General features: G+C 33.2%; 8 protein-coding genes across 8 annotated transcripts; 4 read left to right on the top strand and 4 right to left on the bottom strand.

Annotated features, from left to right (window-relative positions):
• The first annotated feature begins 5,300 nt into the window (after window positions 1-5,300).
• On the top strand, window positions 5,301-10,408 carry LOC132741915 (uncharacterized). Its single transcript, XM_060730182.1, has 3 exons — window positions 5,301-5,402; window positions 5,846-6,152; window positions 8,874-10,408. The coding sequence occupies exons 2-3, from the start codon at window positions 5,848-5,850 to the stop codon at window positions 10,207-10,209; spliced, it is 1,641 nt and encodes a 546-aa protein (XP_060586165.1). The 5' UTR covers window positions 5,301-5,402; window positions 5,846-5,847; the 3' UTR covers window positions 10,210-10,408.
• A 14,183-nt stretch (window positions 10,409-24,591) lies between these two features.
• Window positions 24,592-27,384, top strand: LOC132741914 (uncharacterized). Its single transcript, XM_060730181.1, has 2 exons — window positions 24,592-25,069; window positions 25,251-27,384. The coding sequence occupies exons 1-2, from the start codon at window positions 24,762-24,764 to the stop codon at window positions 26,554-26,556; spliced, it is 1,614 nt and encodes a 537-aa protein (XP_060586164.1). The 5' UTR covers window positions 24,592-24,761; the 3' UTR covers window positions 26,557-27,384.
• A 3,888-nt stretch (window positions 27,385-31,272) lies between these two features.
• LOC132741919 (uncharacterized) lies at window positions 31,273-31,920 on the top strand. Its single transcript, XM_060730189.1, has one exon. The coding sequence runs from the start codon at window positions 31,273-31,275 to the stop codon at window positions 31,918-31,920; it is 648 nt and encodes a 215-aa protein (XP_060586172.1).
• A 3,801-nt stretch (window positions 31,921-35,721) lies between these two features.
• On the bottom strand, window positions 35,722-39,292 carry LOC132741913 (uncharacterized). Its single transcript, XM_060730180.1, has 9 exons — window positions 39,083-39,292; window positions 38,773-38,858; window positions 38,228-38,330; window positions 37,739-37,844; window positions 37,335-37,448; window positions 36,912-37,019; window positions 36,471-36,556; window positions 35,992-36,067; window positions 35,722-35,820 (listed from the first exon to the last, which is right to left on the bottom strand). The coding sequence occupies exons 1-9, from the start codon at window positions 39,133-39,135 to the stop codon at window positions 35,722-35,724; spliced, it is 831 nt and encodes a 276-aa protein (XP_060586163.1). The 5' UTR covers window positions 39,136-39,292.
• Window positions 39,293-41,118: 1,826 nt separating this feature from the next.
• On the bottom strand, window positions 41,119-50,914 carry LOC132741925 (ubiquitin-like protein ATG12). The gene is made up of 4 exons (XM_060730194.1): window positions 50,747-50,914; window positions 47,674-47,810; window positions 45,600-45,662; window positions 41,119-44,052 (listed from the first exon to the last, which is right to left on the bottom strand). The coding sequence occupies exons 1-4, from the start codon at window positions 50,874-50,876 to the stop codon at window positions 43,993-43,995; spliced, it is 390 nt and encodes a 129-aa protein (XP_060586177.1). The 5' UTR covers window positions 50,877-50,914; the 3' UTR covers window positions 41,119-43,992.
• Window positions 50,915-50,968: 54 nt separating this feature from the next.
• LOC132741924 (uncharacterized) lies at window positions 50,969-61,096 on the top strand. The gene is made up of 7 exons (XM_060730193.1): window positions 50,969-51,117; window positions 54,273-54,448; window positions 55,387-55,453; window positions 56,623-56,687; window positions 57,592-57,813; window positions 59,047-59,247; window positions 60,652-61,096. Exons 1-7 carry the CDS (start codon window positions 51,090-51,092, stop codon window positions 60,913-60,915), a joined length of 1,023 nt encoding a protein of 340 aa, XP_060586176.1. The 5' UTR covers window positions 50,969-51,089; the 3' UTR covers window positions 60,916-61,096.
• A 1,667-nt stretch (window positions 61,097-62,763) lies between these two features.
• On the bottom strand, window positions 62,764-66,287 carry LOC132741923 (serine/threonine-protein phosphatase 6 regulatory ankyrin repeat subunit A-like). Its single transcript, XM_060730192.1, has one exon. The coding sequence runs from the start codon at window positions 66,279-66,281 to the stop codon at window positions 63,390-63,392; it is 2,892 nt and encodes a 963-aa protein (XP_060586175.1). The 5' UTR covers window positions 66,282-66,287; the 3' UTR covers window positions 62,764-63,389.
• A 1,163-nt stretch (window positions 66,288-67,450) lies between these two features.
• On the bottom strand, window positions 67,451-70,056 carry LOC132741922 (uncharacterized). Its single transcript, XM_060730191.1, has one exon. The coding sequence runs from the start codon at window positions 69,967-69,969 to the stop codon at window positions 68,446-68,448; it is 1,524 nt and encodes a 507-aa protein (XP_060586174.1). The 5' UTR covers window positions 69,970-70,056; the 3' UTR covers window positions 67,451-68,445.
• Between the last annotated feature and the right edge of the window lie 2,033 nt (window positions 70,057-72,089).

Raw genomic sequence — 72,089 nt, 5'->3', positions numbered from 1 at the left:
TGACATGAAAGCACAGACAGGTTGAACTTTGGTGGGTATCTCTATATTCAACAGCGCTTTGTTCGAAGTAAAAAAAAATCATAAAACACTAGCTTTGCTTCGGAAGCATTTTGCTTTACTCACAGTTAGGACAAGATACTATACGGTTGACAGATCATAATGATGTATACTATCACGATTTTTTACTTTTATTCAGTATATTCTTACAATACCGATCTGTGTTTTAGATAGACGGATATATGTTCTCCGTTTTTTATTAAATAAAGATTAATATACAATGTATCCCATGTAAAATAAATTTTCTTAAAAAAATTCTTCTATTAGAAAAGAAATCACATTCTAACACAAATAGACCAGAGATGTAGATATCTCTATGTCTCTGAAAGGACTTATCTGGGTTTTTTTTGTACTTTATTGAGTTGATTTGGAAATAAAACGTATTTAAATGTCATTTTTGCTACCCCCGCCCCCATGGCGCTTTGCCGCCATTAAAGCCATACACCGTAAGTCGTGTTAACATTGACAGGTGCGTGAGAAATCACGTGACCCGGAAACGTACTTTCGGCTGTGGTAATTGTTTATACGGTCGTACGACCGAAAATGGTCTTAACTGCGACTGAGGTCGTACGACAGTGTACATAAAACGGTCATGTGGAAATGTAGGGTGTTGTATTATGGGTCTAATAATTAATACATGTTGTACACAGAGCGTGCACTTGAAATGACCACTGAATGTTCCAAGAATATACGAGGCGGGAAGATAATGGACATGCACATTACAGTATAAGATAGTATTAAGATTAAACATATGTATACACAAGTATTATCATTTCCAAAATGCTTGGAATCGCCGTTCAGCCATGAATATAGAAATAATATTTCCTTTCTTGCCTAAAACTTTATTGTATGTGGTCTACACATAAAGCCAACAAAAAATACTTGATTTACTCCTAAAATTCCGTTCTTGTCAAAATATTTTGACGCGCTCAGTTAGATTCTGCTGGGTCAGAATGTAGGAGATTCTCAGTGAAATTGGACGATAGTTTGTAGGGTCAGTTGAATCTTTTCCAGGTTAAGGGATTGGAATAACCAACGATTTTTTCAAAGTGTTGGGAAATTTACCAGATACCTAAATCATGACCTGATACAGAAAATTGTCAAGACCACGATTTCGCCCGGATCATTCTATTTCAACATAACTGTCGGGTTCGATGAAATGAGACTGTCTTATCACATGATAAACAAAAATGATAATTGTGATTACTAGACATAATCTTAAGTTTGTATTTTGACAATTTTTGGTGAATGAACGCGAATTTCCCTAGGAAAGAGGTACCAAGTGAGCTTTTCCCACTCCTGTTTTTTCCAAGAAGTATAATGCTTCTTCCAGTACTATTATCCATCTAGAAAACAGGATAGGCAATCTTAAACTGTCAACTAAATAGAATGAATTTAAAAAGATTTTGAAAATTTAAACAGGATCTTCCAAATATAAAGACCCTGAATTAAATTATAGTAATAGTATAGAGACGATACTTTTAAATGGTTATACAGAAAATTATCAAGACCAAGATGCAGCCCGAGCCATGATAATTCCCTGTTACTGTCGGGTTCGATGCACTGTGACTGTTTTATCACTTGATATACAGAAAGAGAATTTTGATGACTATACATAAAGTTATGTTTGTATTGTTCACCCCTCCATGAATTTGAATTTAATTACTCTATTTGCAACCTCGGTTACGATTACATATAAATTTTCATTCCTTAAACCCCATAGCTGAAAAGTCAGTCAAAGATACTGTGAGTGTTGCTGATTAGTTGACTACAAACACATGAAAACATTGCCGTAAAGATGAAACGCTAACCGTCAAATGTTCACATGCTAAAGGATTTTGAAATTCATTATCATGAACACAATTATTTTTTATCATCTAAGGCACTTGAAAGTGGTGAATTAGTGAGTACTCCTATTCAAGAATAGGTTTTTACGGGTAGTGCTCCTACCAAAAAGAAACATTTAGGAAAAAGGTCAAGACTTAAAAATTACAAAACTGTTGAGTACGTCCTCGCTCCTGTCAAAACTTGTTTCTATTAAAATCAAAATCCCCAGTACCCTCATCACCTATGCCCATCCCAAATAGGAAAATATTTATTAACTTCTAGCCTGTGATTTGATACAGTCATGTGACACTTGTTATTTTGTTTACGGACACGATTATGCATGAACAAAGAGAACTCAAAACATTTTTTTTACTAAGTGGCTGCCATACAAGAATCTGGTCAGTGGTATGGCTTGACTGTCCATAAACATGTCTTTGTGATAATCCTTTGAAATGGTCATATCTATCGATAGTTCGTACTATTACGAATATAACCTGTAGGCCAATTTATAAATGAAATCAAACGATAATCTTGCTGATTCTTTGGAGAAAGATCAATAAAGGTGTCTGTTTGACACTGTATTTATGCTCATGATATCCTTTCCCCACCACCCAAACGTGAAAGAAATGATGTATTATTAACACATTTCCTGCATTTTGTCAGAAATCAAAAATTATCCTTATGTTTATTACTCCTTTAGACATATTAAACTCTAATTGTTTTATTAATGAAAATGGACACAATTTAGCAGCTTACGTTTGATACACTATTTGATATTACCTGTAATACATTTATCAAATATAAAATCGTGTATTTTTATTGTTTAAGCATTTCAATAAGCATAATAGTGTTATGCAGTTTAATTTAAACTTACTTTAATGTGTATCTATTGTTAATGTCACACTGGGTGCTTGTGAATAAAAGGTATTTGTAACTTTAAATATATTTTGTTACGGTAGTCATTAGAGCATTGATCAATATTCTTTCAATGATGACATTCAGTTTAAAGTTTTACGCATTTAAATTGACTATATCTATTGAATAGTTTCTTGAAATTTTATTAATTTTGTTACGCAAATACATTTGTACTTGTTTCTTAAATACATGTCATTTAATTTCTCTGCGGATGTTACAGGTACATTTTTGGATGCTAGTTGATAAAAAAATTATTCAGTATGTAGTCAGACGATGCCGTTTACGTTTAAGAATGATGTCGACTGGCAACAGGGCAACGTGCATGTTAGAAATGTATCACTAACCAAACTCTATGGATTGGTGTGATTTTCGCTACAAATATCATTCTGAGGTGGCTACTATGGTGGCCGGTAGCGTCCATTTTAAAGCCGCGTGAAATTTTACCATCATTTTATAAAATGTCGCGGGCATCTTTTAAACCATTTTTCAAATTCGATATCATTTAAGATGTCGCGACTTAGAGAAACTATCAAGTTTTTCTGACAAACTTTTGTCGTAAAAAGTCGAGTTTTATATAGGAAACCGCAACATTTCCTATCTACATAGTAGACTTAGCAACTCAAACATATGCCTACTTTATGTAGCCGGTTGCAGCCATTTTATCCTCGATATGTTGTTCTGATGCATACTATGTAAAAAGTCGAGTTTGCATTTAGCCTCGACTTTTTATGCCGGGAAATGTCTCTGAGCAAAATTGCTATTTCTCGCCGCGATATTTTATGAGACCATTGTGGAACAAAAAGTCGTAGCCTATACTTTTCCACTCGACTTTTGTAGAATTACTACAGCACTGCAAATAATGTCGCGGAATTCTTTCTGTTCTTCGACCTTTTATAGGCAAACGAGAGATAAAATGTAGAATAAAACCATGGACGCAATCGGCCACTGATATCAACATGTTCCTTGCTGTTTTCAGCAACTGTTTGTTGAGGTTTATACGTTCCCGCAACATTTTATACGATTTCATTAGAAAATCTCGATGGTTCGTAAGTTGCTCGTGACATTTAATTGTAAAACGATCAAATTTCTCGAGGGTTTTATGGCTGTTAGCAGCCACCATATGCTACAATCAAAGCGCACAAGATAGTATGAACTGATATAATTCCTGTGTTTCAGGCGATGCTCTTTGATCCGTGTGCTGACAGGAATGACGAGGTGGAACACTTCCGTTCAATTAAAAATTGCAAGAGAATTTGTTGTTCACCTTTCTACATTTTCACTAGGTACGTATGAAGTGCTACTGTGGACCTTTCTGCAGAAACAGTGTTTGAAATTTTACGTATAGCTCACCTCTACGAAGTTTCAAGTCTTGTACAGTATTGTATACACGACAGAGAACGCCCGGGAAGGTAATAATCGACCCGCAAAATGAATAATGGCCTCGAGGGTTTCAGTCCGAGGGCATTATTCATTTCAGGGCCGATTATCACATTCTGGCTCGTCTATGACGTGTATTTAGGTCACACATAGAGGTCATTGAACAATGCTTGTCGAAGCAAAACTTCTACATTCATCGGGGCACAAATGTTTACCATGTGGCTAAGTTTTCCAGGTTGCTGCTACAAAAGTCAAGGTCACAGAGAGAGTTCAAAGTTAAGATAAAACAGAAGATGTGTACAGGGACCATTTAGTCATCATTTATTGAAGGATTGAAACACAAATGATAACTATTATGACTACAAGTGTGACATGTGTAATTTAGGTTAATATTTGCATGGTCAATCTCTCCAGAGATTATAAAATATCCAGATATTGTCGGATAATAATCAGAGCGTGTCTCCTATATGCATGTTTATAATGCCCACATCTCTGTCAAAAGCTTTTGTGACGGGCGTATTTTGCGACAATAATGCCCTTGCTGTAATTAAGAATTCTTATAAAGATGAAATACAACTTATTTTAAGAATGATTTTATTTTTATGATATATTATTGCACTTTCATCGCTGCTTTCCTAGTGAGATAATCATCTAACATCAATTATTCAAACAGTATAACACACAGGTTTGCCTTTTCTTATAAATATTCTTATTTTGTAAAAAAAAAATCGTTACTCATTTATATTAAACATAAATAACTTGTATTTATTAAACTGTATATATGATCTTTTTCTACGACTTTAAACATGCACATTATGTTCAATTTTATGTAAATGCTCTTGAACTATTGAGCAAATAACGATAATGAATGAATGAGTTATCAATTATGCATTAAACATAGACTTCTTGATATCTGAAACCGTAAACTTTAAAATTTACCGATTTTGTTCAATCTTTTCATTAACGTTTTTTAATAAAGTTAAAGCATTTCATTACAATATAAATCAATGTTTAATGAATACATTAATGCATTAAAAAACCCACACCAATCAATATTTGATCAATAAAATACTTGAATGAATTGAGACCAAAGTCTACAACATTTATTATTTTGGCTGTTAGCAGGGTATAGTCTTGCATTTAGTCAAGTTGATCACCATCGCATTAAACGCACTAAATTTTGCTTTCATGTAAAGAGAATAATTTTGGAAAATTACATTCAAATCGTAAGTTTATGCTTATTTCATTTTGTTTTACATCAAGCTGATATGTTAATTCTAATTTGCCTATGAAATATAGATAGGAGAGTCAGGTGCATTTATAAAGGAAGTTTTCATGGCATATTGCTTACTTCTACGCTCAATGTAGTTAGACATCTGTCTATCAATTCTCTTTTCAATTTTCTTTTTATGTTAGAATGGAAATAGAAATTCATTTTTTCTTGCGTAGTATAATAATGCATAGTTTATAGTTTAAATGCTTTGTAATTAATCGCTCGTGGTTATTTTCTGTTCTTTTGAGGTCGAACCGTGTATTATTCTCACAATTGATAACTATTTCCTAAAAAGTACTATTTAATCAAGATTATAAAAATGATATATTTGTCATAACCAATCAAACAAACACATACATATTTTTCTTGTTAACTGTTTTAATACCAATATAACAGATATGTTAAGTATGCAGTCAGGAGACGATATTAACGTTCAGGAATGTAAACAGACGTATCATGTCGGCTGGCAACAGGGCAAAGGTCTCGGAGCATGTATGTTAGAAATGTATGACCAAAGTTTTTGGACTGATGTGACTTTCCGCAGCAAAGATCACCCCGAGGCGGTTTCGATCAAAGCACATAAGATAGTTTTAGCTGCTAGAAGTCCAGTATTCCAGGCGATGTTCTTTGGTCCATGTGCTGACAGGAGTGACGAGGTTGACCTGGAACACGTGACTAGGGAAACATTCGACTTATTCCTAAGGTAAATATGAGGTATAGTCAATTAGTTAACGGACTTGGTCGATAAGTAAGGCTTTGAAACATGGAAAAACTGAGCACGTGGGTCTTTGATAAAAGTCTATTTTTAACAGTCATATTTTCTTAATCGAAACTGGAGCTAAATTGTATAAAAATTATGTATGATGTTAAAAACGTGTTTTCCAAAGCACACGCTTCATTCAAAATGAAGTATTGTGTTGTCCAATCAATGATGAAGCTTGCGGGGTATTTGTTAAATGAGTTTGTGTAAAAAAGGCCATGACACACATTTTAACGTAAAAACATATTGCTTAAATTTCAAATATCTATTTAGATTCTGTGAATTATAAATGTAAAAACTGTGACAGTTTTTAAAACTTGTAGAAGTTGTAGTTACTTACTTAAGTATTAAGATAAACTATTTAAAAACAAAACACAAATTCGTGACCTCGGATGGTTTCTTCTGTGTATTTAATACAGGACTGTAAACCTCTGCTTGGTAATTTCGTAGTGGAATGCCTTTCTGGATTTAACATTACAGGTGTGATATTATATCAAATGCAGTCGCATTGAGTAAAGAAACATTGATGCCATTTTAATTAAAATCAATAATCAAAAATATTGCCCCTCATGACTATGTGTTCGAATGCAGACAGGGACTTTGAACTCTTTCAAGTGAGGAAGCTATCCAACTAGCGTATGGAACGTCGGTGGTTCTACTCGGGTTCCCTTTCGTGCATGAAATAATGCCTTCCTCCAGTAGTAATGCTTGGAAGTTGCATATGACGTTTACTGTGTTGGTGTGACGTAAAACCCAACCAAAAAAGGATAAATAATGAAAAATAAAAAATATCTGGTGGAAACAAACCGATAAGTTTTTCACATTAAATTGAGGGAAAGTGAAATTAGATGATGCTCACAACCATAGTTATCGATCACAAATATTTTCATTTAAATTGATGGATTATTTATTAGATGACTGCGCTCATTTATTCCAGTTCAGTAATATTCATTTTAATAATGAATTCTACTACGATAGCGATGCACATATCTGTGTGTAACAAACGAAAATTCTCTGATACTTTTTTTTTAGATATCTCAAAAAACACTAATATTTATCGCTGCATTATTTATGTTCGCATAATTTAGATAGAAAAATTGTTGTGCAAACAGTTTAGCCGTGTATTTCTTTAAATTTACGTAAATGAATAAAACGAATCATGATGAATAGAGTTAGTAATCTGGAGATTTAGACAGTAGAACTGGAAAAAATGTCTTTTTTCGTTAAAAATATCAATATGTAATGACATGTAATTATGTCGGACAATGATGAATACTCTTTCTCAAATACACAGACTATCGGCTATAATGTGTAAATATAATTTATTCTATGCAATGCTTTATTGATTAAAAAACTTTATGTTAGAGGATGGAAACTGCCCTTGCTATACATTGTACTGTGACCAAACCTGATGAAAGCTCTTTAGATTAATGAATAACATAGCCCTGTGATTAATTGTACATCAAAAATTCACAAAATACTCCTATCATTGTCCAAAATTGTTCTCAATTAAAATAGTTTTGTAGTTGAGAATAACATGGACTATTTTTAAATCTGGGTATGAATGAATGAATATGTATCAGTAAGTAATCGGTATGCGAAACTTTACGATTGTTACGTTTTCCAGAGTATGTGACGGTATATTGTAAATGTAAATACTGTTTATATGATTTAAATGGAGGTATTTGCTGTTTGACATAAGTAATTGCTAATGTTTTTAGTAAACGTGTTTTAAAGGCAATTGGTGAATATAAAACGGAAAATGCATTGTTAGTTTGATGCTGATCGACGCATTGCAAAAAAAATATTCTCATAGATATAATTAAGGCAGTTAACAGTGATAAACGGTGCACAGAATCGCTATGATATATAGAAGACTCTAGCACGTCCTGCATTTTTCTCTGACCAAAATGTGTGAATATATGCATTCTTACACGCTTTACATTATCCCCCCCCACTATAAAACAGATAGGACAATCAAGTGCTCAAGTGCATTATAACTTACATGTTTGTGCGCTCCAGAACGTTCTGATGTTGTCAAGTCATAAATCTAGGTCTAGATATCCCCGATCCTTTCCCTTTCTTGTTGATGGTTATGGTTCTTCTTTTGTTGCAAATTGGCTGTTATTGTCTTAAGATCTGTCGCGAGATGTAGCGCTAAATCTAGATCTATATACTCAACTAGAAGAAATTCTTTAGCTTTAATATCGTTTTTGAAATTTCTCCTTTCATGTTTATAGAGTAGATCTATCGTCAATCTGAAGTCATTTTCGGATCATGATTTGGCTTGGAGTCAGTTATTGGATATTTTCTTGAGATAAAAGGTCTTCTTCAATACTGTGTTTGATTATGTCATCTAACAGTTCGTTCAACGTCAGCAGCTATCTTAAATGTCACTGAAAGTTGATTACGTCATTTTACACGTGCGTTCATTTACTCGCCCATTATTGAAAAAAGTAATAAGCAAGGCGACAAAAATTGCATAATGACCTAGATCTTGCCGTATTGGCCTTGAAATATCTAAATTTCCTAGGTATTAGATAGTTTTACAATGTACATATGTATCATATTATGTTTGTTAGAATGTACGTTATGGTGTTATTACTTTAACTTATAAGCATAAACAATGTTACTTAACTCAAACCGTTTTACATTTTTCACTAGGTACATATACAGTGAAACCCTGGACCTTTCTGTAGAAACAGCGTTTGATATTTTGCGTATAGCTCACTTCTATCAAGTCTCTAGTCTTGTACAATATTGTGGAGACTTTTTGATGAATGTCATTACAACGGAAAACGCATGTGATGTTCTCAATAACGCGATGTTGTACGACCTCACTGCACTGAGAGACACCTGCTGTTCTTTTGTCGACAACCATGCATTGGAAGTCCTCGAATCTGAAAGTTTTATGAACCTGAATGAGAAATGCCTCCTTTACATTCTAAAAGGTGATACATTGTATGCCGATGAAACAAAGATATTTGAAGCAGTTGATAAATGGGCAAGAAAGAAGATTGCAGAAAATAAAGAAGAAGTTAACGGCACGAATGTCCGTAAATATCTCGGCGAGTGTTTTTATCAAGTTCGGGTTCCAACTTTGACAAGTGAATTATTACTTAGAAGTGTAAGTAGAAAGGGATATTTCTCAGTAGAAGAATATGCCGATATTTCAGGTTACATAAATAGGATTCCGGATGTTTCCGTTTCTACAAATTCCAGTGTAAAGCGTATTCGGGAGACAGAAACAGTGATAATAGGGTGTGCTGCAAAAGAAGAGGACAAATACATACGTAACAGCATTTCCAGTACAGTTCTAATAGATGTAGAAAGAGATGTGTGTTTATCAAATGTTGTTCTTGGAAAATTTTGTCCGTATGAACAATTGAGAAAGTCTCTGTATTCTCCGTCTGCATGGTCTGAAGACGAGTTTTACAAACAAACTCAAAGAATATCTCAAAACGATATAAACGTGTATCGGGGTACAATTGTACAAGTGAAGTCAATATTACTGCAAGAAATTAAAGGATACGTTTTAGAGCCAATTGAAGAGTTAGAACTCCCGGAAAACCTGAGTCTTGATATATCATGCAGTGTCGCTATTGAAAGTCTTAGCTTTACACAAGATTTTCAAATAAGACAACTGCACCAAGATGACAACGTTATTAATGTAATTCCAGAGTTAATACTCAAAAAGGAAAGTTCTCCGTATAATTTAAAAGTTGTCCTTCGATATAGCTGTGGTGGTGCAATCGGAATTGGCGAAAAGGTAGCAAAGAAACCTTATCGTGATTTTTCTGAAGCCTCAAAACATTTGCCTGCTGCTAAACAAAATTTTTGTCATATACGCACAAGTTATGTTGAAGGTTTCCCAGGGGCTATCAAAAGTATGGGGTTTAAAAATTTCTCAAATCGTGACATAGAACCAGTACTTGGACTTACAAATAAAAGCGCAAATGAACAGAAAAACGTACAAGAAAACTCTGGTACAGTAGAATAAAAGATAGCAGGAAGGGAATACTTGACCGATCAGTTCAAGTGAAATAACATATTTTCCTAAAACATACCATTTTAACATGTTTTTTCTTTCTTATGTAATGGTATAAAACTGTTCACTAATTTAGTAAAAATGTATAGGTCTCTTCTATATGCAAAAAAGCCCTAGCTCTTGGCATTTGAAATACACGCAATAAATGGTTTCCTATGTTAGTCTATTATCAAGCAAATAGGCTTGATTGATATCAATTTCCTAAAGGTCCGCAGTACAAAATATTAGCTCTTGTATTTTCAAACGATATTACTTTATAATTTTTTGAAGAGTTGGAACTCCCTAAATGCCTAGGACTACATAAATCTAGTACAGTCATTATTGTAAGTTTTTGGTTTGAACGAGATTTTCAAATAAGATAACTACACCAAGACGACAACGTTATAAACGTAATTCCAGAGTTACTACTCAAAAAGGAAAGTTCTCCGTGTAATTTAACAGTTGTTCTTCGATATAGCTGTGGTGGTGCAATCAAAATTGGCGCAAAAGTAGCGAATAAAATTCATTACCGTTTTTTTTCTGAACCCTTAATGGGTTTTCATCCTATTAAAAAGAATCGTGTCATATACACACAAGTTTCGACGGAGGTTTCCCAGGGGCTATCAAAAGTATGGGGTTTAAAAATTTCTCAAATCGCGACATAGAATCAGTATTTGGACTTACAAATAAAGAGACAAATGAACACGAAAACTCTGGTATCGTTGAATAAATGACAACAGAAAAAAAACTTGACCGAACGTTTATAAGGAACTAACATAATATCCTAAAACATATTTTTCATTTCTAATATCTGTTCACTAACTAAAAGAAGTCATATATGTCCCAGTCTGTAAAGCTGCGGCACAGTGTCGAAGAGTTTCGGGTTCAAGTCCCGGACAGGCTGCATTTATTTCTCACCCAGTAACATATGTTTACTACATAGTTGTGTTTGTTGTTGTTTTTGTTTGTTTTGTTTTCTCTTTTGCTTTTTTAAGTTTTATTTTTAATTCAGTTATTTTACATTTACTTGTTTTAATATTGTTCAAGCAAATGCAGAATTTTACAAAAGGAAAACTATACACCTGGAAAAATGTGTGATTGAAAGCACTGTCATGCGATGACGACATAATTGAGCTAAGAAATAGCAATGTGATAAGAAGCGATACAAATTTAGTTATTATAAACCAATAAATTTATGAGTTTAGCAATTCTTAACCAAATTATTGAAGCATTAACAAATGTGTTGTTTTTTACTAAATATTAAGAATTCATTAGTATGGTGTTGGAGCGTTTACAAAACATTAACTGGTGGTATTTTTGGAAAAAAAAGTTGACGATTACGTAACCATGACATTATGTAGCCAAACTTTTAAAAAGGTGTGTAACCCCTACATGCACGGATGATAGCGTGTAACCCCTACATGCACGGATGATAGCCTGAACCCTCCTCATACTACCAGTAAGGCGTCTAAAGCATTTTGAGGTAAATTTTGCCATTCTTTGTGCATAGTTTGTTCCAATTGTTGCAGGTTGACAACAAATTGTTTGTACCATTGCCCAAACAAAATTTAAAATTTCAGTTGTGAACATGTCAAAACTGAGGCAAAACGCCCGGGTGTTAGGAGAAGGGTTGAAGCTATCACCAGGACACGTGGCGGTAACACTCGGTATTAAAAATTTGTCATTCTGGCCATTCTGAATAATTTTTTGCAAATTATTTGAGAATAGGAATTTTTAAAAAAGAGAATATGTACCTTGTCCAGCCCCGTCATTATCACAAAAAACATTCTTGAATAGTTACAATGTAGGTACCATAGTAACATGTATTCTAGTACTTGTCATTTCATGCACATGTACGCTCAATAAAATAAAACTGACAGGTCGGCTAAACACAAAGGTTTGAAAATAAGATTATAGTGCTCTGACAGCAGTCCAAATGGCATAGATGCTTACTAAACAGAAGTCCATTGTGTGTTTCCTAGATGCTGAAAATGCAGTGGAATTGATAATTTTGATCTCTTTAACAGTTTTAATAAATGGTTAAATTATGCCTCAAAAAGGCTAATATCTTTACAAATCGGAACATCTCGGCTATCATTCATAAGTTCCACGTGTGACGGAAAGAACCGAGATGTGTGTCTTGTTACAGTTTTAAAAAAAATCATTTGCCATATAGATGAACTATCTTTTAATTCTTATGCTTTGTTGGCATTAACCGGTGGCACAAAGGTGACATGTATGATTTTATATATCTCGCGCGCACGAGATACTATGTCGTGGCCACGAGTTACTTAGTCGTGACCACGAGTTAATTAAGTCGTGGGCACGAGATACCATGTCATGGCCACGAGTTACTAAGCCATTGGCACGAGATAAATAAGTCGTGGGAACGAGGTACTATGTCGTGGCTACGAGTTACTAAGTAGTGGGCACGAGATAAGTAAGTCGTGGGAACGAGATACTATGTCATGGCCACGAGTTACTAAGCCAGTGGCATGAGATAAATAAATCGTGGGAACGAGATACTATGTCATGGCCACGAGTTACTAAGCCGTTGGCACGAGATAAATAAGTCGTTGGAACGAGATACTATGTCGTGGCTACGAGTTACTAAGACGTGGGCACGAGATAAGTAAGTCGTTGGAACGAGATACTATGTCGTGGCCACGAGTTACTAAGTCGTTGGAACGAGATAACTAAGTCGTGGGCACGAGATAATTAACCAATCAAATTACACTATATTTATATTGAAGTTTTTTTTAACTTAGACTTTCTACTTAAAGTTTTATATGCAACAATAATATTTGAAAATACTGAAAATATTCACTTTAAACTTGATACATGGGTTAAGGATCATATCAGAAAGTCACCTTCCAATGACCATAATTCAGACATTAATTTTGACTAAGTTAAAGCCGTTTGTGGGCACAATTCTGTAATAGAATTGATCAGTTTGTACGTAATACGACCTGTTTACCTTGTTTATACGATAACTTTATTTAGTAGGGATTTTGCCCATGGACAGTAGATAACCTTTAAGGATGTTTGAGGTCAAGGGTCAAGGTTACCCTGACACTTCATGTACTATCCTTGTCTGATGAATAATTTAGAAGAAATAAGCCATGGTTTATATAACAAGGAAAGATCATGTTATCACTTATTTATCTCGTGCCCACGATTTAGTAACTCGGAGCCACGACATAGTATCTCGTTGCCACCACTTATCTATCTTGTGTCCACGACTTAGTTTCTCGTAGCCATGACATAGTATCTCGTGTCCACGACTTAATTACCTCGTTGTCACGACTTAGTAACTCGTGGCCATGACTTAGTAACTCGTGGCCACGACATAGTAACTCGTGGCCATGACATAGTATCTCGTGCACACGAGATAAACAAAAACACACACATGTCGCCATTGTGCCACCATACATTTGGTATAATTGGTATTTTGTATGGAAGTCAAATACTGCTACTACATGTACTTTCTTTTGCCGTTAAACATCTAACATGTTCAAAATCCGTTAAAAAACACATGTTTGACATTTCCAAAGAATAAAAATATGGATTATTCAGGCATTGTGTGCCTTTTAAAAACATAAAAAAAACACTGCGTCAAGTTCAGATATCAATGTTTATTAATAGGCATCTAAGTAATTTCTGTATTAAATTAAGCGCCGTATGCTGTTACGTATATGACAATGAAACATTTAATACTATGATAGTGTATCAGCAAAGCGTTTTATTTTGTTTTGTCTGAAGATATATTTTCCAACTTAGCAATTAAACAGGAAATTTTAAGCCATTTTATCAGTAATTCATAAGATTCAAACCCCGATTGTATTTTTGTTCCGTTTGCAAAGGATAATTTAATAACTTCGTTTGTTGTTGTTTTAGACATACCTTTACATATATAGATCAAAATGTAAATTGAAAATGAACAAAATAATTTCTTATCAAACGTTCGTCACTTTCTTCATAGCTCAGAAGACCATACTTCTCACCAAACACGTAAGTTATGAGCATTTTAAATGTATAATAAGTATTCAAAGGATAATATTTTAAAGGTTTAAACAAAGTTGATCGAAGACCATGGTAATACTTAATTATTTTTCCATATAAATCTATATGAATCAAGTGACCCCAGGGATTGGCCAAAATTTACCCAAGGGGCATGATTTACGGTATTTCAGTTTTGAAGAGGTCTTAAAGGCAGTAATACAAGCCAAATATCTTAGCTTAACTTAATTTTTCCTATATAAATTTTGCAACACCCTTGGCATGGCAAAAATTGACCCTAGGAGCAGGACAAATTTTTTAGCTCTGGGTTTTGCAATTTCACACAATAAGACTCAATGTGTTTACCTAAATATTTCTAAATAAATTAAGCAACACCTGGGATTCGGCCAATATTGACCCACAAACCAATTTTATGGAGGTTCACAAGTCAATACCACATGCCAATATCCAAGTCCTGGGTAATGTTGTTTCACACGATAAGAATTTTCTTAGAACGGGCTTATCTATCATGTCTATATAAAGTCTATATTGATTGAATTCTGGGGCAAACAGGGGCATGACTCATTATCAGGTATGTCCACAGAGCAATGCTTAATGCCAAATTTCTAAGCTCTGACACAATAAGACTTACATCATTTTATCTGACTTAATATGACCAACAATTACTGTATGTACTCCAATCTTATGCTATTCATCAATAGTGGTGTGCCGTAAGACCAAGTAAAATTACACATACAAAATATCTAAAAATAAATTTTAAATAATAAATTATGTTGCGCATAAAAGAATGTTGACACAAATAAATAAAAATGATAAATGCCTCTCATCAGATATAAATAAATTTGTTATAAAATAGATATACATATACATGTACAACATATCTGACCAAAGTTTAACAAAACAAAGAACAGCTGGAGTTTGTTTTTGTTGTTGTTTTGATGTTGGCTTTTAAAGCACACCATAATATGGCCACTTTCCAGGTGAAGTTAGATCTATGTCGCCCCTCAATGCATTTATTCAGGCACCAGAGTATAAACTCCGACTTCCTCACATTAAACAGTCCAAAGTCCCTGGCAGGTTTCAAACCCACAGCGGTGAGAGGCATGTGGTTTGAAGTCAAAACCTTTTATCTATTAGCCACTGACGTCTCTCAAAGACAAGTTAAAATGAAGTTATATTAAATCAAATGTACATGTTTACACATTGCAGGCTTAAACATTATCACAGTGAATACTGAAAAACATTCATTCTAACTCTGTCTTACATGACACTGTATACAAAATAATTTCAAATATTTATCTTCATTGTGTTGTTCTCGTAAGAAAGAGAAAAAACTTTTTCTGTAATTTTCCCTTTGTTTTAGAAATGGCTCTGTTTCAGCTAAAAAATGATATTTAAGTCCCGAAAAAAAGTCAACAAAAATATATAACATACATATTGGATTATATTTTATGACATTTCATTCGTGCAGGTGTGATTGCTTTACACATGCATTTCGAGAATTATTAATGCAATTACAACCATAATCGTGCAAGAACTTCACTTAAAAACACAATTAAAGTGTATATAACTCGTATATCCCCTGTCAGTACTTTAAAAAGCCTTTTTGAAATTTGATGTGAGAATATTTCCAAAAAATATATATGAAAGAAATATGTTAATATATAGTTAATTCAACCAATGGCACTTTCGTAACATCATCGCTAAACGATTTAAATCCTACTTACTTAGCAGCAAATTATTTTGTTCTGAACATTTAATTATTTTGTTGTACAATATGTATCTGTATTAAACATTAGAGACATTTTATGTTATAAATCTTTTGAGAATCAACCATAAGACTGTGGAATGAATATAATAATAGTTTATATTACTGTTGATATATTTTTTAGATTTCACAAGATACCTTTATTCTCTTTAGATTATTATGGAAAAAAATATAATTTTACTGTTTTACAAATTTATAAACATATTTCATTTGGGACTCCACTCGTGACTCCTTGTGTGATTCACTCAACCATTTTTCCATAATAATATTTTTATTGTTATATGTTATGCAACATGACCTAAAAAGGAAATGCGCTGCAACATTTCTCGCTCAAATCCTGCTTAGAATCACACAAAAATCCATATTCAATTTAATTCTTAGTATTAAGAATATTTTAGGCTTTAGTGGAGATCCTTTCAAAATCCTGCTTACGCTGAATATAGGTATTTTTCAGAAGTTAACAATTGATTCCAAGCCAGTTTTTCAACCATTTGACTTACTCTCAGCAAGGTTTTTCATCATTTCAAAGTAGTTATCAATGGATTGTCAGCCAGTTAACTTTTATGTCGAGAGTAAATCAACCATTCCCTAATCTACTATAGCCAGAAACAACAACAAATATATCGGAATAACTCTTATATTTGGAAGTACATATTACAAATCAAATGAATCAATCGTTATTATATTAATCTGTATCTGTTATGTTTTTGTATAAGGGAATGATAAGATTATCGACAGCATTTGTTGCTGTATCCGAATCACTGAAACGAATCTATTACATATCTGAATATGTGGCTACAAAATACAGGAGTCTCGGTGAGTCAAAATTTGACCTAAGCGGGGTTAAAGTATAAAGATACAGAAGATAAAGAATGAAATTTGACGTGACTTTAGAAATTCTGACGCTGATTTTTGAGTAAGGCGATTTTGACTTATCGAGAGTCAATTGTATATCAAACGGAATATTATTGTGAAATTTGTAACATTATTGGAAACAGAAAACAAAGAAAATTCATTGAATTATGCATCTTTAAAAAGTTGTATTCCAAGAGACGATGAGTGTGTGTCATGTGAAGAATAATGTAAAAAGTTAAAATATTCAGCTAGAATGTGTATAAAAAAATTATTATTTTATTACAAAAACTGTGTTGTAAGAATGTTCCGCAAACCCACGAAATACACATGCACAATGAAAACAAATACTTAAGGATCGCACCATACTTAGCTTTAGGTATAGAATAGAGAAAATAAGAATCCCTAACGAAAGCCCAACACGGCAAAATTGAAAATGTTTCAGGGCCTGTTCATGGACGGTAATGTCCATGAACGCACATTCTAACTATATCCGATACTAAAATAAGTTCATATATTGTATGGTGGTGTAATAGAAAAAAGTCATTCTGCATTTTTGAGAGCATTAAGAGAGACTTTCGTATTGTACTCACAATGAGTAATAACCTTTCAGTATTGTACTCAACAATGTGTAATTTAACCTTTCAGTATCCTCGCTTATCATCATGTCTAAGCTTTAAATATACCACTCAACAATTTTTGCTAAGAACCATAAGTTAATTTTTATATTATCACAAGTATAAAAGATTTCTTTCCATTTTTTGAAAATTCTGATTCAGCAATGTTTTGAGATAGTCCCTTGACATGAACCGTGTTGACTAATCCGTTACAACTCGTCTAAGTAGCATGGAAAGCATATACCCAATATTTTCATCTTTTTGTTTGGGTGTACAATCACCTGTCTTGTAATACGGCGACATTACCGGCTTATTGTCATTAAGTGGCATCTGTCACTTTGAATGGCAAATGCTAACATTAGGCGGCATTTGAGAGAAGCAGAGTTATGAGGGCTGAAAAGATGGTGCAGCAGATGGGGTGGGGCAGCTTCCGCGACGTTGGTCCGGCGCTAGGTGTAAACCACACCGTCACCACCAGAGCCTGTGAGAGATACCAGCTACATGGTACACCCGCCAGGAGGTATACTAGAGGTCGGCAAAATGTCACAGCACAAGCTCAGAACCGGTTCTTGGTCGTTCAAGGTCGTGCAAGGTTGTCGGCAGCAACTTCTCTTCGAAATGACCTTGCTAATACTTTGGGAGTCCGTTATTCTATGTAGACGATAAGTAGAAGGCTGCATGAAGGTAATTTGCGGTCGAGAAAACCTTGCATACGTATCCCCTTGACGCGTCGACATTACCAGGCCCGTTTGGAATGGACCATGAAGCATACACGGTGGACCATGCAACACTGGAGACACGTTCTGTTCACTGTAGTGTAAATATATAAAACAGACTTTGTTACTTATACATTTGTTAATTCAGTGTAGTAGCAATTCTGTTTAAATGACTTCCAAGTAGAAAATTTTGATGTTAATAATGATTTAACACTGTATAATTATGTAGAAATTTTCAAGGGCTTCAAAGTTCTGGATTTTTGGTGCAATTTTATTAATCAGTGAATTCAAATACACTAATACTTTATAATATAAATACTATAGATTACATGTATATAACAGTTTAAAACATGCAGACAGTGTGTAACAGGTATGTTATGATTTCAGCACATAATCTCTATTCAAGTTTTACAATTGTGACATTCTAACTTTACTTAAGCATACTGCAGTAACACTCAAATCTTTGCTAAATGGGTGAAACCTCACTTAAAATAGCAGAATAATAGACATACAATTTTCACGTGGATTAAATTACTGAGACATTTTAATCAATACAAGAAAAGCATTGATGCAAAGCATCAAAGGGCGTCCAAGCAAGAAATGCAGCAAGTGAAGATGAACTAGTACACATATGATGACAAGATATTCTTATAAACTACCAGAAATGTATACCACTTATGAATGAGCGGACGAAAGACATTGTTCATTATGAACTTTGATTGGCATGCTAGAGATTAGAATATTACTTGTTATTTCTTTATGATCGTGGTTATTAATAGCAACGGATATACATGTATGCAATCATTTATAATCCATATGTGTAACGCATGATCAACACGTACCACACATTTGTCCCTTATTATGTACATGTAATCGCTATTAGCGAAGACCCCCTTAAGGTATCTGTTCACACTTTAAGTTAGTAAAAATATGACACTGGTTATATTACCATGTTGATCATGTTGAGCATAATTGTTTATTATACAATAATTGTAATATCTATTAATTTTAATTTAAAAAAAATACAAATTTTATGAATATTGTTTTCTTTTATTCTTTTTTGTGTTTTATGTGCTATTTTAATACTGAGTTTTTACTACTCTTTTTTATTAAAATTGTAAAATAAATTTTAAGAATTCAATTGTCATATTGACCGACGATTATAAGTAAAAGCTTAACTGGAAAAAGTCAGTAAATTATGGTTTATCTTTCAATATATAATATTGTTTATTCTTAAACCATGTACATGTACATTGTATTTTTCTTTATCATTTTTTAAATTATCGATCAATTGAATAATTCATAAAATCTAATTTGTAACTTTGAATAATTCCTCGGCATCTTTACTAAACACGGATAACAAATTGAATAATTAAATAAAATGTTTCAAAGTTGATAATGTCATTTTAATACCATAAAAAATGTACCTTTTTTCTCAATTATTGTACATATCACGGATTTATATTACATATAAATCCGTGTACATATTTATTGTTTTTATCTCATATAGATAAAATGAAACATGCTATTGTTGTTTTTTTCCAATTGTAACGATATCAAACATCTACTCCAAAATCGGGAGAGACCGGACAATAAACGTGTGGTACTATTCGCCGGTCACTAGTAAATCCTGGTCAAAATAGACCGGGAGAGACCGGCATTTACCGATAGGAGTGATAAAAAGATTTATTACCCTGCCAGATTTTTTCCGCCCTTTTGATTGGATATTGATCACCCGAAAGAAATTGATATAACCGAGCCAGACGGGTAATATACACACTAAATTTCCCCGTTGGGTACCCAACGTTGTAAACGACATGCGCTGAGGTGATGCGCGTACGGTTCGATTTTACGCGGTGTAAATTCCGATTTACAAGCACTTTTTAACTGTCAAATGATAAATATTTACCAAAATAGAGTAATGATACAAATTCCCATCAGTATAGAAAACAAATATGACCTTGTGAAAGCTTGATATTAATTACAAAAAAATGCTTTCAATAGACTACTCCTTTTCTCTTGTTTACATTCGGTAGGTACGGGAAAAATACGTCATGTATTTATGTGACGTCATGTTGTGATGAAGAGGTACCCTTAAAGGGAATCTTATTTCGACGTTTCATTTGAAACAGCAATGATTTTAAAAAAATCGTCTAAACTCGGCAGGGGAAGGGTAATAAAATTATTATTTTGGTTTTGGAGTGATATATGTGGAAATATTACCTGCCAAGATAAAATATCACCCTCGCCTAACGGCTCGGGTGATATAAAATCTTAACAGGTAATATATCCACATATATCACTCCTAAACCAAAATAACATATAATATCTATAAATAGGTTTTTGGAATATTTAGGTCATCAACTGATCATTCTAGGATACATGTACAACAATAACATACCATGACATGATAACCGACTGTGTACTACAAAATGATAAATAAAAAACCCCGAAGAGCGCGATTTATTGACGGAAAAGGTTATTTCATTTGTAAATGTTTGCATTGCGAAAATTCATTGTAACATATCGCGACATTTCATTCTTATTTAATAATCAAGCACCCTCATACCGATCGGAATTTTCGGCTTTTATTATGACCGACTAAAAGGCTCGAGAAGTTGCTGTCGCCCTTTCACAAAATCTGATCTCATTCCATAAGAGCGCCGCGCTTCGGCGCGGACGCCAATAATAATAGTTAATATTACTGCTGATTTTTCTTTAATTTAACAATATATATTAATTCTCCTTAGATTCTGTAAACCATGTTAGTAAAATATGTTAATATTTTGATAAAAAAATTGTGTCATTTTATTGATTTAGCATTGCGATTAGAGTATTATTTTTGATACCGTCAGGGCTGGGAATCAAAACTGCGTCGTATCCTACAAAATGTAAACAAACGCCGCCATCTTGGAGCGAAAAACGTATGTTTTTGTTTATAACTCTTTTTGTTGGAAATGACTGAAAACGAGATATATGTATTAACACGCTACACTATTTTCCGCTTCGTTCGGTATATGTTGCTTGCACAACTATTTTGTAAAACAAAAGTTATAGCGAACTTGTAACTTGAAGCGGGGCAGAATTTTTATGAAAATGTGTGGATACGACGCAGTTCATATTGCTTTATCTATCGTTTATTCCTTCAAATCAATTATATACTCGTTTTCAGAGTTCACCATAAACTTCAAAACATAATTTTGCATCATTTACTAAACTTTCATTTAAAAGAGATGTTTATTTTCCAAGAAAATAATGATTTTTACGAAATGATACGACGCAGTTGAAAATAAAATATGATACGACGCAGTTGTATTTTCATTTCAGACTGAATATTGGTTAAACTATTTAAATTATGTGCTAGGTATGCTAATAACGTCCAACAACATTTCTTGTTTACAACTTAAGTCAAAAGCAGAGGTCACTCATTGGTTTAAAAAAAAATGGAAATGTAATACAATTCTATTAAGGCTGCATTTTTCGGTCGCATTTTAGTACTAATCATAAGCATCTACAAATTCCGAAAAGCTGTATCAAATGCAATATACATTGAAACACGTGATCGCACACCCATATGACAATGTGTTCTAGTGTTGCCTTAGCATGCTTATAAACTTGTTCCCATGAGTTCGAAATGGGAGTGATTACTATTTTTGATACAAAATTCAATATTCCAGTGTAACCTCTCCTGGACCCTGTATTGATCAGGAATGACCTTTAAAAAAAAAAGAAAAAAAAAAAAAAAAAAAAAAAGAAAGAATTATAAATTTTGAAAATGTCTCTCGCTATCGGGAATGCCTACCTTTATTACTTGTAATTAGCAATAATTTCCGTCAATTCCGTTATTACTTATGTCTTTTACGTGACGATTTTATTGTATTCATTTTCTTAATTATCGATGAGAACAGATGAGCTTTATTATTTGAAACTGAACATTAAAGTTTTAAAATTATATTATAAATGGTTAAGCTACAATATATTTTTGCAAGTAGGTTATGCGTTCCGTTTAGTCATTTTATGTTCAGCGCCGCGGAACTTTACCCCCGATTTTGTCGTATTGCGTTTCTTTATCGCCAATGGGAATGTATTTTCTATATTTGCACTTAAGTATCATTCTTCTCCATCAAAAAACTTTAAATTTTCAAAATCGAGTTACATATGATACAACTACAAATTATTTTGTAAAAAAGGTATCCGTTTTGCAAAGGTATTTTACGCTATGCACCGATGAATTTGATACAGATATAGGCAGACATTATCTTTCAACAGTATTGAAGAATGATTAAGTTTTCACAATATTGAACAGAAAATTTAGGTCAGATTATCGTATCGAATTTTCAACAGACTAGAGACATATGACATCTTAACTAAGTGTGATTTTTATTTGATAATGAATTGCCTGAAGACTTAAACAAAAGTTTTCAGAAAATGACTTCACAGAGGATTACCCCCTGTTTACAATGTTCAAATTTCTCTGCTAGTCATACCGAAATAAGAAATTTAAATTTTATTCCCTTTATAATTAATTCAAATATTTATAATCTTAAAACTTCACGCCAGAAGTTAATAAAAAAAGCTGTTTATTTGTACAGCTGACGTTAAAGGGATATTCAGGCAAAATAATGACAAAAATATTAAAATGATCTTATGTACTGAAAACAGGCTAAAACGACGTTTCTTGAAGTTTCAGCATGAATGTCTGTTTGAATTTTATACATTTTGGGTTTGAAACGTAAATATATCTATACATGTTTAACAAGATTTAGACTCCAATAGAATTAAAAAATAGTTTTAAAACAAGTCAGGTAACTTCAGCCAATCCTTTAAATTACAAAAACAGATATTTTGGATATTGTATGATTGAAACAAGTCTATGTCATTCATTTGAAATGTTCTTTAACGTTTCCAGAGTTCACTTTGGCAAATATTGCGAAATCATAGCGCTCTAACCTGACCCACGCGGGTCAAGTTAGGAAACCACCATTTTATTCTTTATATGGAAAAAGTTTTGTTTCTTTGACTGTCTAATATATTCATTTTGAGGGCATTAATAGAATAATGAATGAAAAATTCAAAACTAAGAGATGAAAATTTTGCCTGTGTATCCCTTTAACAAATTTTGTTAAAAAAACCAAATCAGACAGGTGTGTCCGACCGAGGCCGAGCTGTTTATGTTTACAGAATTTAAATCACTTGAACTCAACTGCTATGAATTCGAAAACCACCAGGGACTTTTTATTCTTTCGTGTGGAAAATCTATCAAGCTAGTTTCAAAATGTCGATGGTTCTCTGCAGGTACAACATTTTGCCTGAAATAATGCACAAAGGCGCACCTGAGGTCCTCGCCCCTAGTAAAGCTAATGCGTAGAGTGAAAGTTTGAAAAGAAACCACAAAAAAAGCAGTCAAACCCAGAACATGCAGAACCACAGTTAACTTAGAGCGCAGCTAGCCAAAATGAATTCAAGTTAATAGATTTCTACATTTTTTTGCGAAAAAAAAATAGGGATAATATTGAACATACAGGAAAATATAAGAAATTATTTCAGATATTATGATCAATAAGGTAACATGTTCATGTTTAACTGAAAAGTAGCTTCCGCAATGATAACTTTCAAATTAAATGTTATATTGGACATGACACATTGTATTCTAAATAATCAAAAGCAACAGAACATTGCTATACACCGCAAATGATCTGGGATTTTTATCTAGCGCAAGTGATTATTCCATAAAATAGAAATATATTGCCAAAATTATCCCTGTTGAAAAGACTGCCAAAAATACAACTGCGTCGTATCATATTTTATTTTCAACTGCGTCGTATCATTTCGTAAAAATCATTATTTTCTTAGAAAAAAAACATCTTTTTTTAATGAAATTTTAGTAAATGATGCAAAATTATATTTCGAAGTTTATGGTGAACTCTGAAACAAATATATAATTGATTTGAAGGAAAAAACGATAGATAAAGCAATATGAACTGCGTCGTATCCACACATTTTCATAAAAATTCTGCCCCGCTTCGAGTTGCAAGTTCGCTATAACTTTTGTTTTACAGAATAGTTGTGCAAGCAACATATACCGAACGAAGCGGAAAATAGTGTAGCGTGTTAATACATATATCTTGTTTTCAGTCATTTCCAACAAAAAGAGTTATAAACAAAAACATACGTTTTTCGTTCCAAGATGGCGGCGTTTGTTTACATTTTGTAGGATACGACGCAGTTTTGATTCCCAGCCCTGACCGTAACAGTTTAAAAAATCATACTTGTGAAAGATTTGTATTTATTGTTAATTTCACACTTCGTGATTATGAATAAAAGTTATTTGTAATATTAGATATGTTTTGTTACGGTTGTCACTAGAGCGCTGATATTATTTCAGTGACGACATTCAGTGTGTTTAAAGTTATACGTATTAAAAATGACTTTATATCCATTGAATAGTTTTGTAGAAATTTTATTAAATTTGTTATATTAAATAAATATATTAATTGCTCTCGCATACAGGTACTCTTTTGGATACAATAATTGGTAGAAGATCTATTCAGGATGGAGTCAGATGACGCTGTTCACGTTCTACAACGCTCTACAGACGCCCTACAGACGTATACCGTCGGCTGTCAACAGAACAAAGGTCTGGGAGCATGTTTGTTAGAAATGTATAACCAAAGTCTTTGGACTGATGTGATTTTTCGTTTCAAAGATCACGCTGAGGTGGCTACAATCAAAGCGCACAAGACAGTTTTAGCTGCTAGAAGTCAAGTGTTTCAGGCAATGTTCTTTGGTCCATGTGCTGACAAGAATGACCAGGTGGAACTGGAACACGTAACAAGGGAAACATTCGACTTATTCCTTAGGTAAATAACCTGTGATATTAAAATAACTCTATTTTTACAAGTTTATATATTTAGTGAAACTTTTTTTAAATGTCCTTTTAAATCTAAATGGTGTCTACATTAATGCTCTTTCACAACAATTAAACATTAAAATCATTTTTTCCTACCGAATATGTTGTTAATCATTCTACATTTTCTCTAGGTACGTATACAGTGATACTGTGGACCTTTCTACAGAAACAGTGTTTGAAATTTTGCGTACAGCTCACTGCTACCAAGTTTCCAGTCTTGTACAGTTTTGTGCAGTCTTTTTGATGAATGTCATTACAACGGATAACGCATGTGATGTTCTCAGTAACGCGATGTTGTACGACCTCACTGCACTGAGAGACACCTGCTGTTCTTTTATCGACAACCATGCATTGGAAGTCCTTAAATCTGACAGCTTTATGAATCTGAATGAGAAATGCCTGCTGTATATTCTAAAAGGTGATACATTGTATGCAGATGAAACAAAGATATTGGAAGCAGTTGATAAATGGGCAAGAAAGAAGATTGCAGAAAATGGAGAAGAAGTTAACGGCACGAATGTCCGTAAATATCTCGGCGAGTGTTTTTATCAAGTACGGATACCAACTATGACAAGTGAATCATTACTAAGAAGTGTGAGTAGAAGAGGATATTTTTCAGTAGAAGAATATGCCGATATTTCAGGTTACATCAATAGAATATCGGGTATATCCGTTTCTACAAACTCCAGTGTTGGGCGTATTTCGGAGACCGAGACAGTCCAAGAAATGTTAGGTTATTGTAAAGGTGAAGAAAATAGTTTGGCAAGTGGAGAGAACAAATACACAGTACATGATAGCATTTCAAGTACAGTTCAAATAGTTGTAGGACGAGATGTGTGTTTATCAAAAATTGTTATTGGAAAATTGTGTCCGTATGAAACATTGAAAAAGTCTCTGTATTCCCCGTTTGAAAATGAGTATCATAAACAAATTCAAAGTATAACTAAAAAAGATAAAGAAATGTCTCGTAATAAATTGATTGTACAAGTCGAGTCAATATGGAATGAAGTAAAAGGATACGTTTTAAAGCCAATTGAAGAGTTGGAACTCCCTGAATACCTAAACCTAGATATATCAGGTAGTGTCACTATTGAAAGTCTTAGCTTTAAACAAGATTTTAAAATGCAACACCAAGACAACAACGTTATTAAAATAATTCCAGAATTAATACTCAAAAAAGCAAGTTCTCCGTACAAATTAACAGTTGTCCTTCGATATACCTGTGGTGGTGCAATCAAAATTGGCGCAGTACCCAAAAAAAACTATTGCGGTTTTTCTGCACACTCACGTGAAATACACACAAGATACGTTAATGGTTTCCAAGGGGCAATAAAAAGCATGCAGTTTAAATTTTTTTCAAATCGCGATATTAAACCTGTCCTTCCTCTGAAAAGTGGAACACAAAAAGTACATGGAATCTGTTCCAAAAAGTCGTAGGTGGAATCAGAAAGACAACAGAAAGACAAAAGTTGACCGGTCAGATCAAAAGAAATAACATATTATCCTAAAATAAATTTTCATTTCTAATTTCACAGAATTAAACTGTTCACTATTTTTATTTGTATCATAGTTTGAGGACCTTTTTGTTGAAAGTGCGTTAGAGTAAAAGCGTGCTTTAACTTGAGTGCAGGTATTAGTTACCCGCACTCCAGAGCATGCCCATTGATTGGCTCGTTTTTTGCTGGGGTTTACTTATTGTGACGGCAGAGAATGGGAAAGCGATAGCAATATCATATTCAAATGCTCGTTCATTGGTTACTTATTTCTGAGGTTTCATATTGTGACAACAGTGACCGTCTCTTTATGTTTGACAATGGTACAAAACACTCGGTAATCCGATGAATACTCGTGGGGCTATGCCTCCTAGTACAAATCAGATAGCCTCGTGTTTCGATGCTCTTTCTATTACTTAAAAAAGTGTGTAAGCGGATTAATAGCTCAGTCGGTAAATCCGTGGTACGGACAGGCTACATATTTTTCCTGCCCTGTAAACACATGTTTACCACTTTTTTATTTATTTTGCAAAAATAACATGATATTTTGCCCAAACTTTCAGGAAATATTTAAAGACATTTTCCCCGCCTGATTATTTATGCAACATCCATCATTCATTAAAGTATTTACTTTCGTATCGGCCTAGTTAACGTTATTATCGGTAATGTATTAAGTTAACTTAAATTATTATGAAGTGAAAGGTCCAGTAAAAACGTAAGTATCTCAAACTTTTGCATGTCGGAAAATATAGAAATGTGTATTATAAAATGTGTGCCCGAAACATCATTTAGTATTCAATGATAAAGTGGTTGTTTTTGTTGTTGTTGTTGTTTTTTTGTTTTTTTTTTTTGGTTGTTTTTTTTTTTTTTTTTTTGCTAGTCATAAATACTTATAACGCCCGCACGTAAGCGGGTTTGAATGTTATTATGAATTTTTTTTAATATGCCAATTCCTTATGGAGATGCTCAGCTCCTGAGAAGTTATTGAAGATACAAATTGGTCATGTACATATTTTGAGATTTGACAGGTGATTTTTCTTGTCGGTTTTTTACTCATTTATTCAATTCTTTAAGATTTGAAGTTCATCAACCCAGACAATATAAAAATATTTTTCTATCAGTGCTGTATAACCACAGGAGCTTGAAATTCTATCAATAATCGCTCTAAAGTCCAATAACAAAAATCAATACCTTTTTTATATAAAAAAAATTATGTATAGGAAATTGGACCTTTAGAGTCATTATTGATAGAATTTCAAGCACCATTGTTATAACTGTTTAATAAACAAGACCAATACACAAAAATATCTTGTTAAACAGCATTTTTGTTGCAAACTTGTACTTCCAGCAATTTTGGTTGCAAACATATTCTTATCAAAGATCATAAAGCAAAATTACTCAAATAGTAAACGGGTGCTGAATAGTAATTTTGTTCTTAATAATCTAGGGGAGATTATCTTATAATAATTTTACCATTATTGGCTAGACAAGTGTGCCGAATGTCTACATGGTAAATTATTTTGAGATTTTGTGGTATCCTATGTTATTATATTAGTCTATCATCAACACAGGGCCTTGATTAATATCAATTTCTTAAAGGTCCACAGCCCTCATTGCACATTCACACAATATGACTTCAATTATTTTTCAATGTAAGTCAATATGAATCAAGTTACCCACAGGGACTGGCCAATATTTACCCAAAGATCATAATTTGTTTCAGTTTTGAAGATGTCTAAACGGCAATAATACATGTCAAATATCTTAGATCTGTGCATTGTAATTATACACAATATAACTTAATTTTTCCTATATATGCCTATATAAATTATATGATCCTTATGGAACGAAAATATTGACTCTAGGAGCAAGACTCAAATAAGTTGTGTGGAGGTCCCATGACAATGCTACATGATAAATATCTAAGCTCTGGGTTTTATAGTTTCACACAATAAAACTCAATGCGTTTACCTTTATATTTCTATATGAATTTAGCAACTCGCGGGATTGGGCCAATATTGACCCACGAGCGTTATTACTATCAATATTATAGAGGTCCACATGGCAATGCCACATGCCAAATATCTGGGCAATGTAGTTTGACACAATAACGCTTATCTTATTAAGTGCATTCCTATATACAGTCTGTACAAATTAAGAGAATCCTGAGGCATGGCAAATATTGACCCAGGGGACATGATTCATTAACAGGTATGTCCACAGAGCAATGCTTAATGCCAAATTTCTAAGCTCTGGGCATTTTAGTTTCACAAAACAAAACTAACCTCGACTTTAATCTGAATTAATATGACCCACAATTTCTTAATGATTCAGCATGTACTCGAATCTTGTAAAATTCATCAAAAGTATTTATCAATAGTATTCATCAATAGAATTGTGCCGCATTATTATGAATATCTTTCTAAGACTAAGGAAAAATACACATAAAAATATCTAAAGAAATATATTTTCAATAATAATTTATTTTGCACATAAAAGAATATTAACACAAATAATGATACATGCCTTGCTATCAAATATAAATAAGTTTTTCATGAAAAAGATATACATATATAAAATATCTGACCAAAGTTAAATCAAATAAAGACAAGCTTTAAACGAGTTCTGGTGGGGTTAAACTGCAACAACACTGTAAAGGTCATATGGTCACTTTACAGCTTTAGTAGTGGAGGAAGACTTTGAGTGCCCCTCCATACATTAATTTGGGCATGAGAAGAAACACCCATAATCTACACTTAAACACAATTTAAACTGTAGGAAGCTTATATATCCCAAAAGCCCTTTTTGAAATTTGAAGAAATGTCTGTATGAAGGAAATAATTATCTTAGTAAATTTCATTAAAAGCCAATGGCACGTTTTAACATAATCGCCAAGCCATTTAATCCCTACTTTATATCTGTAGTTTTTACAAATAATAATTTTGAAAAATATTTTGTTCTGAAACTTATAATTCTGTTTAAGTGCAATATGAATGTGTGTTAAACAACAGATACTTGGTATGTAACAACTCTTTCGAGAATCAATTGTAACATTATGAAAAAAATATATTTTTACTGTTCACAAAATCGCATTTGGGACTCCATTGATGGCAATCCTATTTTTTCCAGAATAATTATCTTTATTAACCAGTATGCAAAATGACCTAAAAATGAAAAGCACTGCAGTTTTTTGACTACGAATTACAGAAAAATCGATATTCAATCAAGAAGCAATCAATTGATTGTGAGCCAGATTTTTAACCATTTTCACTGAATAATTAATTTTGAAGAAATTTTCACTGGATTCAATGTTCTGGATTTTCGGGGCGATTACCCATCAATTAATTCAAATACATAACATTATACATGCACTCTAATATGTTATTAAATAAAAAGTTTAGTTCATATGTATTTGTTAGCATGAAAACACACAGAGAATGTCATAAGTGTGAAACGATTTCACCACATAACATGTATCTAATTTTTATTTCTAATTGACACTAATCAGAAGACAAATTTTAAAAAAGAAATTCCACACCAGATTATGACATTCCAACTTTACTTATTAAAGCATACTGCAGTAACACCCAAATCTAAAAGGATGAAACTAAAGTTACAATAGCAGAATATTATTTTGTTTACATACAAATTTCGTGTGTATTAAATCACAGAGATATTCTATGTTACAACTCTTTTGAGAATCAACCAAAAGGTTATGGAATCAACATTACAGTATAGTTTATATCACAGTTGATATGTTATTGTTTTTTAATAATTCAAAGGGTAGCTTTATTCGCCTAAGATTTGTAAAAAAAAGTTGAAATTTAGATTTAAAAAATCGCGTATTTTTATTGATTTAGCATTGCAATTAGAATACTGTTTAGATTTAAACTTATGTAAGACTTGTATCTATTGTTAACGTCACACTTTGTGCTTATGAATAAAAGTAATTTGTAAAATAAGAAATATTTACCGTTGACACTAAAGCATTGAAATTATTTCAATGACAACATTCAGTTACAAGTTATACGCTTTTTAACTGACTTCATATCTATTGAATAGCTTGTAAAAATTTGCTACGTACATAACTTTTAGTTACACACACATCTGTTAATTTTTCTGCGAATACAAGTACACATTTGGATAAATACGGAATTTTATGTTGTAGTAGATTTCTGAGGCTATGTATTTTTCTACGAGCAGCGGTGAAATATTGATATCTCGCGAGACCGAAGGTCTTGCAGCATGTATGTTAGAAATGTCTAACTTAAGTCTTTGGACTGATGTGACTTTCCACTACAAAGATCACCCTGAGGTGGCTACAATTAAAGCACATAAGATTGTTTTAGCTGCTAGAAGTCTAGTGTTCCAGGCAATTTTCTTTGGTCCATGTGCTGACAAGGAATGACGAGGTGGAACTGGAACACGTGACAAGGGAAACATTCGACTTATGACAAAGGTAGATAAGCTGTGATATTCAAGTTATTCTATTCTTTAATAGTTGATATATGTAGTGAATCTTGTTTTAATTGTCCTTTGAATTCCAAGAGGTAACTACGTTAAATGCTCTTTCACAGCAATTAAACATTAAAATCATTTGTACTCGGAGAATTTGTTATTAATAGCTCAACATTTTTCTAGGTACGTATAAAACGAAACCATGGACCTTTCTGCAGAAACAGCGTTTGACATTTTGCGTACAGCTCACTTCTACCAAGTTTCCAGTTTTGTACAGTATTGTGCAGACTTGTTGATGAAAGTCATTACAACGGACAACGCATGTGATGTTCTCAGTAACGCGATGTTGTACGACCTCACTGCACTGAGAGACACCTGCTGTTCTTTTATCGACAACCATACATTGGAAGTCCTCGAATCTGAAAGTTTTATGAATCTGAATGAGAAATGCCTGCTGTATATTCTAAAGGGTGATACATTGTATGCCGATGAAACAAAGATATTGGAAGCAGTTGATAAATGGGCAAGAAAGAAGATTGCAGAAAATGGAGAAGAAGTTAATGGCATGAAAGTCCGTAAATTTATTGGCGAGTGTTTTTATCGAGTACGGATACAAACTATGACAAGTGAATCATTACTTAGAAGTGTAAGTAGGAAGGGGTACTTTTCATTAGAAGAATATGCAGATATTTCAGGTTACATCAACAGAATACAACGTGTGGCTGTTTGCACAAACTCCTGTGAAAGGCGTATTCCTGAGACAGAAACATTAATGGTAAATAGTTCCGAAAGTGATGAGAAAAAATACATACATGATAGCATTACTAGTACAGTTCAAATAGCTACATAGTAAGGGATGTGTGTTTAGCAAAACATAGTTCTTGGAAAATTTCGTCCACATGAGAAAAAGAAAAAGTCTCTGTATTCCGCGTATGATGAAGAGTGTCGCGCACCAAATATTTTTCACTCTTATGATAGGAATAGAATTGTACAAGTCAAGTCAATATCCAAGGGCATAATAGACGGATAGGTTTTAGAGCCAATGGGAAAGTTGGAACTCATGAATCCCTAAGCCTTGATATATCAGGCAGTGTCGCTATTGAAAGTCTTAGCTTTAAACAAAATTTTCAAATACGACAACTGCACCAAGATGACAAAGTTATCAACTTAATTCCAGAGTTGATTCTCAAAAAGGAAAGTTCTCCATATAATTTAATGTAACAGTCGACCTCCGATAGAGCTGTGGTGATTCAATCAAAATCGGCACAAAAGTACCAAAGAAACGTCATTACGGTTTTTCTGCACCCTCAGAATATATGCATGATTTTGAAAACGCATCAACTCATATATACACAAGATACCTTGAGGGTTTCCCAGAGGCTATCATAAGCATGCGGTTTAAAAATTTCTCAAATCGCGACATCGAACCAGTAACACAAATAAAGAAACAAATAAACAGAAAAAACGAACATGAAAACTCTGGTACATTGGAATAAATGGAACAGAAAAACAATACTCGACCGATCAGTGAATAGGGAAATAACATAGTACTCTAAAATACTATTTTTATATACTTTTCATTTCTTGTGACAAGGTTTTAAACTGTTAACAAATTTTATAATAAAAACGTGTGTAGGAGGGATTAATAGCTCAGTCGGTAGAGCCGTTGTACGGTATTCCAATAGTTGTGGGTTCAAAACTCGGTCAGGCTGATCAATTTTCTCACCCAGTGACATAAGTTTATCAAATTGTAGATTTTTGTATTATTTTCTTTGATTAATTCATTTTACATCCAGGTGTTTTTGCAAAGACAGAATTAAACAAAAAAATTAAAGTTAAAATAAGGTGTCCATAAATCTAATTAATTATGAACGCTTTCTTATTTGATTAAATTAACTTGCATTGAAATAGAAATATAGCCAGTCTATCTCAAGTTTTTACCTAGCAAGTTAGGTATACTATTGTTGGTTAACACCATTAAGGTCCAAAGGTCAACAATGTGAAAATGGAACTTCCTTATAGATGATAAATCGAGTGAAGCACTAATAATGGAAAAAAAACACTTTTTAGGTGAAATTTACACCTGGACTCGAGTTCCATATCAACTTCTTGTGCGTTTCAAAGCCTGATTCAAGTAAAATTCGTTACAACGCTTTTCTTTTGGACAATAAAAATAATTATTTGGGAAAAACGGGATGAGGGATTTAGTTACATTAAATGGTACACAAATTGCGAATATCCCGTCATGTTTGAATTGAATAACCTTGTATTTAAATATTTTTTGTATGTATTGTTCTTATCTTCACTTACATGTTATGCATTAATCTTTTGTATAACAAGAAATATAACAGCTTCTCTTTTAACCATTTTGTAAACACGTTCGGGACCGCATTGTGGAAATTTTATAATCGTGTTGGAACTTTCAGTCGTGAAAAACACAAAACTGTGTATTCTGAATAATTAAGTATGAATTTTCACAAATGGGAATAGGTTCCTTGTTCAGTCCTGTCATTAAGGCAGAAAACCATTCTTGACTTGTTACATGTACATACCATAATAGCAGATGTATTAAACAAAAATGCAATTTTATGTACGCTCAATAAAATCACTTCTATGTTTAAAACTGGCAGGTGGGCTGAACACAAAGGTAAGAAATGTAGTTTCATAAGAACTCAGAAGACTTTCAAATCAATGCATTAAAATACTATAAGTATGCACAGCATCTTCTTTAACCATGTGCAGAAGTCAATTGTGTGTTTTTCCTAGATGCTTTGACTTATTTAACCAATCTTAACATAATCATCCAAAAAGCCACTCCATCAACACTGTGAGATAAGATGACAATGAATATAAATAGTCATTTAATTAATTTCTCTACATTAGCTATAATATAAAATTAATAAAATGACAATGACACATTTAATATTGTAATAATCAGCAAAGCGTTTTGTTTGTCTGACGATGTATTTTCAAACTCTATTAGACGGTTCGGTCCACCTTAAATTTTTAAAAGTTGAATACGACTTTCTTACTCCGGTGCTAGAAGATGTGGACGGTGGCTTGCAATTACCATTACCGTCAAACCGAGCATGTAACATTTTCATTCTGCCGTTTTGGGCATTCTTAAGCGATTCTGATTGTTTTTCTGTTTCCTTTTTTTTCATAGTATTTCATATTGCAGTCAAAAGATGAAAGAACGTTGTAACTTATAAAAATATTAGATATAAGTTTTTTGGCTACTTGCGAATGTAGAGATAACTTGACCTATAATCTTGACTTTTTACTGAAAATTACTAAGTGAGTGAGTACTGCTTGAAACCTCAACATTACTCATGGCGGACTGTTGTTTCTGTAATGTTGTCTATATTATAATCCCTCGAGCAAGGCCACGAATGTTAGTAAATGTCTAACAACGCCTTTAAAAACGCCTTTAATCAGATCGGGCGCTGGGGCTCAGTGGTAACAGTGTCCGATATAAATCAAGGGGTCACAAGTTTGATACTCCGCTTCTCCAATGAAATTATTTACCATGACTCAGGTTAAAACTTTACTCAAAGAGCACTGCATATATTGTCAACATTACTTCCAGAGCACTGGACACGCAGCTTAAATTACTCAAAGAGCACTATAAGAGCGTTTCACAACCAGCTAACATTATATTTAAGGACTGATAATTTTTGGACAATTATGTTGATAATGCAGTTTCGGACAATGTTATCGGTATTGATATTTTGTCTGTTTCGTTCGGAGCACACAAATCTTGTTAACTGAGTGAACAAGTAAAATGTCGAAAATTGATAACGTTGTGCTGCACTGGTATCTATAGGAGAAAAGGGAATACAACACATTTTTCTAGTTATTTAAAATATATTTAACTAGATATTTCGATTTCCTTTTTTAATTCGTAATAAACCCACTTTAAATGGGGAAAAAACAACAATTTAAAAACCCATTTTGAATGGGAAAAATAACAAATAAAAAACCCATTTGAAATGAAAAATCAATGATGACAAATGGGTAAAAACGAAGAAGCTTTTCAGTCCATTTCCAGACTTGTTGTCTTGATCTGAAAAAAGAAATATGGTTTGCGTTATGAACTTTAAATTAAATTTACTATCTATATATAGCAGTCAACAGAATAAACCCCACCCATCCCAATGATCCCCCGCACCATAATAGTACTCCCTATAGTAAAATACGAAACTCCACGTTACAGTTTAGCTACTCCGTGTTATAGTCGGTTCACTCCGTGTTATTTATAAAATGCGCATTGTGGAAGTACCAAGAAACTGGTTTCTGTGCATAATTGCAAGTTTAAAACGAATTTACAAATGCCTGTCTATTAATTTATTTTTTTTAAATAGCGGCAATTAGCCAAAATCTTTTAAGGTCAAAATTTCTTTATAATTAAATGAAAAATAAAGAAAGAAATCTTAATTATTAATCAAACAAACCTTTCTCTGAATATCTTGTTTGTTAATTCTAGTGTTTACATATTCAGGTTCCTCAATCCATTCTTTCTCACATGGTATGTTCTGAAATACATAAATATTTATCTATTAAAAATGAGATTTTCTCCCATTGTTTACATTTTTCTTCATTTTATTCGTGTGATAATTTTGAAATACTTTAATAGATAGGTAGACACTGTTTACAGTACACCTCGGTTATAGCGAACCTGCTGGGACAATCTGTTCCGAAGTTTCTTATTAAACAATAAAAGTGAACTTGTGCGTAGCATGCGCTTCAACTTAACAAAATTAATCACTTTTTGATTACCTTATAATCATGTCATAGTTTTCAAATTTAATGTCCGGTTAAATAAGCGGCTAAAACAAAAATCATATATGGAAATAAACGTATGGAATTATAACTTACATAAAAACAGAAGAAAAACAAGAAAGAAAGTACAGATACTTACCGATGCTTGCCTAAACTTGTATGTACGGCATGTTTGTTTGTATACTTGTGTGGCAAGTTTGTTTACTTCTGTATCACTGTCAGAAAAAAGAAAAACACATTGTCTTTCAATAATGAACATAACGTATATTTCTTGCAGTCAAAGAATAATAAAAAAAGTTAATGATCAATGGCCAAACAGTAAAAAGTGCATGAAACAAAGACCAAAATAATGATTGATTAATGAGTAAATAAATGGATCGATCAATCAATCAATCAATTCAATATTGTGTTCAGTTTATCGTTTGAAAGGTTTTATCATCTTACATATATTAAAAAAATATCCAATAAAGTTTTTCTTTTCAATCAATAAATCAATCAATCAATGCTGCGTTCAATGTATCGTGCGAAAGGTTTAATTAACTTAATTACATGTATCATAGAAATATCCAACAATTTATTTTCTTCCAAATAAATTGTATTATCAAGAAATTAACGTACCTCAGATTTTGTCTGTTTTTGTTCATCAAAGTTCTGATTGTATCAGTAAGCATCTCAACTACATCAAGTTCAAGGTCGTTTGACATCTGTAAAATAGATATGTTATAATACAATTTACAAACCGTAATTTACAAAGCAAGTACAATTAAGTGAAAGTCCATCCTTTAAAATAAGATATAAAACCGCTATGACAGTAGACCACACATGGGCGATAATAATAATTAAGCAAACACAAAAAGTTCTAAATAATATTGGCAATAGAAAAACAATATTTATAATATTTTTAATATGAAGTATATTATGTATATGTTTGTACAATTATCTATAGAAATGGTGTAAGTTGACTCGAAAGGTTCCAAAACATGCACTTGAATTGTACCACCAATGTAATGTACCTTTAATATAATCATATAAAATACTGTATGATATGCGATAACCTACCTTTTGAATTTTCTCTCGCAAACTTATCTCAGCTAAGAATTTGTTCTCAAAAGCAATATGGTCTTTCTCGTGCTTGACCATCCATTTATTATGTACTAATTCCATATCCTGTAAAAAATAAACCAACATTATGGTCTTATATTGTATATAAAATTTATATATAAAACTCAATAATTCGTGAACTGTATTTTTCAAGATGCCATTATGAATGGAAACAAGTATGTATGAACACAGAATTTGTACATTGATGTATTATTTATTAAAGATCTAGTTCATAGCTTTAACAACAACAATAACATCAAACAAACAAACAAAAACTTTGGCACAACTGTTTTGACTGGGAATTTCTGTCCAAGAATTGGTAAAAGATTTAATCTTTATAGACAGTAATATGGGCAATAAAAGCAGTCAAAAAGCCCATACCTCAATTGCTGCCTCTCTGACTTTAGCCTCGTTCTGGTTGTAACGTAACGAAGATCTCTGTGTCTCTAAAATCAACTCATACTTTTGCAGCTTTGCTTTTGACTTCCAACAATTCTGTAAATCAGGGATAGTTTATATAAATCTAAGAAACCATTAGTGTCTGGTAAAATGATGCATTAATCAATTATATTAAAATACTATACCATGCAACAGAATACAATTAAAAACTGATATTTTGTTCATAGCTTTGCAAATAAAAAATCAATTAATCTTCAAACTATGGTATATTAACATGATTATACTGATTTCTAAATTAACTATTCAAATATGATATGAAATGGTATAATCATGCACGTTGCAATGTTTTGTTCTTTAGAGCGTTCCTTAGTTAAGATAAAACTTACCATTCTAGCTTCTCTCAATGCAAGCAGGGCTGTTTCATGTTTCTTAATGAAGTGTACCAGCGTTCTTTTGCGTTCTTTTAAAACTTGGTGTGTCTCAGAGGAAAACCTATAATGGCAGGCAAAAATGTAAAAAGAAAGTCAATAAGAAGTACTTAAGTGTGTCACTTGACTATAAGAAAATTAGAACGTCTTACAGTAAAAACGAAATCACTGAATCACATACTGCAAGTTGTAATATATATGTAATTCAATTTGTATCATTTATTTTAACAACGATCGTTTATTGCTGCTATACAATTTAACTTTCATCATATTGCGAGCACAAAAATATGTTGTTTTTATACCAAGTGAAAAACAGGTTATTATTAATACATAAACATATAAATTTTACATTGTATTTTCATTGCATTTTTATGTTTGTTGCACTGTGATGTACTTTGGGCCGCATGCCTATGTTACAAGAATAAACTTTATGTTATAAAATCTTACAGGGTATCAAAATCTTCATCAGTACTAATGATATCATAATCTTGTCTAGAATATTTCAGAACAGAGTTTCTCAAAGTTCGTAGGAAAGTGGTTAGTCTGTTTTCTAGAGAAAGAGACAGATAGAAAGAAAAAGATAGAAACAATAGAAAGAAGTAAAAAAGAAGTTAGAAAGAAGTATGTAAAAAAGAAGCTTTAGAAGAAACGATGAACGCGATAATAATAGATTCTATATATCTTTAGACAAAGGCAAATTGAAATTGACGGGTGTTGAAAATAAGCACCGAGTATCTAAATTTTTAGGTCGTGGGTTCGATTCCCGACAAAGAAGAACTTTTCTCCGCAGTCCATAATGGTTTGATGGTTAAGAAAGACAATAAAACAACAGTCGGAGAAGTAAAACAACAGTCGGGAAAGTCATTTAACGAGATGTAAAATGATAAGACAAAACTAAACGAACAGGTACTACAAACAAGAAATGTTTAAGATACACGAAGGTGAATTATTCTAAGCACTTAAAAGATTCTTCGTTTTAGAAAATCACAAACCTTGCTTAACTTTCACTGCCTGGAAAATCGGAACTGTAATGGGAACGTATCCGGTAAATACAGATAAACTGTCAAGACTGGAAAGTCTGTAATAAATAAATAAATAAAATAAATAAATAAATGCAAAATGATGACTAATGAATGAAATAAATTAAAACCTAATCAATAGATACATAGATATTTGTGGCTTGATGATATGATTGCACAGAAATTGTTTGTTTGTGTATCTTAAGCCAGATCTACTTGCACTTCAGACTTTTTTTTATCTTTTCTTACAAACCTATGGTGAAATAATTGAAATTTCACTTACATTCCTCCATCTTGGGTCAGGATAGATATTTTCGGTATAAAAACTTCCTCCATAACTGTCGATATTCGTTAAATATCGCTGAAAACTGCTAAGTGAATAAATTCTCTTTGCTATTGCTTTGGCGTCAATGACAATGTCGCGTAGAAACAACGTCAACGTCATGCGTAAATCACGACGTCAAATCTCGTTTAACGTGATCACGGTAATTTTAAAAAAAACGTTTTATACATCCACTTCCGTTTTCTATATAAGATGATTTATAATGTGATGAAATATCGATTTTCAACATTTTTTTTAGTCTGGTGCGACATTAGACGTCACAGTATAAATACGTGAACGCTGAAGACCTAGTGCATGTGCATAATATTATCTGTGAAATACCCTTATTTCGGCCAAACGCACGATTTTTTTTCTAAAAGGAAACGGATTGAATTGGCGTGTCTCCTTTTAACAAGCTATTGGCAATATTTAAATTTTGATTGTATTTAGTATCATAATGCTTTTTCCGGTATTTTTCATTGTTTGTTTAATGTTGTCTATATTGTAACCCCTCAAGCAAGGACTCGTATATAAGCAATTATCTAACAATACATTTATTAAAATGTTTGGCTGTAAAAATATAGCCACTAGATTACAATTACTCCACAGCACCACTCACATAGTCAACATTACTCCATAGCAACACTCAAGTAGTCAACATTACTCTATAGCACCACTCACATAGTCAACATATTCCATAGCACCACTCACGTAGTCAACATTACCCACAGCACCACTCAAATAGTCAACATTAATCCATAGCACCACTCACGTAGTCAACATATTCCACAACATCAATAACATAGTCAACATTACTCCATAGCACCACTCACATAGTCAACATTACTCAATAGCACCACTCACGTAGTCAACATTATTCCATAGCACCACTCACGTAGTCAACATATTCCATAGCACCACTCACGTAGTCAACATATTCCACAGCACCACTCACGTAGTCAACATTACTCCACAGCACCACTCACGTAGTCAACATTATCCCATAGCACCACTTACGTAGTCAACATTAATCCACAACATCAATAACATAGTCAACATTACTTCATAGCACCACTCACATAGTCAACATTTATCCACACTATCAATAACATAGTCAACATTGATTCACTGCACCACTCATATAATCAACATTACTCACATAACAACACTCACAAAGTGAACATTACTCCACAGCACCACTCACACAGTCAACATAACCCCACAGTTAACATTACTCACATAAATTTCTTGCACAGTCAACATGACTCCATAGCACCACTCTCAAATAGTCAACGTTATTCCACAGCACCACTCACATAGTCAACATCATTCACAGAACGCTACTCACACATTCAACATTACTCCACAGTACCAATCACATAGTCAACATTACTTAAAAGCAACTCTCACGTATAAATCACCCCCTTGATCATCAAGAACAAAATTACGATCAAATACCCATTTTGACCATTATTTGCAAGACAAATGTGCCGAACGCATGCGAGTGTAATGCTTCTTGCAAAATATTTAAGCTCTTGGCATATGAGATACACACAATAAATGGTTTCCTATGTTAGTCTATTATCAACACACGGTCTTGATAAATATCAATTTCCTAAAGGTTCACAGCACACTGTCTTAGCCCTAATTATACACAATATGACTTAAATTATATTTCAATGTAAGTCTATATGATTCAAGTGGCCCCAAGGGATTGGCCACTATTCACCCAAAGGGCATGATTTATTTCAGTTTTGGAGAGGTATGTCATATTACTTATGAATATCTTTCAAAGACCAAGAAAATATACACATAAAAAATATCTAACAATAAATTTTATATAATAATTTATTTCTCACATAATAATAAATAATAACGATACATGCCTTCTTATCAGATATAAATAAAATTGTTATGAAATAGATATACATAATCAACAAATCCGAACAAAGTTTGACAAAGCAAAGACAAACTGGAGGGTTTTTTTTTGCTTTGGATGTTGGGTTTTAAAGTGCACCATAATATAGCCGTTTTCCAGCTATACTGGCGGAGGAAGACTTGTGGTGCCCCTCTGTGCATTTATTCAGGCACAAGCGGGCACCAGAGTAGAAACACAGACTTCCTCATATTAATTAAATAATTAAATGTCCCATGCAGGTTTCAAACCCACAGAGGTGATATAGGCAGGAGTTTGAAGTAAAAACCCTTAATTTATTAGTCGCTGACGCCCCTCAAGACAAGTTTTATCAAATTATCAATGTACATGTACAAACATTGCAGGCTAAAACATTATCACAGTGAATAGTATTCATTCTGACTCATGTATAGACACTGTATACAAATGAATTTCAAATATTTAACTTATGAAAAAAAAGTTCCCTCCGTTTTAGAAATGGATCTAGGCCAACCAAAAAAGATATTTTTAGTCCCGAAATAAGTATGCTCAGAAAAGTGAATTTTGGGTATACTAAAAAGAAGTCCATTTTAACTAAACAAGAGGGCCATGATGGACCTGAGGTCGCTCACCTGTATATAGGCCCCCCCCAACCCCCCCAATGTTGCAGGGCCAATTTAACCCAAGGGCTTTTATTTGCACAAACTTGGTAGACACCCATAAGAAGATGTTTCATGCTAAACATCTAAGCTCTAGCTCATTGGGCTTTTTAAAAGAAGATTTTTTTTAAGTTTTTACTATACACATTATAGTTAAAAACAATGACACCCCTGGGGCCGGGCCAGTTTTGACCCCAGGGCTTTTATTTGAACAAACTTTGTAGACACTTACTAGAAGATGTTTCATGCTTAATATCTAAACTCTAGCTATTTGGGTTTTTTCAAAGAAGATTTTAAGTTTTTGCTATACACATATAAAGAAAATCAATGACCCCCGGGGCGGGGCCAATTTTGACCCCAGGTCTTTTATTTGAACAAAGTTTGTAGACACTCACTAAAAGATGTTCCATGCTTAATATCTTAACTCTAGCTATTTGGGTTTTTTCAAAGAAGATTTTTTAAGTTTTTGCTATACACATATAAGGAAAATCAATGACCCACGGGGCGGGGCCAATTTTGACCCCAGGGCTTTTATTTGAACAAACTTGGTAGACACTTATTAGAACATGTTTGATGCTAAATATCTTAGCCATAGCTCTTTGAGTTCTTTAAAAGAAGATTTTTTAAGTTTTTACTATATGCATATAGGGAAAATCAATGACCCCCGGGGCGGGGCCAATTTTGACCCCAGGGCTTTTATTTGAACAAACTTGGTAGACACTTATTAGAAAATGTTTCATGCTAAATATCTTAGCTCTAACTCTTTTGGTTCTTTAAAAGAAGATTTTTTAAGTTTTTACTATATGCATATAGGGAAAATCAATGACCCCCTGGGGCGGGGCCAATTTTGACCCCAGGTCTTTTATTTGAACAAACTTGGTAGACATCCATTAGAACATGTTTCATGCTAAATATCTTAGCTCTTGCTCTTTGGGTTCTTTAAAAGAAGATTTTTTAAGTTTTTACTATATGCATATAGGGAAAATCAATGACCCCCCGGGGCGGGGCCAATTTTGACCCCAGGGCTTTTATTTGAACAAACTTGGTAGACACCCATTAGAACATGTTTCATGCTAAATATCTTAGCTCTAGCTCTTTGGGTTCTTTAAAAGAAGATTTTTTAAGTTTTTACTATATGCATATAGGGAAAATCAATGACCCCCCGGGGCGGGGCCAATTTTGACCCCAGGGCTTTTATTTGAACAAACTTGGTAGACACTCACTAGAAGATGTTTCATGCCAAATATCTAAGCTCTAGCTCTTATGGTTTTTTAAAAGAAGATATTTAAAGTTTTTTCTTTCAGTTGCCATGGCAACCAGAGTTCTGCATGGAATTAAATTCTTTGAACAATTTTTAAAGGTGACCACCAAAGGAACATTCCTGTGAAGTTTGGATGAAATTGGCTTAGTGGTTTATGAGGAGATGTCATTTAAAGTAAAAGTTTATGGACGGACGCCGGACGGACGCCGGACGAAAAGCGATCACAAAAGCTCACCCTGTCACTTTGTGACAGGTGAGCTAAAAAGTAAGTCTGAATAAAACACAAATGATCAAATTAAAATAATAAATATAACCATGCATATTGCAAATTTGAAGAAAAGATATTACCGAAATGTCTGTATGAAAGAAATATGTTTGTAAAATTATTTATAAGCCAATGGCACATTCGTAACATCATCGCTAAATGATTTAAACCTTACTTAAAATAGCAGCAAAATATTTTGTTTTGGAACATTTAATAATAATAATGTGTGTTAAACAACAGAGACATTGTATGTAACAACAATTCCGAAAGTCAAACACAATATTATGAAATCAATACAGTAGTTAATATTACTGTTGATATTTGCATTTAAATTTCACAAGATATCCTTAGTCTCTTAAGTTTATCATGGAAAAATATAATTTTACTGTTAACAAATTTTATAAAACAATACTTCTTTTGGGACTCCACAGCTTCTTGTGTGATTCTCTCAACCCATTTTTCCACAATAATAATTTTTGTAATTCTTAACTGGTATGCAAAATGACCTGAAAATGAAAAGCGCTGCAATGTTTTTTGCTCAAATCCGGCTAAGAATCACAATCCAAAAATCCAGTAATCACAATAATTATGAATCAATTGTTTCTCAACCCTGGTTTGCTGGGACAAATGCAGCTTTAATATATAAAGATATTGTTACAGTGTATTTGAAGATACACAAAAAAATAAAAAAAAGACTTATATACATAGTTCATATAATTTAAATGAAACACTTGATAAGGTAAGTTTTTGTCACAGTTACTATTATTCCAATATATGGTTTCTCAGCAATGTTCATCCCCATGCCTGTGTCCGACAATAATGTAGAACTAGTTTGCCATCACTGCCAAAACACTGAAATAATAAACAAATTATTGTTAGCTATATCTTAAACAACATCTATCTATTTATACCTATATAAAGAGGATAATAAATACAGGACTTTTCATCGAGTGGTATGAAAATATAAATATTTCATGAGTGGTGGTAGCCATGAATAAAATATGATAATTTTCAAACCACAAAATGAAAATATGCATTTTATTTCATTAATATTTATCAACATTTCATTTATAAGTATATAATAAAACTTAATATCATATCTAAAATAACATTTTATTTATTTATATTTATCTATTAATATTCACAAAATGAAAATACACATTTTATTTCATCAATAATTATCAATATTTCATTTATAAGTATATAATAAAACTTAATATCATATTGTCACAGGGTTAAATTATTATATTAAGTTTTAGTAATTTTGGTAAGTATTATTTTCACAGAAATTGTAGAGTTTCACCAATTCAATACTGGAAGTTAAACATACACGATGAAAACTAAACGCAACCGAATAAAAATGTGCATGCACAATATTTCCTCTTAAATAAAACTATGGAAAGCCACAGCTTAACATTTAATTTATTTATATTTATTTACTTATATTCACAAAATAAAAATACGCATTTATTTTTTTGTTTTTTTTATTTTATTAATATTTATCAATATTTCGTTTATAAGTATATAATAAAACTTAATATCATTTCTAAAATTTTGTTTATTTATACAATGTACATTTTTTTCACACAAGTTCATATCAAATGCATATAGCCTCGTTTTAGTTTTTAGAGTCCAAATATTTCATAACAAATGTATATCATACACAATCTTAAGCCTTGTTTTCATTTTTGGGAGTTTAAAAGATCCATATCAAATCCTTATAGCTGTACTTGAAGTTACAAGGTTCTGTCAAAATATCAACATATAGTGGTGTGAAAGAAAGAGGTTATTATACATGTATATTGTTTAGAGCAATACCAATACTATAAGACTCATACACAGCTGCAAAACTTGTACTAAACCTTTTTTTTTTTTAATGCGTTTATTTAAGGTCGCCGCCGGAAAGCCCATATGGGTGACCATACACTCAAGTCGGGCCATCCTAGAGCGTCCCACCAAGATTTTTTCGTCAATTTTTTTTCCAGCTTTTTATTGGTGGAGGAAGACCCCAAGTGCCCCTCCGGGCATTATTTCAGGCACGAGCAGGCACCTGGGTAGAACCACCGACCTTTCGTAAGCCAGCTGGATGGCTTCCTCACATGAAAGATTTCAACCAGTGAGGATCGAACCTACAGCGGTGAGGAACCTGTGATCTCAAGTCAGCAACCTTAACCACTCGGCTACAGAGGCCCCTATTGTACTAGACCTGGCTTGCATCTTGCCTTATATAGTTTAGACACATGTGAACACGTCCAATTCAGTATTGTACTCAACAATGTGTAAAAAACTTTCAGTAAAGAAATGTGCAAAACAATATACTCCCCCTTTTTCAGAGAAAAAAAAAATAATAAAAATCTGTATGCATTTTAAACATCCAAATATAAGTCTCTTTTACTTACATCAAATACACATCCTACTTCTGTATCTGGTGATGGTGAAAATGACTGATTTACATAAAGGAACTGAAATATATAATATTTACAGAAATAAATGAACACATAAGTACTTTAATTACTGATGCTAGAATACTTCCTTGTCAACACATTTCCTGATGATTGATATTATTATTAATGTTTTAATTCCAAATTGACGACCAAATGACCGATTCAATCAAAACACATGGACAAAATTGAAAATGAAATATAAATTTCTATAAATCCTATAAAATATGTGCATTTCATGGATATAAACACAAAACCAATTCTTAAATTGTTGGAACTATACCTTAGGACATGCTTATTACTACAAACCAATTATAGTGAATATATGAGTATAAACCACATTTTCTAGATATTAGTATGACAGACTAGCTTGACCATGCTCTTTATCAGTAGTAACAGAATGCGAAATGGAATCAATTTCACGAAATGGACTTTTCGCCTACGAAATGGACATTTGTTGTTTAAATAATGGTTTAAGTGTATTAATTATATTTCATTGATATTGATTCCCTGTATATTACAATAATAAAAGAAAATTATTTAATTATATTGTATGTATTTGCTGTAGTTATGCAGAAATGTATACATGTAAATTTATTGTATGCTTTGATTAAAACATTCTGTTTTATTAGACCAAAACTATTATTTGCACTTTAACATCACATTCTGGTTCAAATATTATAGTTAAAATGAAGGTATGGGGTTGGACTAATGAAAACTGTTGTTGGACACCATGAATAATAGATTGGACTCCATGTAAAGGTGGTTGGACCTTTTTTATTACAGAGCCTGCATCAAATATTCTCCAAAATGAGCCAAGCGAGCAATAAAAACGACTATGTCATCATTTTGTATTTTAACACAACTGACTAAGAAAACAAGCATTTGATAGTATTGCGGGCAATACAGTAGTCCCCTACCGGTCCCTCAAAAAGTTCTTTAATTGTCATACCCTCCTGTGTATTGCCATTTATAATGAATTTGAGGATGAAGTCTGTATTTGAAAATATCGACCACAAAACATAATAAAATAAGTTTGTCTATATCACAGTAATGTGTTAAGTTTCCATGCTTAGTAAGGAAATTATGTTTATACAACCTTGTCATATTATTACGATGTGGGATTTTAAAGTAAATCCTATAAGGAATGAAGAAGTTGGAGTGAAAATACCAGTTTCTCGAAAAAAATCTAAGTTCAAGGGGGACATAATTCTGGAAATAGTCTTGCTAGAGTATTTAACCTTCTCAAAAATGTTGAGTGATAATAAGAAACATATATATGTAGTTTGAAGTAGATACATTAGGAAATAAAGAAGTTATTTAAAAAAGACAACATTTTTTCCCCTAAAAAATCTAAGTTCAAGGGAGGTAATACTGATATTTTTTGTGCTAGAGTTATAAACCTTGTCACATATGATGTGGTTGATGACCAGAAACTTATATTTAAAGTTTGAAGTAAACACCTTAAGAAATAAAGAACATATAGTGAAAAAGCTGAAAAATTTAAATCAGAAATCTTGAAATTCAGGCTATTTGTTGCCATAGCAACCAGAATTTTCAACATAGGAAGAAAAGAAAAAGATGTGCATAATCTCTAGACTGCCATCTACCCATATTTCAAGTTTCATAAAAATATTTTCAGTACTTTTTGAGTTATCACTGGATCCAGTTTATGTGTTAAATTTGCCATATTTTCAGACTATTTGTTGCCATAGCAACCAGAATTTTCAACATAGGAAGAAAAAATAAAGACGTGCATAATCTCCATACTGCCATCTATCCATATATCAAGTTTCATAAAAATATTTTCAGTACTTTTTGCGTTATCGCGGGATCCAGTTTTGTGGACGGACGGACTGACAGACGGACGGACGGACGGACGGAGGGTAAACCTAAAGTCCCCTCCGGTTAAACCGGTAGGGGACTAATAATTACTATATTTACAGAAAATCTGTTGGAAACAAATGCCTATCTATAAATAGGCAATATGTAGGAAGAACCTTTTCATTTGTAAAAGACTTACAAGACTCACTATTGATTCATTTTGGCCCATTCTGATGAATTTCTTTATAAAGTCAGATATATATACTATCTTTTTATTTCTTTCAACAGCCCATTTTTTCTTCTTCATGATTGGTGCATCCCCTGCCGGCTTCAAAAGAACATCAACTGAAAATAATAACAAAACATCAATCACTATTATAAGTTCTCATTCTTTCCTAGGACGGTATACCACTGGAACCACCTACCCCTGCAGTATCCCTACTCCCTACACCAGAGCAGTTCAGTGCTAGGGGTGTAACGATACACCTACCTCACGATACGATACGTATCGTGATATGCAAGTACGATATGATACTTTTGGATACAATACGATTCCCATAGCCAAAGACACGTCAAGAAAACTTTTAATTTTAAAAGCCTTATACTTTTACTGCTAAAAATTTATTGAACTTAACATAATTAAACATGAACAAGCTTGTACATCAATTTAATGACTAGAATAGAATATAAAATCTTAAGTTCTTAACAAATAACTAGAGGGTTCGAGTTAATCTAATGTCAATTGAGAAGTGAGTTCTCCCTCAGCCCTTATCAGGGCATAGGGAGAAGTGAAAATGTGCTGGGTGCATTGATTTGATCTATAAGATGTTTTATCTATTTACTCAGTAATATTAATATTTATTTTATATAAGATGTGCATATGCAGATTTTTTTTATTTAATACAGATGCAGATTTTTTATTCAGTAATAATTATTTTAATAAAACAAGTTTTATATTGCATAATAATTAGATATAATGGGGGTTAAGGCCTTAAAATAAATCAGCAGAAATCAAGTGGTGATCGGGAGATGGTCTGTCTTTTTAATCAAATAAACCCAAAAATCAGTTATTTTCCAGTCTTATTTAAATCTGTTTTTTTAATTCATTTTATTCTATTCTTTTTATAGATGGATATTAATGTCGTGAGTTAAGTGCACAAAACAATAAAGAATGACCTTTTGCTAAAGCAGGTTACTTCTAAGTTCTACATGCTTTCATCGTATTTTTACAGGTGTTTAAATGATCCAGTTTTAATGATCTTACCGACTTTTGCGAATGCTATTCAAAGAACATCAAAGACGCCGCCAACTTAAAACTTCATATGCACATATTGAATTGAGCCATTTACTAGTGCTTTTCCTGTTGTGTATAAATTTATGTGCAAATATATTTACACGGTCGGTGTGACGTTGCGTGTACTTATTGTCAAATGGTAAGACCGATTCCGGGTGTAAACGTTTTAAACTCGCTGATTAAAGTGATAGGTGTCGTATAAGCTATGCACACCAGTGAATTTGAGGGCAATATGTCCGATGGATCTGCATATCATGTCAAATAAAATATGTTAATTGCAGTCAATTATCGGCAGTAACAGTGTTGTCATCAGTTCAGATTCACGGCCGGATATTATCAACAGGCGCTGTGTGATGTACATGCGTTAAGTCAACAAGCCAACGGAAGATAGATAGATTAATATGATGACTTTGAACATACAGTTAGCAAGAAAGTGTTTAGGCCTTTTTTCCACTCATCATTTGATTTGAGTTTCAACACCACTAGGATTACTTGGCAACTGCCCAAATTAACTGATAAATGATTATGAAGACCTGACTTGAGGCCTCCCTATGCAAAAAGCTGGGACCTTAATAGTAACTACAAAACGTCTAGGGGCCGATTTTAGCACAGGGGCCGGTTTGGTTTGGGGCCGAAACGTCCTGTTTGCGTTGTAAAGCTTCCTTAAATAAATGAATTCATAAACCCTAATACAGTTAGTCCTATAACATAAGACGTTTCCGTACACTCCAACTCAAAGGTTAGTCCTATAAATATGACGTCGCTTTGAGATATTTTTGCTTCTGGGCAAAGCAACGTCATATCGAAATTGCTCAAAAACCCATAGCATGTTCCGCCAGAAAATCGGGCGGAACAAAAAACAATGAAGACAGCGTGTATTTACATATTTTTTTACCTATTTATGAACAAAACTAAAAAATAAATACCTTTTGTCAAAATAATTAAACTGTCACATCCGAAAAATCATGATTAAATCCTCTCATGTATTTCAATTCCTTTTACAGCCGATAAACAAATGGCGGCCGTAAAGTGCGCGAAATCTGATTGGCTAATTCAAATGCAAGCGTTTAACTGAGTCAGAACAATCTAACGGAATATTTTTTTAACGAAATAATTGCCCATGCACCGTCAGTGTGTTCGAATATATTTTTCCGTTCAAAAATTTGGAATCAATCTGTAAAGCACCTTGCTTAACCAGTATGGCTGATAGACAAAAACAGATTGATGTTTATATTTTATTTTTAATTGATAAGTACATCGTTTGACAGTTTTTGTGTATGATTGAGCATGAAATTGAAAGAAAATAAGATAATCTTTTGAATAAAGCTTGCAAGGCAGGACAATAGACATTTTTGGAATTTTTTATGATGCTATGCGTTTTTGAGCAATAACTATTAGACGTCAGGCTTGACCGACAAAAACTATAACAAGCCTGTAACGTCTAATATATTGGACTACTCAAAGGTGAGTTATTTATATTTAAGTTGTACATTGATGCAAAAATGTTTAAATTAACTGCCTGCATATCTTTTGACTAAAATATTGCTTTTGTAGTAAGTTACCACGGTTTAAGTAATGCTTAAAAATCGCTGCGCGTTTTGCTAAAGGAACGTATGGAGAAGTTGATGAGACGTTGGAGTGTACGTAGTGTAGTACTAAACACAGGTGCTTGAAATAAACTTTTTAAAGTTTTATATGGGCTATATACTATAATTAGATATCTTTATATACATATATAGACCGGTTATGACTTATGTAAAATATTTGATTACGTGACAAGCGCCTGTGGTACTAAACGTCTAATTTTATAGGACTATAATACAGTTTGAAACAAGAGTAGAGAGGTTAATAAATGTAACACTGGTCATTTTGAAAACACTGAAAGCCGTAGTGGTATAACAGAAAGAATTCATGAAAATGAATTCCTGAGAAAAAAAAATGTCGCGAAAACTAATAACAAACTCAACTTCAAAAAAAATTTCAGCACCTTTAAATTTCGCGTGCGTGGGACTTGTTGGGGTGCTTGATTCTCCACCATTCCCACTCGCTCCATGTACTTCATCTTTATTTTCATGTGAAACTTCGGGATTTTCCTCTGAATTTTGTGATGTTGACATTTTTGGAAAATATGCAAGGTTGTCCGAATGAAAAAAGACTGTATCAAAACTAAATGTCATAATAACGTCACCGGTAAATTTAGCTTGTAAACCAGTCAAGTAAACAAATTTGGCACTGTTCGGATTCTATCGTTATGTACAGACAGGACTTTGGACTATTGCACCTGTTGTTCTTTTCTTTTTCTAATTTAGTGACATTATACGACTACAGGAATGGCATCTGACGACGCTTTGAGAAGTGGTAAAGAAAATGTTTTGGTTTATATTAGTCATATAAAATTATATTTTTTATGATGCATTCTTAGAAAACTTTTGATTAGTAATCATGCATACTTTCCCTGTTTCCAGCTGTTTGCATCATGTAATAACATGTATCATGGAGCTAGATATTGTTTACATATCTGTGCATGTATTTACTATTTAGTGAAGGTGTTTTTTCTTCAAGCTGGACCAAATTTAATATGTAAAAGACAAAGCCTCAAAGCGAGCTTGATGTACTTTAAAATTGAACGTGAAATAGTATGACATAATCGCTCATTTTTATTTCAAATGCATTGACGAGTGCGTGTGACGTCACACGTACTGTGTTAAATATGGCTCTGCCCCTGTCGTTAAATGAATAACGAGTTTTGAAAACGTTGATAAAACTTTGTTTGTTTATTTTATTTTACTCTATAATTTTTCAAGCGAAATAAAGATTATTAAAAGTGAAATAAATGTAAAACTTAAAACGTTTGCGACATTAAAATAGCGTACTTGATTTGATTGTTTTGCACGTGTTGTTTGGCGCTACATTGTGACGTCGCGTAAACAATACTTTAAACGTCTGTACAGCGTTAACGACTGAATAAAAGATATTGGTGTTCGGATTCATTTTCTTAGTTAGACCATTTCCTTTCATACTAGATAGTTTTCACAACAAAATTCGACAAAAAAATTGTTTTTATTTGTCAGATTTTTCAAACAAAATGGCGCCTTCAATTTTCATTTTACATTTTCCGTTTTAAAACTGTCATTCGATATTTTATACACAGCTTCCGTTATTCTGGTCCCTGTCCAATTATGGTTCCCATAGACGTGCGCGGGTGACCAGTCTACACATCCAGTCAGAATTCCTCAGTTTTTATCGTTATCTTTAAATTCGAAAAGTTGCGATGTGTCCAATTCGGTACTTCGGACGAAAGTTTTCAAAACCATCACTTAGCAGGTACTCGCGTTACTGTAAAGCTCGCTTTGCGAGCAGGCCCTTCGGGCCAGCTCGTCGAGCTCGCTATAAGAACTGTGGGAGGTCATAGATCTGAAGCCCCTGTCACTCTTCATGGTGTTTTTCAATAGATAGATAGTTTTATTCTGGTAAAAAAATACATGTCATAAAACAACTACAAATTCGATGTCAACATCAAGAGATACATGTGAACATGAAAGTGCATGTGTTGATGCCATATATTCAATACCAAGGATGACACAAAAAGAAGACATAAGCCAACTTATTTCCATTGTGGTCCTTAGAATTGATCATATGACACAAGAAAGGCAAAATAATTACTAATTATCAAATATTGCACATAAATTATTCAATCACAACTTCTTATATCAATTATTGCACATAAGTAATTCCATCACAAAATTTATCACACATGTATTATAATCATAATTATGACAGATATGTCTGACAATGAATAGGTACTACTAAAATATGCAGTGAACATAAAAAAATACATAAATAAAAACTGAGTAATATATGATTGGATTAAAATGACTTAACAGATATTGATTGCATAAAATGTTCCTTAAGAGATTTTTTAAAATTATCACGACTTGTTATGAACCTAAGATGTGTTGGTAACCTGTTCCATTCCTGACAACCATTATAAATACAAATGTTTTCTTTCCGAAACCCTTAACTCTGGGAATAGAATAACTGTTACTATCTCTAAATCGAGTGGAGTAAGAGTGTACCTCATTTGCAATTTGAAAATGCTCATTTAAATAACTGGGTGTACTTCTGTTGTGTATCTTATGTACATGACCAAGAATAAGGAAATTTACCCTCAGATGTACTGGTAACCAACCAACTTCCTCAAAATGAGCCCTCCCTATATGAGTACGGGGACTGAGATTAAGTATAAATCTCACCAATTTATTCTGTGTGGCCTGAAGTCTATTTTTTAGATTTTGACTCAACCCTAAATACCAGGAGACACACGCATAATCAAAATGACATTGTATTAATGAAGAAACTAAAAGCTGTTTAGTATACATGTACCTTTTTAAAAATGAGCTTTTTCTATATAAAAACTTAAGTTTTGCATTGGCCTTCTTAATTACCTGATTAGCTATAGACTCACCAGATAGACATTGATCTAAATATTTAACAATGCGATCTGACAATGAAATGGTGTTGTAACTTTCCAGAGCACAGTTCTGAGGTTTTATGGAATGAGACAACATGACAAAGTCATGTGCACAAAAGCATTGTGATGGAGCTTCCATAAGATTTCTATGGTGTATTAGTCAGCATCCATGACACAGTCACTTTTAGTGTCAATATTTTGACTGCAAGACCAACCAACAGATTTTGAAAACCAACATTACATAGATGTTTTTAAAAATACTGTACAATCTTACTTTTCGTACTTTTCTAGGAGCTCCTGTAGCATAGTAGGAGATCTTACTATGCTTCTTCCTCCTGGTGATTCTGCTGTTCTCAAAATACTTAAAAAATGAAAGTTTTATCTCCTTTAATCATTTAACAAAGCAATGTGATATTTATAGAACTAAAATTTAATGCACCTTTACCTTGTTCCAAAGCATCCTGCTAAGTTTATAATAGTCCAACTAATTAAACTACGCATTGAGATACAAAATGTATGTTGCTATTATGTGTATGGGCAATATCTTCCCTCTACGTCGATTCTGACCTGGTGTAAAATATCTCAGAATCTAGTATTGGCACATCTTTTAATATTTTGACTAAACTATTGTCAAGACCCACTCATCAGAGTCAGGGTTGGTTGATCTTTATTGTAAAGTTTTGTTTATGGTTGTTGACTTCAATACTAATAAAGGTAATTCATTAAAACTTTATATGTGGACGCACCTTGATACACCTTGATATGATCTGCCTTTTACATGCATTTTTGGATTGAACTTAAGGTCCAATGTGTACATCTTAGAGACATAATTATTCAAATCTTGCGGAAGGACAAACACCTGCATTTAGCTTCCACAGTATAGTGTAGTAACAAAAAACTACTTACATTATAAATGCAACATGTTTTTTTGAAATTAAGGTTATATAAGTTGCATAAAACTCATAATTATACTCTTGTATACCACACTCTTGTGCCAATTACTTTTGAGCCTTTTTCACAGCATTGCATGTTTTATCTCTAGGTGTTAGAGCAAACCTTGCAGCATGGATACAGAAACTAGAATGTGGAGGTGACTTAGAGAAACAGTCATTCTTCAAGAAGAAGTTTATACAGAGACTAAGAGAGTCACCTGTTGCTATAGATACCGACAAAGCTAATGAACAACATTATGAAGTTCCATCAGAATTTTTCTTAACGGTAAAAAATGATTATATTGATATTTGTTCACATTGAACTACATGTAATACTAAAACCTCAAATAACCAGTAAACCACATAGTCTTGTCAAAATCTTTGTTTAACTCAACAGATATGCATGAAGGGAATAAACTCATTAATTTTTCTGTTTAGAATCCTTTTGAGGATGTTTTCCTAGCACTAATTGCTTAAAGCGATTATTACTACAGTCATGTTTTACATGTTGTAATAAATTATCATAAGATATAGAGAAGTCTCCGAGGTTGTGATTTATTGGTGCTTTAAGGACTGGTTCAGTTTACCAATATTTACCCATCCTGTATCATGTATGTTTGGCTATGAAACTTGTTAAGAGACCATAGGTAAAAGTTCATCTTGAATTACTTTTCTTGATATGTACATGACCTGTGTATGATGAGTCTAAGAAAGCATCCACTAGCACCTCACTGCTGTACATTCAAAACCACCCAGGCACTTTAAATTCTTTCATGGAACCTATACAGAGCTTTGAGGGTTCTACTCGGGTGCCTGCTAGTAAATGCATGAAGAGGCACCTAAAGTCTTCCTCTACTAATGAAGCTGGAAAGTCACCATATGACCTTTATAGTGTGAGTTCAAACCCAACAACAAATATCAATAGACCTAAAGATACTAAACTATACATGGCTATGTAATGCAAAATTGTAATGTTATAAGGGTATAAAGCCCAAATTATGTAATGAAATAATTGTTCATAGAATCTATAAAACATAAAATTAAGTAGCTTTCACAATGATATGGTTGATTATCATTCACTTATTGAAAGTTTAAGTACTCAATTTTTAGCAAAGCCAAACAACCGCTAAAGTTTCCAATTTGTGTAAAATTCCTCTTAAATTGTCAATTCCAAAGGTATCTTCGTAAACTTCAATCTGAGACTGATAATATTATATATTTTAGGTCCTTGGGAAGAGGTTGAAGTACAGTGGATGTAGCTGGCCAGCAGGTGTTAATACATTAGAAGATGGTACAGTAAAATATAACCTTAATCTGTATAAAGAATTAGCTGCTAAAAATGTTTTGAGATACTATTTCTTACAACTAATAATTTTAACATTTGTATAACAGTCCAACCTCTGCAAAGTAATACCCTATTAATGGGAGGCAAATGTTTTGGTTGCTGAAGAGAGGTGTTGCTCTATGTTATATTTACTGTAAATGTTTACTTTTGCTAGGAATGATATTATTGATGTAAAGATTGTTTACTTTTGGATGAAATGATATTGTTGTTGTATAGATGTAATGGCTCTGCAGCTGGCCTCTCTGAAGAGGTTATTCTGTATTTGGAAGAGATTTTATCATGTAGCCAGTAGTTTGCACTGCTGAAAATGTAAGCGTTACCAACTTAGGTATACTGTATGAAAAACTGTACAAAATTTTTTATACAAGGGGAAAACATTTAATGCAATGTAATACTTTGTAAAAGAAATAGAGCAGTAGAGAAATGGCATTTATGATCAACACTAGTTGTAAGTTTTATTTAGCACTTAAAATGTCACATCCAAACTGTTCTGGACATAAGTTGGCTGTTCATTGACAATTTGAAAATTATATTAGTAACCATCAGATATTCCTTTATGCACAGCAGGTATTTTTTTCTTGTATGAGAATTTGCTCTCCTTTGCATTATATTAATCCACCTGGATGAGGTGTCATCAATTTTACACCAATGGATTCAACTTCTTCTGTGATGAAGATCCCGTAAAAGATTCATGCAAAATATGCATATATTAACCTACAGCTTTTTCAAATCCACATGAGGGGGATCCTTGGCAGAGTGGTTGAGGATGTTGACTTCAAATCACTTGCCCCCATCGCTGTGGGTTCGAATCCCGACAGGGACTTTGGATTCTTTCATGTGAGGAAGCTGTCCAGCTAGCTTAGGAATGTTGGTGGTTCTACTAAGACTGGTGCCCGTCCGTGTTTGAAGTAATGCACAGAAGGGCACCTGAGGTCTTCCTCCACCAGTAAAGCTGAAAAGTCGCCATATGACCTATAATGTGTTGGTGAAAAGTAAAACCTAACAAAAAAATCCATATGTCAACTTTTGTTTTTGTTTTTCATTGTTAAAAACAAATTTTCAATGAAACAGATATATTAATGTAGGAGAGTTTGACATATTTTTTGTATTTTCAGCTGAAGATTTGTCTCTTAAAGAAATATGTGAGAGAGCAGGGGTGCAAGATGGCCAGACAATTCTTGTAAGTATCACTTTTAGATGGGTAGTTATGTTACAGTTAGATACACTTTAAGGTTGAAAATGCAGTCTTGAATAATTAAATAGAATAGTAAGTGTAATAGGTGGGGTTCAATTTATATGATTTGGCAGTATAATTGGAATGTTCATAATTATTTAATTTAAGGAACTCCACTGAGGTCCAAAAGCCTATAAACATAAAATTTGAAGTTCTTACAGAGACCAGGGCAATAAAAACAAAAATATATGCAAAAAATATTTAAGAAAAAAACTCATAATTAATTGAAAATAGATTTTTGTGCTACTTAGCGCTTTCAAATTTTCGATGATGTTCCACATTCTAAAAATGAAATGAGGGATTGATCTGAAAATTTGCACACAAGTTAATTGTCTATCTATCTATATCATTTAATGTACGTCCATACCAAGAACTTGTGTGCAGAATATCAGATTATTCATTCAGAATAAACATTTATATTGTGCGAAAATATAAAAATATATAACCTATAAATGAAAAGCATAGCTTTTAAATGCTTACCAAGAACTTGTATGCAAAATATCAGATTATTCATTCACTCCCTTTTTCTAGAATAAACATTTATATTGTGCAATAAAATATTACCTATAAATGAAAAGCATAGCTTTTGACTCAAATCCCACTTAGAATCACACTGAATGTCAATTTTAGATTTAAATAAAGTACATTTCTTTAATAATTTTTTTCTCACATTTTTTCCTTTTGAGTGCCCCAGTTGATTTTTGTGCCCACACTTTGGGGGGAGGGGCATTTAGATTTACCGTTGTCCGTCCGTCCGTTCTCTTTTGTGTCGCACATAACTCTCTTGGTTGATATTGCCTGATTTAATTTATGGCTAGACATGTTGTTTATTCCTGGTTTATTTTTGCAGGATTTAGGATGTGGCTGGGGATCTTTGTCTTTGTACATATGTGAGAAGTTCCCAAGATGTAACGTTACTTGTGTATCCAACTCTAACACACAGAGACAGTTGATACAAGATCGGGCATTAGCAGGTGGTTACCAAGGGAAACTAGAATGTATTACAGCAGATGCCAATGTGTTCACTACTGCTAAAAGATTTGACAGGATTATTTCAATAGAAATGTTTGAGGTGCTGATTTTAATAATTATAAGGTTAAATGAATAAATAAATAGATATAAATAGCAGTCACAATAAAATTCTACTTGTTTTGATTGTTGACAAATGAGTATGTCAGACAGAGACCTGAGTGTTTGACAGAAACTATTTTGATTGGTCAATGATAAGCTTTATTGGTAAATTAGCCAATCAAATGCTTTGCTTTGATTTTTACACTGGTGTTCAGTATCAAACTATTTGACCTTTGAGCTTGTTATTTTATTTTTAATTTTTGAGAAACTTTTGTGCCAAAACTTTGGGAATATGTTTATCAAAATTTTGATGTATTGTTCCAATAATGGTTTCTATTTTTGCCTGTTCATACTCGCTATAAAGTAATGATTTTAAACTCATGAAACTGTATAAAATGCTTAGTTATAGGCCTATAGAACACATAGCTTATATACACAAGAAACTGAACAAAATGCTTAGTTGTAGGCATTAAGAGGACAGCTTTTCACAAGAAACCGAATGAAATGCTCAGTTATAAGCATATAACTGATCATTATTACATAATTTTGAGGGACGTGTATTACCCATCTGAAAGAAAGGATCATGTATTTGGATAATTTAGATTATGACCAACAGTCACCATGTACCACTGACACAAGATCAGAATATGATTTAAAATACTATGCACACTTGGTTTTAATTCTGTACTTTGGGGAGTATGAATAAGATTAAAACAATAAAAATAGGTGATGTTTATTTTATATCTTAACCTTTGAAAATACATTATTTTAGTCAATTTTTGCACAATGTGATGAAATGATTCAAGAATTGCTGGCTGCTGTACTAAATATTCTGCAGTAATGTATAATTTTTGCAGTGTAATTTAACCACTATACTGCTTGTAATTAGTACATGTATGTCCTTACTATTGTTCTGACTGCTGTGGTTTTTTAACCAAAGTGTGACTAAAAGGTCCGAAGAGTTGTGATTGCCAGTTGCAATTTTTTGTTACTTTCCATAGTACTTTGGAAGTGTTTGATTTTTTATAATAACCGAGGGCTACTGATTGTGCTACTCTATGCGTTACTTTATTTTTACTGAAGACTTAATCATTCGATTCATTAAGATAAAGTTTTCAATTTTGTATTAGAAAAAGACCCCAAAAGGTGATATTTACATTCATATTAACTTCTGCCATGAGATATGATACAATTATGTGTTATGTTTGGTTGTTGTTATTGGTTTTTTTTCCAGCACATGAAGAATTATGAGATATTAATGCAGAGAGTATCATCATGGTTAAAGCCCTCCGGAAAATTGTTTATACAAGTTCTGTGCCATAAACTACACCCATATGCCTTCGATACAAAACCTGGCTCAGACACTGAATGGATGGCAAAAAATTTCTTCACCGGTGGGACCATGCCCTCAGTAGACTTATACTTGTATTTCCAGGTTTGTTTTATCCTACATTTGTTTATTTTTGGTGTACCTTTTCATCAGTACATTTGTTTATATTTATTGGGAAGTAATTAAGAAAATAGATGGAAAAAAACTTAAATTTAGATTTAAAGCAGCACACCTCATGTTTTGTAATGGTTTTAAGCTCGAGTATTCGCAGAATAATCGAACTAATGCAGTCACCCATTTGTCGGCGTCGGCGTCCCTGTGGTTTAGTTTTTGTATGTAAGCTGGTATCTCCATAACTAATGAAGGGAATGGATTGAAACTTCACACACTTGTTCTCTGTGATTATCTAAGATGATTGGCACAAGTGCCATAACTCTGATTTGCTTTTTTACATAATTATGCCCCTTTTTCGACTTAGAAATTCTTGGTTAAGTTTTTGCGTGTAAGCTGGTATCTCCATAACTACTGAAGGGAATGGATTGAAACTTCACACACTTGTTGTCTGTGATTATCTAAGATGATTGGCACAAGTCCCTTAACTCTGGTTTGCTTTTTTACATAATTATGCCCCTTTTTCGACTTAGAAATTCTTGGTTAAGTTTTTGCGTGTAAGCTGGTATCTCCATAACTACTGAAGGGAATGGATTGAAACTTCACACACTTGTTCTCTGTGATTATCTAAGATGATTGGCACAAGTGCCATAACTCTGATTTGCTTTTTTACATAATTATGCCCCTTTTTCGACTTAGAAATTCTTGGTTAAGTTTTTGCGTGTAAGCTGGTATCTCCATAACTACTGAAGGGAATGGATTGAAACTTCACACACTTGTTGTCTGTGATTATCTAAGATGATTGGCACAAGTCCCATAACTCTGATTTACTTTTTCGCATAATTATCCCCCTTATTCAATTCATAAATTCTTGGTTAAGTTTTTGTGTATGCTTGTATCTCCATAACTACTGAAGGGAATGTATTGAAACTTGAAGGGTTTGTACCTTTTCGGACAATTTTATGTATTCATATAGGTAAGCATTATTATACTCAATGAAACACCCTTGTGACAAATTTTTGAATAGTCAAGCGTTACTGTCCTCCGACAGTTCTTGTTTTATGAAAATTTATATGAGGCAACTGTGGCCTGGTGGTTTAAAAAAGATAACTGTAAACCTTGTTGGCTGTCTTTGAAATAGAAACCTAGCACTGAAAAATATCTGGGTAGACATATGTCTTCTGTCACTAATTCCTAGGGAAAACCATGTGTTATGTAAACTTGTCTAAATATATTAAGTTTAATATTATTTTATTGTATAAATATACACACAATATACAATTTCACAAACATAATCAAGTGTACGTACAAAACAGTTGGGCCAACAGTTGCTAACAACATTATCGTAGGGCCTTCTGTAAATTTATCATTTCATTTGGATTTTTGTTGTGATTACAGAATGGGGTTAGAATAGAGGATTACTGGATCGTCAACGGGACAAACTATAGTAAGACATTAGAAGCATGGCTAGAGAGATTGGACCAGAATAAAGACAAAGTGATGAAGATTTTGCAGAAAGCTTACGGAAAAGATGCCGATCAGCAACTGTTTAACTGGAGACTGTTTTTTATATTTTGTTCGGAAGTTTTCGGTTATTCTGGTGGTAATGAATGGATTGTATCGCAGCACTTGTTCAAAAAGAACCAGTTAAGCTCATTATAATGATATGTTTTCCTAGCTTACCTTCTAGACTTACAGCTTTAATCAAGTTTTTAATTAATTTGATTCAGTGTAAACACTTTGTATGGGAATAATAAATATTAATTTTTGTTTAATACAGCATCGAGTATTTTGATTTGGACATTTTAATATATTCATATATTATAATCGCATAGCTTACAAATAAAATTTTAATTTTTAAAGATATAAAAATGTAAATTGCCTACATTATTATTTGTTAGATATCGAGGATGAGTTTACTTTAAACTTCTTTGTAATATACAAGTATGACACAAAATTTGTACAAAATCTTTTGAAAGATAGGTATAATATGTAAAACAAAAATCATTAAACATATCAGGGTTTTTCCAATCATGTAGAAAGTGTGTGTATTATTAAAGGCATATTGATAATGATATCCTCATTTCATTTCAAAACTGTAAATGGAAAATATTGTTGGATTTCGGTCATGCATTAAATATTTATTTCAAAAATGGCATGTCTCTATGAAATGTATATTCATAATTGTAATATCCTATGTTATAAATGTTTTAAGCAAGTTGACAACTAAAAAGGATGGTTTGCATTCTATTTAGTCTTTGACTTACTTTTTTCTCCATTGGAAAGGCCTAAATTTGAAGATTTCTGACAGTCTATTTCGTATAAACTGTCATAAAAAGCAGTCTATTCCATATAAACTGTCATAAAAAGCAGTCTGTTCCATATAAACTGTCTTCAAAAGGTGTCTATTCCATATAAACTGCCTTCAAAAGCAGTCTATTTCGTATAAACTGTCATCAAAAGCAGTCTATTCCATATAAACTGCCTTCAAAAACAGTCTATTCCGTATAAACTGTCATCAAAAGCAGTCTATTCCGTATAAACTGTCTTCAAAAGCAGTCTATTTCGTATAAACTGTCATCAAAAGCAGTCTATTCCATATAAACTGCCTTCAAAAAACAGTCTATTCCGTATAAACTGTCATCAAAAGCAGTCTATTCTGTATAAACTGTCTTCAAAAGCAGTCTATTCCGTATAAACTGTCATCAAAAGCAGTCTATTCCATATAAACTGCCTTCAAAAACAGTCTATTCTGTATAAACTGTCATCAAAAGCAGTCTATTCCATATAAACTGCCTTCAAAAACAGTCTATTCCGTATAAACTGTCATCAAAAGCAGTCTATTCTGTATAAACTGTCTTCAAAAGCAGTCTATTCCGTATAAACTGTCTTCTAAATCAGTCTATTCCGTCTTCAAAAGCATTTATTTTGCCATTTCTTTTAAGGTCTGTTATTATGCAAATATACAAAAACTAAGTAAGACAATCATAAGAAAAAATTAAACGTCTTAAACAGCTATAGTTGCTCACTGCATTTAGGTTTGATTATAAAAAAATTAGCATTATTACATAAATTTATTTATTATTGTATAGATATAAATATACATTTTGTATATGCATATTGATATGGTTATGTAATGCAAATATAAACATTCTTTCACAAAGTATTTGATCTACTTATGTTTATACCCATCAAACACCTAAACAGGTGATTTTCTGAGGATGTGCAAATACTAATAGTCATTTTATTCTTTGCTGGGTAAGACCATGAGTACTTAAGTTCTACATTTGAGCCGTGTCATGACAAAACCAACATAATGGGTTTGCGACCAGCATGGATCAAGACCAGTCTGCGCATCTGTGCAGTCAGATCAGGATCCATGCTGTACGCTATCAGTTTCTCTACTTGTTATAGACTTTGTAAGCGAACAGCTTGGATCCTGATCAGACTGCGCGGATGCGCAGGCTGGTCTGGATCCATGCTGGTCGCAAACTCATTATGTTGGTTTTGTTGTGACACGGCTCATTTTAGAAAGCTTTATGCGTACATATAAAGCACTTATTAGCCTGATTCAAGTTTAAAGTCTCACTAAAAAGAGCTCAAGATTGTACTTGCATTCCTTTAATTTGTGATCAGATCTCCTCGCAAATTTCGTCGTAGATTTTAACCAAACTTCACCAAACTATTTGTCAGATGGTCTTCCTTTCTTTCAGTTTGGATAATGAACAGACTGAAGAAGACTAGATTTTTTAAAATCTCTTAGTCAGAAATTACAATGCCAGAGCTCATATATTTGGTATGTAGCATTGTGTAGCGAGTCACTCTACATAACATGTTATAATTAGTACTGTCAAAATAGTCACATAGATAACACTGATTTATGTAGAAAATGCCTTTAAATCTATTTGTCTGTAACAAGCTTACGATTGCTCTTAAACTTTTATCAAATTATTTATTTGGCTGGGATATCATTGATGGAATTTGTTTTCTAATGTGGTAATTAAAATGAATGTCAGATATTGCTAGTAATCTTATTACTTATTAAAAAAATTATGAAAAGTGTTCATTTACAAAATGTATTTAAGTTGGTCTTAATTGTAAAACTTTATTTGAAACTGGCATTAACAACACCTTTACTAGGCTAATAATCTCTGAATGAAAGTTATAAATACTGCAACTTTTTCTAAATCACCTTCCATTACTCGTGCACCTAATACATTATGTTTTGGATTGAAGAAGGATGGCACAAATCGTTTATCAATGCATTCTGCACATCTTTTGAAAACATCAAGCACAAGTGGAACATCCAAGTCATCAAATTTCTCTGCCACGTACATCTCCTTTGCAGGACCATAAACACTTGTTTCTTTGGGGTTTTCTGTATTCCCACTGTCCAAGCTTCCTGATCGGTCACTATCATCCATGTAAACATTTTGTATTCCCTCGTTTTCAGCTTTGCTTGCAATAGCAGCAAAGAAAGTCATTTTTAGCATGTAAGAAGGAACAATATGCTCGGCGTTTTCAAAAACTTCAATACTTTCTTCAGAAGAAAGACTGTCGTGTTCCATTCTATAAAAACTCATTACTTCCTCATTCCCATCAAAGCTAATTTGAGGACAAACGTGTGAGCAGATAAGTGCTTTACATGCCACATAGCTGTTCCTTATGGCTGGTTTCAATTTCCTAAAGATAGCTGATTCTTCAGGAGCAAGTGAACACCTCCACAAATCTTCATCTGTCCCTGCTGTCATTTTAGGCACAACAAGGCTTGGTAATCTCAGGATATCCGGTGTCAGAAGGATGTTATCCTTTTTGAACTGTTCGGGCCATTCTTGAAGAACAATTGCAGGTACCAAATCAACGTCTATTTCTAAATCTTTGTATCTGCATCCTCTCCAACAAAGTTTCATGGCTGGATCTAGAGTTGTCTCAATGACTGTTAACTTTGGGTTCTTCGGGAAAGTTTCATGAAATAATACTTTTGTGATAAGTTGCGCAAAACCATCATACATCTTATATACCGGCATGATAGTCGATCCAGCAAACTTAGCAAAAGGTTCAGATTCTTCTGTATTGTTAATTGTTATATTAGCGTAATCTGATACCGACACTGATAATGTCCGTTCCACTGTGCTTGGTCGGTCTTCTAGTTTAACAGTTTCAGCCGGCAAATCTCTCCTTCCAGTCATATTTGATGGTATATGAAGACCGGTGAGCGTTTCGCTATCAATGTCTAAAAAGACAGGATAACAGTGCTTACTGAACTCTTCCAAAACAAATATGAAATCAAACTCATCTGGACATCGTGTTTTAGTTCCTTCTGACATACTCCCTGCATGAAGCAGCGAACATCGAAATCTCCAGTCGGTTTTTCCAATTCTTTCAGCCAAAGTTTGCACTAGCTCTTCCATTGCCAATTGAATTTCTCTAGCCTCGGCTTCATCGCAACCTCTTCCTACATCAGGTGATTGTAATATAAGTCTTAGAAATGGTTGAACTTCCATCTGATCCTTTCTCGTAATCTCATTTTCTTCAATTGTCTTTGAAACAGTGTTAAATGAAAGATATTGACCTCCACAATTTGAAAGTGCAAACATATTTTCATTTTTTTCTACCTTATTCTTGGCCTCACTTTTATGATCGCTGCAAGTCAGTAAGCCGGCTACATTTACTGCTCTTCTTAGTTGTGCTATATCCAAAGGTGTATGACCAAGATTATCTTTTAAGTTGATATTTGCACCATTAGCTAGTAGAAACTCTGCCGACTTTTCACTATCCTCCCATGCTGCAAAGTGGAGAGGAGTCGACAAGTTTATGTCTGTGATGTTAATAACTGCACCACTCTTTAAGAGGATGTCTACTGTTCTAGCATCTTGCTTTAAAGCAGCTTCGTGAAGAGGTGTGCATCCGCAGATGTCCCGCGCATTTGGCTCGGCATTATAGGATATCAATAACTGTGCTATTACGTGGTTGCTTGCTTTTGCTGCCTCATGTAAAGATGTTCTTCCCATGTTATCCTTTACATTTACATTTTGTCCAGTTTTTAAAAGTTGCTGTATGATATCTTGTCTATCTTGTAGACCAGACGCAACATGTAGAGCTGTCTTTCCTTGGTGGTCACGAGCGTTTACTTGACAACCCAGATGTATTAGTTTATCAATTACTTTAGCAGATGTATCTGTATTTATATGAAGAGGGGTTTGACCTCTGAAATCTCTAACATTAGCCGTTTCTGTTGACACAATAAATTCTTTCAGAGTTTCAATAAAGTTCTCCTCTTCGTCAGCTGTAAAGGAGCGGAAGTAATGGACTGGACAGTTTCCACGATAATCTTTGACGTGCAAATCTGATCCTGCCGAAACAAGCGTCTTCACTGCCAAATTCGTTGCAGATCCTCTAGCAAGTTGGTGGAGTGGTGTCATTTCAAAGTGGTCATGCAAGTTCACATTGCCCCCGTGTGAAATTATATATTTTATAGCTGTCACCATAGTTTCACTACCTGATGGATAACAGCAAGTATGTAAGGCGGACCAACCCTCATAATTCTGTAGGTTCACATCAGCGTCATGTTCTAACAAAAATGATATTATTGGTAAATCCTCCCTCATCACGGCTCTGTGTAAAGGTGTGTCACCCTTTAGATTGATTGCATTAACATCCCCACCAGCCTTCAGAAGATCCTTCGCAATGTTTACATCACGAACACAATGCAATGGATTACTATCCTTTAATGATTCATTACTATCCGCATTTATATTTGCTCCGTGTGAAATAAGTATGTTTGCTATTTCGCCGTGACCTTTTTGCACAGCTGTAAATAAGGCGGTATGGTCCCAGTCATCCTGAAGATTAATTTCACATTGTCCAGAAGACAGAGTCTGTTTTAACAGTTCTATGTCACCTTTAACGGCGGCTCTGTGAAGATCACTTTTTTCTTCAGCCACACTCTCTGTTGTCGGTACCGATTTTAATAACTGAAACAATTGATTGTAAAATGGTTTTGAATCGTCTTCTATAGACTCCGCCATTTTATAAAACAAACCACTGTAACTTTCACTTTAGATATTGATCGTATCCGACACAAGCATAATATGCACCCGGTTTTCTCTGTAAATATCACATGCGTTACATGCTTATTATATCTTAAAAGTTTGTATAAATCTATTCCGACAGTGGTAAACTAATTATGATAGTTTACCAATACGCATATGTTCCTATTGCATTCATTTGTTTCCATGCGTGACGGTAGATCAGTAAAGTTTGCTATAGGACTATAAAAAGACATAAAATAAAGTGTCTTATTCATTTATTGGTATGAGCAAAACTGTAAATAAGTTGTGGCCAGTTTATTATCCCCAGCCGAAAATTTTCGGCGGAGGATATAGAAATAGTCTCCGTCCGTCCGTCCGACCTTCCGTCCGTCCGTCCGTCCTTCCGTCCGACATTTTTGTCCGGAGCATATCTCTAAAAGTATTTGAGTTATCAACTTGAAACTTCATAGGTGGATAGACCACATTGAGGAGGAGTGCAGTGCACAAGAATGATAACTCTACCTTGCATGATTTTTGAGTTATTGCCCTTTGTTATTTTTCAAAATTGATTTTTGTCCAGAGCATAACTCCAAAATCCTATGAGATATTAACATGAAACTTCATAGGTGCATAGATCTCACTCAGGAGGTGTGCAGTGCACATGAATGATAACTCTACCTTTCATAATTTTTGAGTTATTGCCCTTTGTTATTTTTCATACCTAATTTTTCACCTGAGTGGAGCATAACTCAAAAAGTGTTTGAGATATCAACATGAAATGTCATAGGTGGATAGATCTTATTGAGGAGGAATGTTATATGTGGATAGACCTCATTGAGGAGGAGTGCTGTGCACAAGAATGATAACTCTACCTTGCATGATTTTTGAGTTATTGCCCTTTGTTATTTTTCAAAATTGATTTTTGTCCAGAGCATAACTCAAAAAGCCTTTGAGATATCAAAATGAAACTTCATAGGTGCATAGATCTCACTCAGGAGGTGTGCACTGCACAGGAATGGTAACTCTACCTTTTATAATTTTTGAGTTATTGCCCTTTGTTATTTTTCATACTTAATTTTTCAATTCAATTTTTTTCTCAAAAAGTATTTGAGGTGTAACGTGTACCGAGCGAATATTTAGATATGCATAATAAATTTTTCTTTGGGCTACCTGCCGTTTGATTAGATACAAATGATTCTTAAATGATCAAATATTATAAACAATCAGCTTGAATTAACATTCCGTAATACACTATTAAATTATCAAAAGTCACAATACTGTAATTATAACACAATGAAATAATTCAAAAGCTATAGATATGACGCTGCAACCCGATAATTTCCTATAGTCCAGCAACCACCTCCCTATCTATGAAGCGAGGCTTCTATTAGATAGGAAGATAAGCTGCTGGTAGGGATCTATAACAAAGTTCCAACTATACAAATCTAATTCGTTTTAAATCTACCTCTGGATTTTTAATACCTATATGTTACCAATTCCCTGATAGCGAGGCTTTCAGAAAATGTGGAGATCTATAAGTACCCAGAGTCAAATGCAATTCACAAACTTTAATATATTACATCTACATCCATGAAGCTAGGCTTCAATTGGATAAACAAGAGTATTTAGTTTTGGCCAATTCTTCTTTTCTACCTATGAAGCTAGGCTTCAGTTAGGTGAACGAAATTATCCTCAATGTATGAAGCGAGGCTTCAGTTACACAGAATAACCTGGTCCCGGTGAATTTTTCTGCAGACTGAATAATTTTGATCTAATCGCCGTATTTATACCTGCTGAGATGATCGCTCAAGCATGACTTAATTTTCATTGGCTGATTAGAATGATCACTATCACTGAGACGATTATTATATTATATGATTTCATACGTTCATTGAAAATACGTATACCAAACGTATATTGTAAAGTACCGTAAACTAAAATACATTGTCGCAACATAAACAATTAACATAATAGTAAAGTTACACTAAAATCATTTCAGCAAACGATAATCTTTAATAAAATCTAGCTTGGTAAAAATGTCAAAACGTTACACTACCCACGCCTCCGTTTTACATGCGCCCCGCATGAACTTACAAAATATGTTTTAAGCTGCCTCAAACAATTAGATTTGGCATACACACACTCCGAATCTCATTTATATTTATATTCCAGAACTATGTATTCTTCTACAGTGCTGTCTTATATAAGCTTTCTTTTTAAATTTCATTCCACAAAAATGACAAATCACGCGGTTACAACCAATCGGACCTTTACAATTTATTTTCATCTTTTTACCATTGGCTGTTAACTGATTATTTGGAACATCTATTACAATATTTCTTGCTGTCATAAAATCTAATCCTAATATTGCATCTCCCTCTATGTCAGAAACTATGAAAGGATTTGTTGAAATTCTATCATTCAATTTAATATCTAAATGTGTTCTTCCTTTTATTTCTAAAGGTTTTCCAGATGCATTTACAATGTTTGTACCAAACGGTTCTAAACTTACTGGAAACTGACATCTATCTATAAAACTTGAAGAAATAATTGAAAATGTTGCACCAGTATCAATTAAACAATTAGCTTTAATGCCATTTATTGTAGCTTCAACAAATAACCCGGAACCACACGAATTAGACGAGTTTTCACAATCTTTCTCCAACAGATTAATTTTTCGTTTCGATCTGCCACTGAACTTTCGACAATTGTATTTATTATGACCTTTCTTACCACACTCATAACAATTCAAACTATTTGTATTTGGCTCATTAGCAAATGTTCTTGAAGACGTTCTATTATTCTGCTTTTGCTTTGAAGTATTTCGGTTTCTTTTATCAAATGTTTGATAGTTATTTTGGCGTCTAAACATAAATAACATATTCTTCATTTCCTCTACTAATTTTGTCAGGCTATCTAATTTGTCATCTTCACTTTTCAGAAACTCATACTGATCAGAATTTAACTTTCTCATATAACCACGGGTTTCATAGGACTTTTGTTCTGCTCTGTTGAAAGCCTCAAGCTCAACAGCGTGTCTTACTGCTTCATTCAAGCTAGTAGGACGAGCTTGTTTAATTCTAAGCCTCATATCCGAGTTAACCAAAGAATCTATAAATTGTTCCTTCGCTAAAGTCTCTTTCACATCTGATGGTGCTGAAGGGTATGCTAAATTAGTCAAACGTCTTATGTCCTGCCCCATCTCAGATAAAGATTCTGTAGCTTTTTGTCTTCTTTCTCTTAGTTGAGCTCTATATAATTCAGTTTGATTGGGTGGTGAAAACCTTTCTTGTAATGCTAATACAAGTTCATCATAATTCGGTGATTTGCTTGTCAGATTGCCAAATACACCCTGAGCTTGACCTCTTAATAAAACAGATAAATAAAGACCTTTTTCTTTGTTTGTCCATCGATTAATTTCTGAACATGCTTCAAAATGCGCTTTATAATCTATCCATGAGCTAGTTCCATCATACGTAGCTGGCTTCATCATAACACTTCGTTTTGAATTTGAGTTTATAGGGTCACGTTCTATTTCAAAGGGCTTTTTATCTGGAGTCGGTGGTAATAACCGTCGCCTTCTTTCTGATAGAGGTGCTGCATATTGTCTTGTTAAAAATTTAGGTGTTGACGTTTGTTTGCCTTCATAGTTTGAGTCATATTGATTTTGAAAAGATAACTGCATACTGTCTATCTGCCTTTCAAGTACCGATATCTCATTTTGCAATTTCAAAGCTTCATTTTGGTGCTGAAGTTCTCTAAGTTTTTCATGTAACAATGTAAGCTCATTCTCATAACTATATAATCTTTACTCTCAGCCATTTTTAACGAAATTTTAACCTGTGAGTCTAGATAATGGTGTTTTTATCTATATAATCCCACCGTCGCTGCCACCAATTTTTGTAACGTGTACCGAGCGAATATTTAGATATGTATAATAAATTTTTCTTTGGGCTACCTGCCGTTTGATTAGATACAAATGATTCTTAAATGATCAAATATTATAAACAATCAGCTTGAATTAACATTCCGTAATACACTATTAAATTATCAAAAGTCACAATACTGTAATTATAACACAATGAAATAATTCAAAAGCTATAGATATGACGCTGCAACCCGATAATTTCCTATAGTCCAGCAACCACCTCCCTATCTATGAAGCGAGGCTTCTATTAGATAGGAAGATAAGCTGCTGGTAGGGATCTATAACAAAGTTCCAACTATACAAATCTAATTCGTTTTAAATCTACCTCTGGATTTTTAATACCTATATGTTACCAATTCCCTGATAGCGAGGCTTTCAGAAAATGTGGAGATCTATAAGTACCCAGAGTCAAATGCAATTCACAAACTTTAATATATTACATCTACATCCATGAAGCTAGGCTTCAATTGGATAAACAAGAGTATTTAGTTTTGGCCAATTCTTCTTTTCTACCTATGAAGCTAGGCTTCAGTTAGGTGAACGAAATTATCCTCAATGTATGAAGCGAGGCTTCAGTTACACAGAATAACCTGGTCCCGGTGAATTCCTCTGCAGACTGAATAATTTTGATCTAATCGCCGTATTTATACCTGCTGAGATGATCGCTCAAGCATGACTTAATTTTCATTGGCTGATTAGAATGATCACTATCACTGAGACGATTATTATATTATATGATATAAAACGTTTATTGAAAATACGTATACTAAACGTATATTGTAAAGTACCGTAAACTAAAATACATTGTCGCAACATAAACAATTAACATAATAGTAAAGTTACACTAAAATCATTTCAGCAAACGATAATCTTTAATAAAATCTAGCTTGGTAAAAATGTCAAAACGTTACAGAGGTATCAACTTGAAACTTCATAGGTGGATAGATTTTACTGATGAGGGATGCAGCACACAAGAATGATAACCTACCCTGCATTATTTTTCAGTTATTGCCCTTTGTTATTTTCAGCCATCAGTATTCATATAGGTTTCAAATCTGTAATCACTATAGCCATCAGTTTTCATTACCAAAAGACCTCTTAAAATAGAATTATTCTGTTCTACTACATATACATTCTTCCAATGAGCAAACACATTCGGCGGGGGATGGCCATGTTGACATGGCTCTTGTTATCACTTAAATTGCTTTGATATATTTTTTCTGAATACATAAAATCTAAATGACTGAAAGTAAGAATTTCAGTTCTCTAAAGCTGCATATGTAAAATTATGGTACCACACGTAGACTTAGTGTATGCTTTTCTGTGATAAGCTACTTTTTTGCTGCTCTTTATAAGATAGAAAAACATTGATCAAATTGATCAAATTATTTCTACAACTTCTACTTCTATATCAGCTTATTAACATTGCACTATTTCCTATTCGTTTCCTGCCACTTCTTCTGTTCTTTTTTTATTATTTATTCATTCTCATATTCCTCTTTTGTTTCTTCTACTTCTACTCCTACTTATAATTATTTTGGACATGCTCCGTGACATGCCTACATAAACCTGTGACTGTAAAATCATTGTGTATTTCTGATAAATATGTGCATTCGACGTAATGTGTCCGAGCATAGTGTTAACATAATCAACTATCAATCGCAGTTTATTATAATCGTTAGTGTCACTTTTCACAACCCTTAATCTTGTAAGAGCTTCAAGTCTTTTATTATGTTGATTTTCTCAATGAAACTTACAGTTTTAATTAATTTCACAAAATTTCCAAAAGATCTGCTTCATTGGCACCAACTCCACAGTAGGCGGAAAACAACAGATATTCGACATGCAAAATTATGGGACTTAGATGTTGAGTTTGG

Source organism: Ruditapes philippinarum, unplaced genomic scaffold (assembly GCF_026571515.1).
Source record: "Ruditapes philippinarum isolate M1 unplaced genomic scaffold, ASM2657151v2 ctg408_1_1_1_1, whole genome shotgun sequence".
In the NCBI taxonomy this organism is placed as follows: domain Eukaryota; kingdom Metazoa; phylum Mollusca; class Bivalvia; order Venerida; family Veneridae; genus Ruditapes; species Ruditapes philippinarum.
Note: the sequence above shows the minus strand (reverse complement) of the source record. Positions and strands in the feature narration are given on the sequence as shown.

What these genes read in the sequence shown, in the direction of transcription:
- LOC132741915 (XM_060730182.1), top strand. Translation starts at nt 5,848, where the DNA reads ATGTTAAGTATGCAGTCAGGAGACGATATTAACGTTCAGGAATGTAAA. An exon ending in ACATTCGACTTATTCCTAAG is followed by an intron (nt 6,153 to 8,873) that starts GTAAATATGAGG and finishes ATTTTTCACTAG; the next exon opens with GTACATATACAGTGAAACCC.
- LOC132741914 (XM_060730181.1), top strand. Translation starts at nt 24,762, where the DNA reads ATGGAGTCAGATGACGCTGTTCACGTTCTACAACGCTCTACAGACGCC. An exon ending in ACATTCGACTTATTCCTTAG is followed by an intron (nt 25,070 to 25,250) that starts GTAAATAACCTG and finishes CATTTTCTCTAG; the next exon opens with GTACGTATACAGTGATACTG.
- LOC132741919 (XM_060730189.1), top strand. Translation starts at nt 31,273, where the DNA reads ATGGACCTTTCTGCAGAAACAGCGTTTGACATTTTGCGTACAGCTCAC.
- LOC132741913 (XM_060730180.1), bottom strand. Translation starts at nt 39,135, where the DNA reads ATGGAGGAAGTTTTTATACCGAAAATATCTATCCTGACCCAAGATGGA. An exon ending in GGCAGTGAAAGTTAAGCAAG is followed by an intron (nt 38,331 to 38,772) that starts GTTTGTGATTTT and finishes CTCTTTCTCTAG; the next exon opens with AAAACAGACTAACCACTTTC. An exon ending in GATGAAGATTTTGATACCCT is followed by an intron (nt 37,845 to 38,227) that starts GTAAGATTTTAT and finishes CTGCCATTATAG; the next exon opens with GTTTTCCTCTGAGACACACC.
- LOC132741925 (XM_060730194.1), bottom strand. Translation starts at nt 50,876, where the DNA reads ATGTCAACATCACAAAATTCAGAGGAAAATCCCGAAGTTTCACATGAA. An exon ending in CACGCACGCGAAATTTAAAG is followed by an intron (nt 47,811 to 50,746) that starts GTGCTGAAATTT and finishes TATTATTTTCAG; the next exon opens with TTGATGTTCTTTTGAAGCCG. An exon ending in AAGTAGGATGTGTATTTGAT is followed by an intron (nt 44,053 to 45,599) that starts GTAAGTAAAAGA and finishes TTATTATTTCAG; the next exon opens with TGTTTTGGCAGTGATGGCAA.
- LOC132741924 (XM_060730193.1), top strand. Translation starts at nt 51,090, where the DNA reads ATGGCATCTGACGACGCTTTGAGAAGTG. An exon ending in AAGATGGCCAGACAATTCTT is followed by an intron (nt 56,688 to 57,591) that starts GTAAGTATCACT and finishes TTATTTTTGCAG; the next exon opens with GATTTAGGATGTGGCTGGGG. An exon ending in ACTTATACTTGTATTTCCAG is followed by an intron (nt 59,248 to 60,651) that starts GTTTGTTTTATC and finishes TTGTGATTACAG; the next exon opens with AATGGGGTTAGAATAGAGGA.
- LOC132741923 (XM_060730192.1), bottom strand. Translation starts at nt 66,281, where the DNA reads ATGGCGGAGTCTATAGAAGACGATTCAAAACCATTTTACAATCAATTG.
- LOC132741922 (XM_060730191.1), bottom strand. Translation starts at nt 69,969, where the DNA reads ATGCAGTTATCTTTTCAAAATCAATATGACTCAAACTATGAAGGCAAA.